General features: G+C 32.7%; 6 protein-coding genes and 1 long non-coding RNA gene across 11 annotated transcripts in view; 5 read left to right on the top strand and 2 right to left on the bottom strand.

Annotated features, from left to right (window-relative positions):
• LOC112802543 (uncharacterized) overlaps positions 1-2,229 on the top strand; it is a 4,197-nt gene extending 1,968 nt beyond the window's left edge. Inside the window, exons 2-6 of one of the 2 annotated variants that reach the window (XM_025845801.3) lie at positions 17-132; positions 281-554; positions 941-1,020; positions 1,133-1,191; positions 1,527-2,229. In XM_025845801.3, coding sequence (XP_025701586.2) covers positions 44-132; positions 281-554; positions 941-1,020; positions 1,133-1,191; positions 1,527-1,831 — 807 coding nt within the window. In that variant the 5' untranslated portion in view covers positions 17-43 and the 3' untranslated portion in view covers positions 1,832-2,229. Of the gene's footprint in view, positions 1-16; positions 555-940; positions 1,021-1,132; positions 1,192-1,526 lie in introns of both variants that reach the window. The other variant, XM_025845802.3, reaches the window with a different exon arrangement.
• A 2,263-nt stretch (positions 2,230-4,492) lies between these two features.
• LOC112803953 (uncharacterized) lies at positions 4,493-4,963 on the top strand. The gene is made up of 2 exons (XM_025847400.1): positions 4,493-4,755; positions 4,831-4,963. Exons 1-2 carry the CDS (start codon positions 4,493-4,495, stop codon positions 4,961-4,963), a joined length of 396 nt encoding a protein of 131 aa, XP_025703185.1.
• Positions 4,964-7,327: 2,364 nt separating this feature from the next.
• Positions 7,328-10,509, bottom strand: LOC112802542 (cytochrome P450 82A1). The gene is made up of 2 exons (XM_025845800.2): positions 9,310-10,509; positions 7,328-8,257 (listed from the first exon to the last, which is right to left on the bottom strand). The coding sequence occupies exons 1-2, from the start codon at positions 10,300-10,302 to the stop codon at positions 7,625-7,627; spliced, it is 1,626 nt and encodes a 541-aa protein (XP_025701585.1). The 5' UTR covers positions 10,303-10,509; the 3' UTR covers positions 7,328-7,624.
• Positions 10,510-20,496: 9,987 nt separating this feature from the next.
• Positions 20,497-21,072, bottom strand: LOC112803952 (uncharacterized). The gene has a single exon (XM_025847399.1). It carries the CDS (start codon positions 21,070-21,072, stop codon positions 20,497-20,499), a length of 576 nt encoding a protein of 191 aa, XP_025703184.1.
• A 13,220-nt stretch (positions 21,073-34,292) lies between these two features.
• Positions 34,293-36,467, top strand: LOC112802541 (cytochrome P450 82A1). Its single transcript, XM_025845799.3, has 2 exons — positions 34,293-35,363; positions 35,614-36,467. Exons 1-2 carry the CDS (start codon positions 34,398-34,400, stop codon positions 36,244-36,246), a joined length of 1,599 nt encoding a protein of 532 aa, XP_025701584.1. The 5' UTR covers positions 34,293-34,397; the 3' UTR covers positions 36,247-36,467.
• Positions 36,468-47,543: 11,076 nt separating this feature from the next.
• Positions 47,544-53,082, top strand: LOC112802540 (uncharacterized). Of its 3 annotated transcripts, none has more exons than XM_025845797.3 (9): positions 47,544-47,826; positions 48,022-48,152; positions 48,693-48,778; positions 49,111-49,205; positions 49,772-49,868; positions 51,164-51,278; positions 51,388-51,542; positions 51,620-51,745; positions 52,638-53,082. In XM_025845797.3, the coding sequence occupies exons 1-9, from the start codon at positions 47,645-47,647 to the stop codon at positions 52,854-52,856; spliced, it is 1,206 nt and encodes a 401-aa protein (XP_025701582.1). In that variant the 5' UTR covers positions 47,544-47,644; the 3' UTR covers positions 52,857-53,082. The 3 variants fall into 3 exon arrangements, with proteins under 3 accessions (XP_025701582.1, XP_025701583.1, XP_029154379.1); XM_025845798.3 differs by having other exon boundaries at positions 47,546-47,826; positions 51,388-51,571; positions 51,669-51,745; XM_029298546.2 differs by having other exon boundaries at positions 47,617-47,905.
• A 2,226-nt stretch (positions 53,083-55,308) lies between these two features.
• LOC112802539 (uncharacterized) lies at positions 55,309-60,087 on the top strand. 2 transcript variants are annotated; one of them, XR_011882389.1, is made up of 4 exons: positions 55,311-55,870; positions 56,286-56,673; positions 56,893-58,477; positions 58,592-60,087. It is a non-coding gene; the product is annotated as an uncharacterized lncRNA (long non-coding RNA). The 2 variants fall into 2 exon arrangements; XR_003202435.3 differs by lacking the exon at positions 56,286-56,673 and having other exon boundaries at positions 55,309-55,870.
• Positions 60,088-72,089: the final 12,002 nt, after the last annotated feature.

The raw sequence follows: 72,089 nt of genomic DNA, 5'->3' as shown, positions 1-72,089 counted from the left end.
TACGCTTGAAGGACAGAACGTGTGGGAAGCAGATAAATTCTACATGGGACAAGTTTCAACTTGGATCAAATATTTGAAACTTTGTGCTGAATTTGTGCTGAATTCTTTTCCTGATTTTTTTTATCATGGCAGGTATAGGATGCATCCAGAGATATGTAAATCCTCTTCAGTCTTCTACAAAAATTTTCAAGCTTAATCACTGAAAACAAAACATTGCCACTGATTCATTCAATCGTCAAATTTGTTCTTTTTTCTCATTTCTGAATTCTACAATGCAAAGGGTATCTTCAACAATCTCAAGGACCATAGCTTCTTTGTCCAAGGCCAGAAGCCCGTTTCTGCTTAAACGCCCTTTCTTTGCAGCAACTACCCAGAAATCGCAGCAGCCGGAGATTCCGGGAGATATCCGGAAATGGGGTTCGGCTGGGTTTTGCAGGACGTCAAAGTTCGCCAGTGGGTTCACTCCTTTGCAGCCAAAGCCCTTGGATTCCATTGTAGATGTTGAAAGATTGAAGGATCGCTACCCTGATGATATTGCTTCTATTTGGGATGATGCAAGTCTTTCATTTTCGGGCTACTCATTACTCAATTAGCATGCATCAAATAGTTCTTTGTTCTTTTCTTTATGGACTTATATGCATTAAGATAAGGATCAGATTAAACTCAAAATCCTCTTGTTTGTCTTTGCTGTTTGATTTTACTATATTTGTTTTTTTTTTCTTATTCTTTTCACTGGAATTTGTGGAACTTGGTAAAAAAAATGCTTTTGCTTGTGCCTAATGTGATATGTTGAATAGCTTGAGTTAGCTTTTCTTAGCTTTGATGGAATCATGGAATGCAATTCATCATAAAGCCATTATGTTGTGTAACAATTTATGTCTCCTTTAAAGAGTTTTGTTTATTTATTTATGATAATATGATTTGGCTTGTTTTATTTCAGTATCACTTGGGAAGAGGTCATATTGGAGCATCCATGAAAGCAAAACTTTATAACCTGCTCGAGCATAGAGCTTCAGAATGGTATTATTTTTTCTTTTTAATTATTATTATGGTAGTTATTAAGATATGTATCACGATATTTGTACCATTCCAGAATTCATGTTCTCACCTCAGCTTTATTTATCCTCGGCAGCCGATATTTTGTCATTCCTGTGTGGAGAGGAAGCGGTTATACGACAATGTTTGTTCAAGGTTTGTTACAAATTTTATCTCGCTTATCATTTAGTCTAAATTTAATTAATACTTGTGAATCAAAACTGTGTTACAAATCTTTGATGATTTTTTAAAAGAGAGTCTGACCTTGATACATAGGATAAACACTGACCTTGGACCCTTATGTATATCCTAAAAATCTAGGTTACTAGTAGAAATTCTATAAGCTCAATCTATTCAGATAGCTAATGGAAACGTGAATATACCGTTCAGTTCAGCTATGTTGATGCAAACGATTTATTTGTTTTGTTGTCTCTATTTGCTTCTCTTCTTCCAATTTGATTTTGAGATGCATATTCATTCTTTTCTTGCAGTGCAGATGCCACACATTCTTTTTACGGGTCTTGAAGATTACAAGGCCAGGGGAACACAAGCAGCCCCCTACTTTACTGTGACCTTTTACAAAGAATTTGCTGAGACCAAGGACTTGGTGCTTATCCGTGGGGATGTTGTGTTTACCAGCAAGCTGACCGACTCTGAGGCGGAATGGCTAATAGAAACTGTTCAGTCTTTCTATTTGAATGATGTGAGGTACAAACTGGTTGAGAGGTTCAACAAAGAAACACATGATTTTGAGTTTAAGGATGTCTTGCAAGCGTTGAACATGCCGATTCTGTGACCACTTTTAATTGGACAAATACTAAATTGCTGCAACAAGCAAAGAAGAAGGGTTGATTGGAGTTAGGACATTGAAGTTGCAAATGAACCTGTTTATCGAGATGTCTGTCTGCAGCCTATGGTGAAGGAAGATACAAAATGGAAATGACTCATGGTAAGGTTAGAGGAGATATTTCTTCATTTTTTATTTGTTAAAATCTTGCATTCAAATACTTTTATGTGTTTTCTTCTGGCGCAAGGAAGGGACTAGAAGTTAACTTCCAATTATATATATCCCCAAATGTAGTCTTATTTCTTTCTTGCTTGCTGAAACATTACTTACCCAGTTACCAATTATATATATAATGAAGGATGTGTGAAACTAGAAAAACATCAATACTATTTATGAACATTGATCTATTTTCTTGATTGTTAATTCTACAAATAACTTTTAAGAAAATACAATATGAATAGCAAGGGAAAATAAAGTAAAGCTTTGCATTACATTCAAAGCATGATCTTCATGAAAATCACTGCATTATCATATCACGATATTCCAAATCTTCTCAAAAACCTCTTGACACATGACATTTTTAGTACTATCTCATGCATTTTTGTTATAGCAACAGAATCCATAAATGAAAACATGTTTTGACAAACAAACCGGCATGAGAGTGGTTGCCCTTGACTTTTAAAAATGGTCATGGCAAAACAAAATCCAATAGGAAATCGTCTTATCTAAAACTGGATCAGATGAGATTACATTCATTCGAGGAATGAAAACTTTCTCACCAATATACTGCCCCGTAATAACGATAACACTTATGATATTTTGTCCCAATTCACTAACAACTAATCTTGTAGCATGATTGGAACTCCCTTTTTCAAAATTTATTTATAATTTGGAGTTTAAGAACATTTCATTTCATTTAAGAATTCAAAGTTTAAGTAGCGTATCGGAGAAGTGAAGGAGCGGCAACGGTCGAAATTTTCGGCTATGTGTGAGACTGAGAGTGAGTGTCTGTCGGTGCTATAGGGGGCTGATTTGTTGGGACCAATTATTTTGGGACTAACATTGGATTTTTTTTTTGGGTAAATTATCAGAATAAATCATTTGCATTTTAATTTTATCAAATTATAATATTTAAATATTGCATTGGCAAATGAAACTTTTATATTATTATGGAAACCGTGATAAGGGATTTGTCGATTGTCAATACACATAAACCACCAGAGGGTATAACTGAGGGTATAACTGTTTACGTTTAAATAAAATAAAGAAAAAATTGCGACACTCCTTCCAGCAGTTTTTTTTCGAAGTCCAACAATGCATAAATCGTAGGAGGGATATAATGGTTTATGCCTACACAAAAATGCCTATAAATAGTAAGTAGGAAGAAGTGGTGTGATGGTAGAGGGTCATTTTCACAAATTTACAAATGAATAGTGAGAAAAGTTTTTTTGTTCTAATCCATTGTTCTGAAAAAAAAAAAAAAAAAATAAAAGGCACGGTGTTAAGTTTACTAATAGCGAACCGGTGAATGTTTTTATCCAGCCAACAAATATTTTGTCAGAACTAAAGACGAGTATATTGCAAAAGGCGTGGTTGTGTGGAGTTAAGTGGGTGAAGAAGGTATTTCTAAAAGATTCTAATTGTGGTTGTGTCAACTGGTGTGCAGTATGAAACGTTTGTGATAGGGCTAGACGAAGACATGCAGGTTTTATTTCATTGTTGGCGCAGTTTTCCAGAAGTGAGAATAGACAAGCTGTATGACAAGTTGGAAAATGGTGTCGATAGTTACGGGGCATCAACGACGAATCCTCAGTTGACGACGGTGGGGGTGCTTCTACCTTGATGCATGTCGTTGCACCTGGTTGTTTGTTGGCTGATCTTCCATCTATTGTAGTTGGGATAGCTAGGTCACCCCGTATGATTTTGGGTATTTTAGGTGACGGTGAATCGGATCGGGTTGAAAATGCAATGCGAGAGGATGATTCAGACGATGAGCCAACTCACATCGTGGGGGATAGTAACGAGGATACTCCTAGAAACTTACCTACACATCAAGGGTCATCCAGTTCTGGGTCACAGCAACACCCTCCACATTTCTCAACGCTGAACATGTAAGTCGTCTGCTAGCAATCGGACATAGATCCTATCTTTGAAGGTCAAGGATTACACAAGAAAAATCCTTTTGGGGAATTTCAGATTGGACAATCTTTCTAAACTAAGGAGGGAGCTGTGTTGAGCATAAAGAATTATGGCATCTGTCGTAGAGTTGAGTACCGGGTGATAGAGTCAGATCATTTGAAGTATCATGGGAGATGCAAGGAGTTCGAGAAAGGTTGCACGTGGATGATTCGCATCATACTTCGGCAGCGAAAGAGTACTTGGGAGGTTAGAAGGTACAACGGACCTCACACTTGCTTGGCCACATCGATTTTGAGCGATCACCGATAGCTCGATCATCATCTCATTTGTGCAAGGATCTTTTCGTTGGTTGGACCCAATGCAGCGGTTACGATAAAAGTGTTGCAAGAAGCTATTGAGGCAACCTATGGATTCAAGCCTAGTTACAGGAAGGTGTGAATGGCAAAACAGAAGGCAGTTGCATAGATCTACGGGGATTGGAAAGAGTCGTATGTCGAGTTGTCCCGTTGGATCCTTGGTGTGCAATCCACGATGGATGGAACCGTAACGTTGTTGAAGACTTCTCCGGTACATGTCGGTGATCAGGTTGATGAGTCTACAGTGTACTTTTATCGTCTTTTTTGGACATTTCCTCCATGCATTGAGGTATTTATACATTGCAAGCCACTAGTCAGTATCGACGAGACTCATTTGTGTGGGAAGTATGGCGGCACTTTGCTTCTAGCTATTGCACAAGACGGTAACTTGAATATCTTGCCCATTGTCTTTGCACTTGTGGAAGGCGAGAATGCGGAGTCCTGAGCTTTTTTCTTATCCAACTTGCGTCAACATGTGATCCCACAAGAAGATATTTTGGTGATCTCTGACAGGCACAATGACATTAAGGCTGCAGTGGAGGCACCTGATAGTGGTTGGCTACCACTTCATGCATATAGAGCGTTTTGCATTCGTCATGTTGCAGCTGATTTCACCCTCAATTTCAAGGGACAGGATGCGAGATGACTACTTTTGAATGCAGTTTATGCTAAGACTGAGGCAGAATTTGACTATTAGTTTGATATTATGAGGACTGAGAATCCAGCCATGTGCGATTGGGCGAACAGGATGGAGTACGATAAGTGGATCTAGCACCAGGATGGAGGCAGATGGTTCAGCTACATGACGACAAACATATCCGAGTGCGTTAATTATGTATTGAAGGGCACACGAAATCTGCCGGTCACTGTATTGGTGAAGTCCACATACGGAAGGCTTGCAGAACTTTTTGTCATTCGAGGACAGACGGCAGAGGCGCAATTGGAAACTGGGCACCTGTTTTGCCAAGCTCTAGTGAAGGCAATAGAGTGCAACTTGAGAGATTTGAGATGCTTCATCGTCACTCTGTTTGATAAGCATCAATCTGAGTATACTGTGGCTAAGACGACTCCTACGAATAACTTCTCGCTCGGTAAGTATCGGATTTCTCTCAACGATCACACATGTGATTGCAGGTACTTTCAGGCTCTCCATTACCTGTGCTGCCATGCGATCGCATGCTGTGCTCAGTCCCGACTGAACTGGGCTACATCATGAAGTTTATACCATGAGTAAGGTGTTTAGTGTATACCGGATGGGATTTTTGTCGCCTATTCTAGATGGACTTTGGCCATCTTATGACAGTCTGACTATTGTGGTCTCTGCAGATAGCTAGGACACATTCGTAGGAGTTGGCCTCACGAGGCTCCATGGCCGGATGTGATGGATAGCTGTCATGATGTTGTTGGTTTTGTTTCTGTTGCTCCTTTTGTATTTCTGTTGTCTTTATTTTAGTCCATGTCATCCTTGTGATCAAGCTTTTATTGTTCTGCCTTTTATGTTTCGTGTTTTTCTATGTAGTTATGATTCTCTTGAGTAAAGTTAATGTCATTATGTTTGTCATTTTCTTGAGTAAAATTAATTTTATTATGTTTGTGATTCTCTTGAGTACCTGAAACTAATTTTATAATATTTGTCATTCAATGTATGATGTGTCATCTAAACATGAAATAGTGAAAATCTGAATAAGCAAACTGACAAAGTCATACACATAATGAAGCCAGCATACATGAAACTAAACATAAATAAACATAAATAACATACTCATAAGTATATGAAACTAAATATAAATAAGCAACTACTGATCCTGCTCGTCATCATCGTAGAGTTAATAACTATCTTTTGAGTAGTCCTACTTTTAGTGGTGGGTTAGTTACTCTGTTTTGATAGAGAGGTTGTTGAAATCTCCTTTTTAAATAAATAGAAAAGATTGTAGGAGCTAATTAATGATTCAGATTGTAGAAGCTATGAAGTCGGGTAGGTGTCGATCCAAGTAAATATTTATCGATTCAACCTTATTCGTTTTGGGCTTGGCTAAGCGATGGGTCAAAATATGAACACATATAAATATGGAATTTAATTTATTTATTTAAAAGAAATTCCCAATTCTGTATAATTATATTCCAATTTATTTACATAAGCAAGTAATAAAAGAACAATTTAATTTACCCTTTCGTAAGTTTTTTATTTATATTTTTTTTCTTCTATGTCGTGTTCCTTTGTAAAATTTCAATTTTCAAATACAAGCCATTCCTTTTATGCAGTGTTGATTAATTGAGACAATTGTAAGTTCAAATTCATTTATATGAACCAATTTCCTTTACTTCTGTAACTTGGAAGAGAACACTTAGGACTTATGAAGATACGTGCTAGTAAGTGCATAAGGTGCTGTTTCTTTAAAAAATAAAAAGAGTGTGTAAAATTTAGCTAACATATGACTCATGTAGGCAGGATGATACTGTCCTCAACCATTGGCTAGTAAATGGAAAACACTATGTACAGACCAGGTTAAAATCCATTAGTTTACAGTTAAAATTTGCATGCCTTACTAATTGTTCTGTAATCTTATCAACTTTATATTCTATTTGGTTGTCCATCGTGCAGTATGTCTCAATCTTTTTAAATAAGGAACCTAATGCCAATATCAACACTGGTGATTCCTCCTAAACTAGTACTATATCTTAACAACACAGATTTTGGTTTGTAAATGCACCTCCAAAATGTTATATAAATGCACCTCCAAAATGTTATATAGAACAGATAAATTTTTCAAACCCACAATTAGTAGAACTTATAAATTCTGCAGCTGCTAATCTTGTAACTTGAAATGATGATTGAGGAATGTAATTTCCATTACTTTGGTACCATCCTGTTATAGCCTATATGAAGGGTTTTAATCCTATGTTGCTAACTTGTTAGCATTGAACAATGCAATAAAGTGATAAACAGCTATGTAGTGAGAAGTTACTTGGCTAATTACCATTTATTCAACAGCTACCAATGTTTCAACAATTGCAAAAGAAATTTTATCGATAGCTATACTTTTGTATATTAATACTCATCAAAGTGGAGTATAATAGTAATATGATAGAGTACAATCATATTAACTCAGTATAAAGTCAAGCCAAAATTTAACAAACATAACCAAAAGCACTTGCTACTTATTAGACCACTAACCACACTAAGATATTTCAATAGATCATCATCCAACTTCACAAGCTAAGGTGTAGGCTATAACATTGTCTGGTATCAGATCATTTTCTGGAATCCAAATCAAATCTTCTGCACTATACTACTAAGTACTAAAGATTACATGGTTTCATAACAAGCTTGAGCCAAACATGGCTTGATGAGAATCTCAATTGGAGTAGCTTTGGCATAAGACAGTCCAAGGATACCAGTCATATCAATTGCTTCATCAGAAGATGGTTTCAAAATCTCAAACGAGTGCAAGAACCTGGCCAAAGCAAAGTGAACCATTTGAAGTGCAAACGACATTCCAGGACACATCCTTCTACCACTTCCAAATGGCAAAAACTCGAAATGCTGACCCTTAAGGTCTGTGTCTCTGTGAGTTGTGAGGAACCTCTCTGGCTTGAATTCCAAGGGATCTGACCAAATACTAGGATCAGTTTGAATCTTCCATATATTTGTAATTAGTCGAGATCCTTTTGTAACATAAAATCCACCTAAAGTGCAACTCTCTGTGAATTCACGTGGTCCTCCAAGAGGACCTGCTGGATATAATCTTAGTGTCTCTTTCACTATGGCTTGAAGATACACCAATTTGTTTAAATCTGACTCCGTTATGCATCTCTCTTTTCCAATTTGACTATCGAGTTCTTCTTTTACTTTTTTTAGTGTACGAGGATTTCTTAATAACAAACTTAGTGCCCATGTAAGAGTAACACCAGTTGTATCAGTTCCTCCCACGATCATTGCCTGCAAAAAAGGTTTACCAAATTAATCAGAAAAAAATGCTGCTATAATTAATTAATTTTCTCAACATGATTGTTCTGAAAAACAGGACACTTAGTCGAATTGTGTAAAACCAATACTAGCCATATTAGTTTACTCATTTTTAATTGAATTACACAACTTTGTACTGATTCTCAAATTTCAATATATTGATCATTTCCTTTACTTATTTTCTAATTTAGAAAAATGAAAGTAAGAAATAACACTAGAATAAAAATAAATCTAACTGTTGACACTATGTTTGACTAGAGTTGTATATAAGCTATACTATAAGCAACAAGCAACAGAATAAACAATAAATATCAACTATGCTATGCATACCTAAAAAAATTAGCCACTAAAAAAATTAGCCACCAAAATAATTATCAGTGTAAATACATATTGAAATATAAAATACATATTTAAAATAAGTTAAATAACATATGTATTTATATAAAAATATATAAAAATTAATTTGGCGACTAATTTCGATATGAATATAACATTTTTTAAATAAATATAGACAAACAATAACAATAAGCCATAAGATATAAGTTAACATAAATTTTAAAGGGTAAAATATGTCTCTTGTCTTTGAAGTTTGGGAAAAATTTTAAAAATATTCCTAAGTTTTTTTTTTTCTCAAAAATTTTTTATTTGCATTAAATATACTGCTAACAGCCAAATTTTCAAAAAAATTAAGACTAATCCAGCAATAATGCATAACAACTATCTCTGATTTACTTGTGTTGATAGTTATTCTTATAAAATTGTTGCTAATTGATCCTAAATTTTTTGAAAAATTAGCTTTTAAGAATATATTTAATGCAAGTCAAAAATTTTTTGAACAAAATAAAATTTAAGAATATTTTTAAAATTTTTAACAAACTTAAACAACAAAAAATATACTTTATCCAATTTTAAGGAGGTATTTCTAAATTTTTAAAATACATTTTTAATTTTTAATATATTGAACTTATATCAGTTGATTATTAACTCCTAATAAAATCGTACACAACTTAAAAATAAACTCATACCATTGTTGTGGCTTTAATTATAGTATCAGCATCAAACCCATGAATCTTTTTTTCTCCGATAATGGAAATCATAACATCCATGAAGTCACGTTCACTGGTAGCCTTTTCACCGAAACTTCTTCTATGCTCCTCTAACCATTCATTCAAAACACTGTCCAATTCCTTAGCAGTTCTTTTCATGGCTCTCTCATGGCCTCCCAAATCCATCCACCTGAGCGCAGGAATAGCGTCTCCCACAGTAAATAACCCCAAAAGATGCATAAAATCTTCAATTAATTTTAAACACTTCTTCGCCTTTTCCTCGCCGACGGCCGTCGACACAGCATCCGCGGTAGCACCACCAAAGTATCTCTTTCCAGCAATCATTCTAAGAACCGAGTTGAAGGTCAGTTGCGAAAACCATTCTTTCATCTCCACCGACACATAACCGTCATCATCAGAGTTATAAGACTCCTTGTTTTTCTTTCTGGACCAAAGACTATAGAGCTCGTTAATGGAAGCTTGAACTTCAGAGACGCGAACGTGGCCTAGTAGCTCTATGCGGCGGTTCGAGAGTAGCTCTAACGTTACGATCTTTCGAAGCTCGCGCCAGTATGGACCGTACGGTCCTAAACCGAAAACGGCGAAGTTGTAAGAAAGGTTCTCAATTGCAACGGTTTTGGGGCGAGACGAAATGGCCATGTCGTTTATGGTGAAACACTCTTTGGCCATTTCCCAGTTGCTGAGTACTATGGTCTTTGTAGCGCCGAACTTGATGGTGAAAAGAGGTCCATATTTATCAGCCATGGTGCCTAAAGTCGTGTGGAGTGGCTGTGAACCGCGCAACAATGGAAGGTGACCCAGTATAGGCCACGCACCAGCTGCCATGGGAGGTTCTTTGAGGTTACCACCAGGTTTGAAGGGACGAAAGAGAAGTATATAGAGCAAGACTATTATTAGAGAAAGGATTCCGATTATGGCGGTGGGGTTTAGGTAATTTAAGACTGAATCCATTTTTCCTCTGTTTTTCTCACCGGATGTCGGTTTGTGTTTGGAGTAGCTAGATATGACTTTTCTTGTGTGAGTAAGTACCTTATACTAAACACCCGAAACATAGATATGGATAAAAATATAATTGATCTCTTATTTATAATATCTAAAAGTCGTAAATGTATGTATTTTTAAATAAATTTGAATAAGACAATTTACTTTTTACTTTTTGTTACAGATCTGTCATCTTTTCCTTTCGATGTTCCTACATTTAAAATTTTGGCCGATGGTGGTCAGTAATGGTTATCGGCAACCAGGGGCTGTGATATTGTTGGTGGTGAGAGGAATAAAGGGTGATGAAAAGGAACAAAAATAAATTAAAACAAAATTAACTTAGTTATTTATTGTCGATTATGCTCCATTTTTTAAAATGTTTAATGAATAAATGATCATTTATTTTCATAAAAAAAATTTTGATATATATATTCATACTATATTGAAAAAATTTTTGATCATTTATTTTTTTGTGACATGCAAGGTTTTGAAAACCGAACCGGTCATTGAACCGCTCTAGGTACTGGTTCACTAGTTCATAGGTTCAACCGGTCCGACCGTGGTTGAACCGTAAAAACCATTTTATAATCAGATTTCACAAAATCAGAATTCAATTTACACTATCAGAATTCACAAAATCAATTCATATTTCATCACAGTTTCATGACTTCATCATAGTTCAGTCAGTTCACAGAGTTCACATATCACTATCAGTTCATAACAGTTTCAGAGACTCAGAGTTTCATCAAAATTCTTTGTTCACAGAGTATCAGATCTCATCACAAAATCATGTTCATAACTAAATTAAAAAATAAAAGTTACCTGAAAATGAGGACTTCAGTTCTTCAACGCTGCTGACGCTTCTTTGTTGCTTTCTCTCAGAGGCAGACGCTGACGGCGAAGTGGCTGAGGGGCTGACCGTGCTGACGCTGCTGAGGGCGACGCTGCTAAGGGCGCTGACCGTGCTGACGCTGCTGAGGGCGATGCTGCTGAGGGCGACGCTGCTGAGGGCGCGACGCTGCTGAGGGCGCGACGGAGGTGGGTGCGTTGAGGGCTTCAGGCGTTCTGTCTCTCACAGTGGTGGCCGGTGGGTCATGGTGGGTCGTGGCCTCGTGGCCTCGTCGGTGTTGTGCTGTGGGAGTGGGAGTGTGGGAGTGGGACGCTGGAGGCTGGAGGCTGGAGTGAAGGCGAAGCACGAAGTGACGAAGGAGAAAAGGAAAAGGGAATTAGGGTTCCCACATTGCAAAACGACGACGTTTTGCTGCTAGCTTAAAAAACCGGCCGGGTCCCGATTCGGTTCGACCAACCGGTAACCGGCCGGTTCGTCGGTTTAATACCGGTTATCAAATTCTGCGGTTTTTTTTGTTGACCGAACCGCTTCAGCGTCCGGTTCACGGTTCGACCGGCCGGTTCGAACCGATTTTCAGAATATTGGTGACATGACACTTCAATTCTTTAAATATAGAATATTTTTGTCATACAAAAAACATTTTGTGTGAATACAAATTTAGTTTTGATTTAATATAAAATATTTTTATTTTTTATAGATATAAATAATTATTTATTTAACTATTAAATAAAATAAATAATATTTTTTTCTAATATTACAACTCAATTTTTTATAGTTCAAAATTAAACTCATATTCCATGCATCCTCTGAGCCAAGTGTAATTACGAAAGCAATATCCTCAAATTTCAATAATATTCCAAAGTGAGAGAGAGATCTACTAGAAGATGTGTTTCAACAGATATAAGCATTTGCCAAGAAAATTAGTCAAACCTAATCCGATGAAATTGCATAAGGAAGTTTCATTCCTTCCCATGTTGACAGGTACGTGCATGATGTCAGAGATATGCTGAGTGGTGAGTCGTGGTTCAAATAATAGTCCACAACATACTCTTTTCCGGGGCTAGCTACTATGTAAATAAATTAAAATTTAATCTTTTATCAAAGACTGGAGGAGAGAAGCATTTGAGGCATTTGAGCAACATCATATTGGGACACCAAAGCATGTACTCTTCCAAATACTGAACAATACACCGTACATATACACGCACCCTCTTTACGCTTTTGATTTTTTATATGGAGAAGAGAATGTAGTAATACAACAATGTGGAGAAGAGAGATACTTTACATATATATGGTGTTAGCAAAAAAGCGGACCCTCCGTTTTCAGTTTGAAAAAAAATAAAAAAAGTTAAAATTACAATACGGACGGTCCGATTTATAATTTCAAAAATAAAAAAAAATTAATGTTGAAATCGGACCGTCCGATTTTCATTTCAACAAATTAAAAAAAATAAAAAATACAAATTGGACCCTCCGATTTTGTGTTTATTTTATTCTTCAAGCAAATCGGACCCTTCGATTTATAGTTTATTTTTTTATCAAACAAATCGGACCGTCCGATTTGAATAAAACACCATATAAAAAAAACCTAATTTTTCCATAATAATGTATTACACCTATATTTAGCCAATATAAAAAAAAATTAGCCCCCTCTTTACTTTTAAGATAATAATAAAAATATTTGTATCAAAATTAAATTAAAGTTGGTAAAAAATTCTTTAAAACATAGTTAAACATAATTAATTCGGTTATACCATTAAATTATTAATTTAACCAGTCAGTCATTGATTTGTTCGACTAATTCGATTATAATTAAATAAAAATATAAAAATATAAAATTATAACAATAAAATTAAAATAAAAAATTAAAGTACATGTATATGTGTTATAAATATATTAATAATTATCAAATATTAATTTTTAAATATAATTAATGATGTAAAAAAATAAACTAGTCACTAATACAAAATACTTTTTCTCAATTTAAATGAACAAAAACAAACAAAAGCTAATACAATTGATAAATTAAATCCAAAGGATAATCTTAAAGTCGACATCTATATCTTCATATAACATATACTAATATTTTTTTCATTTTAATTTGCATTTATATCTTCCATAATATTGTTATTCGGTCCATTATTATCTTAATCATCTTCTAAATTTAATTGATCCATATTTGGGTATTTTTTACAAATTAATATCAAGAATAATTTATAATAGCAACTAACAATTAAAATGTTCAAACAAATAAAAAATATACCAAGATCATCTAAAGTTGGTTGAATAGACATATTTGTCAAATTATTTCGTAGAGCATCAACCTCTGATCTTAAAGAATTAAAAATGATGGTGAATCTTCTAATAATATTCAATCTGAATGGTTATCAAATGCATCGAGATAAATTAGATCATAGTTTTATTTTCTCATTTGGTTTCTATGTTATCAATTTGTCTAGTTACTAAACTAAAGATTAAAACTTAATGAATGATACTTTTTAAAAGAGCTATGCATATCAAAGTAGGTAAATAATTGAAAAAAATACTTTTATTGTTGTTTCAAGTTATAACGAACGAAAATAATATTATTAAGCTTTTGATGTTCTAATCGATTCACCTTTTCTTTGTGTGGATGTACTAAAAAATACACCAATTTCTCTGGGTTCCATCCTCCACGGGACGGCGGCCACACGGTAGCAGCGCAGTTCCCTCCCTTCTCTTCTTCCTCCTTCCCATTTGCTCTCCCTGTTCTCTCTTCTCCCTTTCTTTTTTTGAGTAATACCCCAAATAGGTCCCCAAGAAATTTATCATCCGACAATTTTATCCCCCACAAAATTTAACTAAGAGTTCGACCTTGAGGTTCTCAGATATCCCCCAGATACGTCCCTAAAACCGTTTGATCCGGTTAAAGTGGTGACGTTTCAGGTTAACTGTGACATGTCACTTTTAGGACATTTCGGTCCCCATCCACGCTGGACAAAACGACGTTGTATTGGAATCAGGGGCAAAACGACATCGTTTCGGGGAGGACAAATTAGTCCTCACTTAGACAGAGAATGCAAACGGCGCCGTTTTCATGTGGGGGACCTATTTGCCTTATAATAGTATCTTAGGGAACCTATTTGACCTATAATTCGTGATGTTAAAAGAAGCTATATTTACTTCAACGCAAACCTTAAAAACACATTGACATTGGTCTGTTCATTTATCAAAATGGTAACATAAACCTGAGAACCCAAACATGTTAACCACACAAATATTTGGCTTCAATAGCAATACAAACCAAATAAAGTCAAAAGAATGTTTATTTTCTTCAACACAAACTAAACGAAACAATTCTAAATAACATAACGTCTTCTTCCTCCAACATAACAAAAGGTGGTAACATAACTAAGACAACAACTTTCACACTTATTCTTAGAAGCATCATTTCTTGAAAGACTGATTCAACCCTCGTGTTGGAATAAATTTGAACAACTTAGATACTGTGCCATTAGTTGCAACTGATATTGTCTCAACACTAACACTCCCCGAATTCTTGGCCCTAATTACTGTCTCCTTTGGACGTCTAAAAGAAAGCTGAGCTTGGAATAAACAGTATTGTTATCACCATGTTTCAGCAATACTGAAATTTTGTGTGAAACATGGTGATAACAATACTGTTTATTCCAAGCTCAGCTTTCTTTTAGATGTCCAAAAGAGACAGTAATTAGGACAAAAAATTCGGAGAGTGTTAGTGTTGAGACAATATCAGTTGCAACCAGTGGCACAGTATCTAAGTTTTTCAAATTCATTCTAACACGAGGGTTGAACCAGTCTTTCAAAAAATAATGCTTCTAAGAATTAGTGTGAAAGTTGTTGTCTTAGTTATGTTACCTGTAAACCGCGGTTAAATTAGTAGATAATTAGTCAATAAATTATTTTTTTAATAAGGAAGATTAGAAATGTGAAAATTATATTAAATTAAGATAGAGCTCGTCAAAACAAAAATTTTGACACCAATTTCGAAGAAAACGGTCCAAAATTAGACCGAACGGGTTGAACCGGACCCGAACCGAACCATCGGTTCAACTGGACCAACTCATTAAATGAAGCCGAACTCCTTTCTCTCCCTCATTTGGATGCAGCAGCATGAAACACTTCCAGGGAGGGGAGAAAGCTTCCGTAACCTTACGGTAAATTTCTGATCCCCGTAACTTCTCCGTCCGAGCTCCAATCGCCGCACCTTTTGCGGCCACGCGTTCACCGTGCCGAGCTCTACGTTTCTACCGGAACAATTTCACTGGTAACTTGTTTAATCACTCTCAGCTTCTCTTTCCGCAATTTTTGAATTTTAAGTGGGAATATTAAATTTCTTTGATTTCTGATATTTTAGGATCCAATTAGCTTGAGATAAACGTTCACTCTTGCTTATGTGAAGTTTGGGTAAGGTGAGGATACGATAATTCTATTTTATTTTCTTTGAATTTGAGCTTTGAGTATTAAATTGGATATATATGTGTTATGCATGTGTATTAGGTTGTGAATAAATAATTGGAGCTTGAAATTGTGAATATTGGAACTTGGAGGAAGCTGATTAGTTGAATTTTGAAGAGGCTGCCTTGGTTTTAAATAATTTGCTTTGGTCGTTACGTGAAAATCGGCCAAGGTATGGTTTAGGTTTCTTGTATTTAATATATAATGTTCTGTGAAAACTTAGGCTAGACGACCATAGGATAAGTTGGAATGCAGGTGTATGTTTAATGTTTAGTAATTTGTCGATGAATATATTTGGTTGAAGTTTATTGGATAATTAGTTATTAATTTTGGATGGTGAATGTTGTTATGTTAATTTGGAGAGAATTATGGTTGAATGTTATTGTTGATGAACATGGTTGGTTTGGTGCTCGTTGATTAACTAATAATTTGGTGAATTATTGATTTGAGGTATTTTGTGTTAGAAGCCTAGGATTAGTGAACTATGATCCTTAGTTGAATTTTGGTTGTTGGATTTGAATATTGGATGAGTATAATTGTTGATCTAAGGTAGATTTATTGTGGTGACTGTTATGATGATGAGGAAGGGTATGTTGAATTGAAAAGAAAGCAGGTTTGGACCCGAAAATGGTGGCAAAGTCCGAGTTTTAGAGGAGGTGCTGCCAAAATTTTATAAAAGTTAGAGATTTTGTTTATATGATTATCTAAAAAGATTTAGATTCAAAGGTTATATGGTTTGATTTAGAGTTATTAAGAAAATGAGTATGTTTTAAGTTTGAAGTTTGATTCTTAGAAAAGAATGAATTATGTTTTGACTTGGAACTATTGATGGACGGAATGAGAGGTGTGATAATGAAGGATAAGGATTGAATATGTTTAATGTATGATGATGAACGAGATGCAATTGAGAATGATGTGGATGTGATGAATTATAATTGAATTATTTATATGGCTTATGAATTTGAATGATCTGAGATACGAGATTCCCTGGATAAAGTTTCGTGGCTTGCCACCACGTGTACCAGGTAGAAAACTCGATACTCTGTTGACCCTACGACGTAAGTGTGACCGGGCACTATATAAATTTCCGGGAATGTTACCCCCATTGAGCAATATTGATTGTTTGAGATAAAGCTATGCATAGAGTCTTGGGGATGCACGTCGGTAGACAGTCTAAGGACAATTCAGACTTGTCGGGTTGGCTGGATAACCGACAGATGAGCCTCATCAGCCATAGGACAGGCATGCATCATATGCATATTACTTGAATTACTTGCTTGTGTATTAACTGGGTGTGCCTAAATGTACTTGCCATGTTAAATGTATATTTGTTATCTGCAGTACTTGTAACCTTCTTGTGCTTGCCTTTGTCTGTTTAGTTGTCTGTGAAAATTCATGATGGAGTTGGAGGTAAGGAGGAATGGCAGAATGGGATTTAGATTTAAGGTTAAGTTAAGTTAGGTTTAAATATCCTTAGTAAACCACCTTTTATGGCTTCTGTTTAATACTTTAAACTCTATAATCTGAGTGTCGGCGTTCTAGGATTGCCTCTGGCATTCCCAGGACCTTATATATTATGTGTGTGGCACATTTACCATACTGAGAACCTCCGGTTCTCATTCCAAACTATATTGTTGTTTTTCAAATGCAGGTCGAGAGGCATCTCGTTAGGCTTCTGGAGCCTTGAAGTGGAGTGGTTACATGGTTATTTTGTTATGCTATGATGTGTATATATGTACTTGGTTTTCTCTCCGCATAACTTGTTCTTTTGATCCTCCTAGAGGTTTATGGAGAGGCAGGATTGTGTATATATACTTTTGGGTTTTGGATATATATATATATATATATATATTCTCCGTTCAGTCTTGGCTTCACAGGCTGAGTTAGGAGCTTGTTATTTTGTATCTTTGGCACTCTATTCCTACTTCTGTTATCATATGTTTAATAGTTATGGTTTCCTTAGCACGCAGGTTAACCATTCCTTGAGCGTTGTGCTTTTATTTTGCGATTTTGTTTCCTCTTTTCTTCAAGGCTCCTAGCATATTATAATTCTTCTGCTATTATATGTACTCATTTTATTTTAGAGGTCGTAATACCACACCACCACTGTTTTACGGCTTAAGCGTAAAGCTTAGTGTGGTAGGGTGTTACATTACCACCTTTTGTTATGTTGGAGGAAGAAGACGTTATGTTGTTTAGAATGGTTTCGTTTAGTTTATGTTGAAGAAAATAAACCTTCTTTTGACTTGATTTGGTTTGTGTTGCTATTGAAGCCAAATATTTGTGTGGTTAACATGTTTGGGTTCTCAGACTTATGTTACCATTTTGATAAATGAATAGACCAATGTCAATGTGTTTTTAAGGTTTGTGTTGAAGTAAATATAGCCTCTTGTAACATCACGAATTATAGGTCAAATAGGTCCCCTAAGATACTATTATAAGATAAATAGGTCCCCAACATGAAAACGACGCCGTTTGCATTTTCTGTCTAAGTGGGGACGAATTTGTCCTCCCCGAAACGACGTCATTTTACCCCTGGTTCTAATACGACGTTGTTTTGTCCATAGTGGATGGGGACCAAAATGTCCTAAAGGTGACATGTCACAATTAACCTGACACGTCACCATTTTAACCCGATTAAACGGTTTTGGGGACGTATATGGGGGATATCTGAGAACCTCAAGGTCGAAATCTTAGTTAAATTTTGTGGAGGACAAAACTGTCAGATGGTAAATTTCTTGGGGACCTATTTGGGATATTACTCCTTTTTTTTGGGTTCGCAGGTGTGGGTTTGGAAGGGGGTGGCGACTGTTTTTTTGAAAATTAGAGTTATGAGTGTATTTTTGGAAATTTAGGGTTAGGATAATTTTGTAATTTTTTATAAAAATAAGGATAATATAGTAATTGAAAATTAATTTTAATCCAACAATAATTATGTATAAAAATACTATTTGTTTATAAATTTACAAATTATTTTTAAATAAATACTTCAACCCAAAAATTAGAGATAATATGATTAATTTTCTTTATTCATAAAAATTAAAGTATTAAATTCTAAAATCTCACTTATTTAAATCAAATCATTTAAATTCTTATTATTTTACAACTACTAAATTTTATAATTTAAATATAAAAAATTATCCAATAATTATAAAATTAGATAAAAATTCTAATTTAATTATCAAAACTTGATTTAATTAGCTTTAATAAAATAATTTCTGAAATTAAGGTCTTTAATGAATAAATAAATTGAAATTGATTCATAATAAGATTTTCCAAAAGTTCTGGGTTTTACTGCCATGATCCTGCAAAAAAGCGAGATAAAGTCATCGTGGGGTTAATTAAATTCGGCCCTACGGTGGGTGCCAAATGTTCCTGCACAGTAATCTGAGCCAAGGTATAACTCCTTCTTCCATTTGTATAGAGTTTTCTGTTCTAAGAGCAGAGACGCCAAGCTATACTTCAGTCGTCGAGGAACACCGAAGGAGGTTGGGACCTGCAAAGAGACTCCAACGCTCACGTAAGAAAAAGTATAAGATGAGGTATATGATATTCAGAGTGAATAGCGTACCTTTTCACGTCATTATGATTTTGTATTTATAGAGATGTTGTGTAATAGACGGTTACTCAGCAGGCCTAGTGTTGCGGAGCTATTAAGGATGTTAGCCTGATTTTGAGATAATTGCTATGTAACATATTTAAATGATTCTATTATAGCCGAGATTATCTCTAACTGAAGATAAGTCACCTTTATTATTTCACTTGAATTCTGATTTATAGGTATAATTAGGTTGAGCTATAGCTAATAGATCAATGGGTAAATTTAGGCCAAGGTATAGGTTTCATTGGCCGAGTTATAGGTAATGGATTAAGACTTGTTCTCTGAGTAATAGGTGGCAGTTACCGCGAGTAATATGGAATGGACCAAACTGTAACGGTCGAGCTTGAGATATAATGAATTAGTTATAGATATAACAACCGAGTTATGTGTTGGTAATTTGTGAGTCATAAAAATCCTAACGCCTTGACCTAATATCCGAATTATAGCTTGTAGCCGCCGAATTATAATGACCAGATCATAGCCCTTAAGCTTGACTTGTTTATTTTTAAGAGAAGCAGGTTGAGTTTTTATGAAAATTAAGTTATAACTCGGCAGGATATAAAAGAGATGCGGTTGTGTTATAATTCAGAGATATGAGGATTAGCCCCTAAGATCAACTAATAACCTTGAAAATAAAATTGGACAAGCTTGTCATTGGAAAATGTGTTGCTTATTTCAATATATTTTTAAATGAGCTTATATGTGATTGTTTGTTAGACTAACATTGACGTATAAGTGTCGGTTTGCTTTGATTGATTCAAACTTATAATTATTAGTTTGTTTGAAGTGATTTCGACTTATATGTGTTGGTTTGCTTGGATTGATTCCGATTTATAGTTGCTGGTTTGTTGCATTGATTCTGACTTATGATTGCCAGTTTGTAGGATTGGTTCTGACTTATAGTTGTCAGTTTGTTTATTTGATTCCGACTTATAGCTGTTTATTTGTTTTTGTATGCCGACTATAATATTGGTTTTCCATAATATGTGTAGAGAGTAGCAAAAACAGTAGTCAAACTAAAGGCATGAATAAAAATAAAGAATGATGAAGTTAAAAATAATGTACTATTTATTGAGGACTACTTTCTTAACATAGAAAGTATAGGATGAAGTGCCTTATTAAAATCCCTCCAAGCAAAATTCAGTGTAGAAAAATTTTTGTGAGTGGAAAAAAGAGTACATCTTCGAGTCATAGTTCTTTACCTAGTAGTGCTTGAAGGGTATAAATTCCTTGCCGATCAATTTATTGATTCACAAAGGTCCTTCTGGTCGTCTTCTTTTGATTGAGTTGGTTTATTGATCCAACAAACTTGTCTAAGTTCTTCTATTTTCATCTGTCCGATTGCTTTTTCTCGAAATTCCGCTAAAGTCTTTGGCTTGGCGACAGTAATAGTCTTGTGGAACTTGCTAGGGTGAAGACCACTCTTAAGAACATAGAGGTGGATGTCAGGGTTGAGGTTAGGGATTTCCATTGCTATCTTATTGAACATCATCATGTAGTCAAGAAGACTTTCATGTTGATCTTGTTTGATTGTGCTAAGGTAGTCAGAATCATGAACATAGAACTTGGATGCTGTAAAATTGTTGGTGAAGAGGTCGGCCAATTCCTGAAAAATAGAGATAGAACCTGCAGGTAAAGATGAAAACCAGAGTAAAGTAGCACCATCTAAAAATGTAGGGAAATAACGACATAATATTGGGTCAAAAGCACTGTTAAGAAACATCATTGAGTGAAACTTAGTGACATGTATGTTCGGGTCCCCAGTCCCCTCGTATGGCTTCAGAGTGGTTGGTAGGTTAAAGTTCTTTGGCATCTAAAACTTCATGATTTCCTTGAAAAAAGGGTTTATACGTCTTTTCAGTGCCTTTAGATGTGTGACTTCTACTAGAGTATAAGTTCCTAATACATGCTCGTCATCGTTATGAGCATCCTTGCGATCTTTCTTATTATTCAGGTTCTTTTGCTATTGTGTTAACAACTTAGTTAACCTTTGGACCTCGGTCTCAAGCGCAACGTTCTTAGCTAATAACTCAGCCTAAGTTGGTAGAGGAGGAGGTGGATTTTTTTCATCAGCCATTGATTATAACCTGCAAAATAGGGTAAATAATCGGGTGGAAAGATGGTAGTGGGGTTAAGTAAACTCGTCCCCATGGTGGGCGCTAAATGTTCCTGCACAATAATTTGAGCCTAGGTATAACTCCTTCTAATGCTGAGGTATAACTTCTTTTTCCATTTGTATGGAATTTTCTATCCTAAGAGCACAGACGCCGATCTATACTTCAGTGTCGAGGAACACCGGAGGGGGTTGGGACCTGCAAAGAGACTCCAATGCTCAAGTAAGAAAAAGTATACGATGAAGTGCATGTTATTAAGAGTGAATAGCGTACCTTTTTACGTAATTAGGATTTTGTATTTATAGAGATGTTGTGTAATAGGTGATTACTCATCAGTTCTAGTATTGCGGAGCTGTTAAGGATGTTAGCCCGATTTTGTGGTAATTACTCTTGAACATATTTAAATAATTCTATTATAGTTGAGATTCTCTCTAACTGAAGATAAGTCACCTTTATTATCTCACTTGGATTTTGATTTATAGGTATAATTAGATCGAGTTATAGCTAACGGATCAAGAGGTAAATATGGGTCGAACTATAGCTACTAGATCAACGGGTAAATTTGGGCCGAGGTGTAGGTTTAATTGGCCGAGTTATAGGTAATGGATCAAGACTTGTTCTCTGAGTAATAGGTGAAAGTTACCGCGAGTAATATGGAATGGATAATACTGTAACGGCCGAGCTTGAGGTATAATGAATGAGTTATAGATATAACGACCGAGTTATGTGTTGATAATTTGTGAGTCATAAAAATTCTAATGTCTTGACCTAGTATCCGAATTATAGCTTGTTGCCGCTGAGTTATAATGACCAGATCAATTATTAATGTATGTGACATTTGTATGTGTATCTTGTAAAATTGATTGTCTCATAATAATTAGGAATATATAACATTTAACTAATTAAACCATTTATGCTTTTAATCTGGACAGAATAATTAGACTTTCATAGCACAATTGCTTTTTTATTTGGAACTTCTAAAATATGAGTGATTAAATTAAAATGATGTGTTGCTGAAGGGGTTGGATAATGTTCCATTGAGTAAGGGGTGGTTTGCTGAGAAATATTGTGGCATGGGTAGCTGAGTTTTTCCATGTGTGAAGTAGCGTATTTGTGTGGTTTTCACTTAAGAATAATTTGTGCATGATGAGTGTATAGCAGATTGCAAAGACTTTGCAATTGGTTTTTATGTTCTTGCAATTGATTTTTATCAGATGGAATTCACAAATGGAAATTAGGCTTGCAACACGATGGAAGGAAGCCAAAGGGATGAAGGGTGTAGGTCTGATGAGGAATTGGATGATGCATGTGGCAGTAACAGTGCAAATGTAGTATCGGATGAGAAAGGTCTTTCGAAGTGAGAAACGAGCGTATGAATTTTACAGTAAATATGGCAGATGTTATGGATTTGGCGTGCGCAAGAGGGATTATGGAAAGGATGAAGAAGGCAATTTGATAAGGAGAATGTTTTTTTCTAACATATCTGGATTGAGAGATGAAAAACACTTGAACAAGTTGGATAGAAAAAGGGGACACTATCCTGAAACAAGGACTAATTGCATGGCGAAACTGTCGATTTATTTGGATAGAAAAAACTCAACATGGAAAGTTCACAAAGTAATCTTGGATCATAATCATAAACTGACACCTCGAGAGATGGTGCACATGATTCCGAAATTTCGTCATATATCGGATGCCGCAAAGGCAAACATAGACGGCATGCGCGGGTATGGTGTTTCGACATTAAAGATTTTGGGTTACATGGCTGGGGTTGCTGGGGGGTACTCTTTGTTAGGCTTTACAAAAAATATGCATACAACTAAGTTTACATGTATTATGCCTTATTATTCGTGAAAGAAATTAAAATTTTAAACCTTCGTAAATTTATTATCAATATAAACTTACTTTCAATAACTTTAATATATTATAATAACAGAGATGCACATTTAAACATTATATGTATTACATAAAATATTTAAATAACATATATAAAATTATAACAAGGTATGTTATTCTTTTATCGATTTTTAGCAAATCGAAGGTGGTTCGATTCTAATGGTCTGGGAGCAAAACCTACTCCTCTTTTGCAAGTACCATTTTTCTAAAATTGCATCAAAGACCCTCTAAGTAGACAAGATTTAAAGAAAAGATTGAAAAAACATAAATAAAGACTTTGAAAATAAACTTGACTGAATTTGAAATGGTTTGCATTGAATTTAAATAGAGCAATAAAACTCCTTCGGTTAGATAAAAGGACTTTGAATTCGAAAATAACAATGCGAGAATGTAAATTTGAACAAATAAATTAAGTGTTGCTTGAAGGATAAATTTGTAAGAAAAGTAAAGTTTGCAGAAAATGTAAATGGAAAATAAAAACAAGTGGAAGGAACCCTACAAAAATTTGACTCGAAGCAGACTCAAAAAGTCGCTAGGATGTGAGTGTGCGTGAGTAATTTCTGAAACAAAGTTCCAACCCTTGTATCTTCGAGCCTTCTTCTATTTATAGCCATTTCTTAACCGATTGAATTAAAACGTAACTTCCACGTGTGTGAAAACTTGAGTAACTGTTCCCACTTTTTTGTTGACCATGTAACGGCTGAAAACAACCTTTAAATCTCAATACCTTTGATGCACTTCTTCGATAACTTCTCGACTTGTTAGGTTAATCGGACTTTTACATGAAGGATATACATTCAATTTGGCCAAGCTAATCTTGGGACACTTATCCGAAGAACTTGGCCACCTATTCAATCGCCTTCGAAACAACTCTCCGATTAATGTAGGAGGTCCCCTCTGGCTTCTCCAGCTTTGGTTGAATGCAGCTTTTGAGAAATTCATGCAAAAGGATGGGGACAGTTCATCCAGTAAACAACATATTGAAGGATTCCATCTGGCCCCTTTTCAACCAAATTTTCAAAATGCTCAGTCGACTGAAGACCATTTTTGGGCTATTTTTTTCTCTCTTTCACTCTTGTAAAAGCTTCAACAATAATGATCTCAATTTCACCCCCTTTTTGCGTCAAAACTTTGGTCCTTCATGGCTCGAACATTTTCTATTTCCCAATGATGATCAAGAAAACGAGATTGCCAACAAAAATTGGGCAAACTTTCTTGCTGTTTAGATAATCCCCACTAGATTGCCTTAATACAAAAAAGAACAATTCAAAGCAACTCTCTATGCTCCTCATTATATTGTCAGGCAATTTGGTTTTTCTCAAACCATTCCAATTTCTCTTTGTCGAAACAGACAACCTTTTCGTCATGTCGAGTTGGTTTCGAAAGAATAACTCGAACTCTGTCTTTCCACCAACCAACAGCAAAAATAAAACTACACTCACCTTATTTATGAGCATAGTTCATACATAACCAAATCTTACTTCGACTGGTGGACTACATATTTTTCCAAATATAGTCGCACCTTCGATGAGATTAAAAACACTGCCAATCAAGACCATTCCAACTATTGAAAGTTCACCAAAAAGAAATTCGAAGAAAAGAATTGAGGCTGTAGCACAACCAAGACAACCACAAAAGAAAATTCAAAAGGCTCCTACAATAACCTCTAAATGGGTAATCTTTCAATCACACTTTTCTAAACCTCTTTCAATCATTTTTGTTTGGACATACCTTGATTTCAAATCTTTCTTTATTACCAGGTTCAATCATCAAGTGAAAGCTCCCTAAAAGAAAGTGAGTAGTCAGCACAAAATATTTTTGTTGCTTCTTCCGATTCACACAATGACTTAACGAATGAAATAATTCCTCCACTAATTTGGAAAAAACCAACCTAGGTAATTCCATTTCAATTTCGAATATGATAAATTAATTGGAAAAACCTGACCTGCTAAATATTTTATTTCAGGCTGAAGCAACTGCTCAATCCACATATACTTTTCCATTTGCTTCCGGTCAATCAATACAACAAGACCAACAAAGACCAGAGCAACAAGAATCCTATTCATCAGCTCAAACCATAATATCTGCTAAAATGCCAAATGCGCATTTTAAAGGATTCATTTTTAATCCCTTCTTCCGCATTGTACTGAAAACAATTCTCAAATAGTCAATGTGTTAGGCTACTGAAATTGACTTAACCATAACGTCATCAATATACACTTCCATAAATTTTCCAATATACTCATGGAAATAGTATTCATGGTGCGTTGTTATGTAGCACCGGCATTTTTTAAACCAAACAGCATAACTACCCACTCATACATCCCTAATGCTCCAGGGTATCGAAAAGCAGTTTTAGACACATCATCTTCCGAAATGAAAATCTAGTTATACCCCAAATAACCGTCCATAAAACTTAAAATTTTATTACCTGTAGTAAAATCGATTAACATATCTAGTATGAGCATAAAATATTCATCTTTCAGAGTAGCATTATTCAAGTCTCGAAAATCAATGCATACTCTTAATTTTTCATTTTTCTTCATTATAGGAACAATATTTGAAACCCATTATACATAACATGCAGTTTGAATAAATTTTGCTTTGATCAAGCATTCGATCTCTTCTTTAATCCTTTGATTAATTTCAGGAGCAAATCGTCGAGGCGTTTGCTTTACAGGTCGAGCATTCGGTTTTAACGCTAATCAATGTTCCACAAGAGAACGATCGAGACTAGGAATTTCATGATAATCCCAAGTAAAGCAGTCTTTAAATTCATGTAAAAGATGGAATAATTCTATTCGAAACGGGGCTGTAAGGTCCTTACATGTGTAAGTAATTTGAACATCATCAATAGATCCCAAATTAATCTCTTTTAAAGTTCCTGCGACTTCAAACCTTTTGCATACTCATCACCTTTTACCAAATATTTTTCAAAATCCAAAGGTTCTAAATCATAGATGCAATCAAAAGACAAATCAATAGATTCACTGGGATCGAAACACACTTGATTACTTACTGGATTAACATCAACCTTATTTTCAATACAATGTACTTCTACTATATCGGCAACAATTTGATTAACATTATTATTAAAATCATAAAAACAAAAGGAATTTAAACCAAGTCTAAATTCGATTGAAGGAATCGAATCTACACTATAAAAAGAAGATGAAATTACATTCCTAAATGATTCGACTTCATCAGAAAAATAACCTTTATTTTCAACTGAAAGAAAATTAATTAAATATTTATTTAAATTTACCAGATAATTTGAGACGTCTTGTTCTCCTGCCATCGAAAAACGTCCTCGAATCACCACTTATGCTGAACAATCCCACCCAGTCAGAGGAATACTGAGTTATGGATAACGAAGCTTCACACTTAAACCCTCTGAAGTCAGATAGCACCCTTCACAATTGAAAGAATTAAGGACCCTGTCAACATTCAAAGGTTTCAATTTAGAACTATACACGCTTATGTTGACGTGTAACTGCTCGACATACAGATTCGAATCAACCTTGACTACTTCAGGTTTTTCATCATCTGTCTAAAGGAGGATACTTTGATGAATATTGGATGGCACAACCCCAACTTCATGGATCTAATCACGTCCTAGTAAGACGTTATAACTAGCCTTTGAGGACACCACAACAAAGACAATGTTTCAATTAGAGGATCCAACCTTCACTTCTAAAGTAAAGAAACCTTTAGCAGGGGTCGAAGCACCACTAAAGTCTATTACTGAAATATTAGTAGGGATTAAATCATCAGGATATTTTTCGACCTTCATCAAAATCCTCTCTGGCAGGAGGCTAATAGCTGCTCCTCCATCAGTCAGGACTTTATTTATTTTGATCCTACTCATAGTTGCGGCAATGTGTAGTGGGCGCAAATGAGATTTTTGCTTCTCGGAGGGCCTTTGAAAATAACCAGGTTCATCCTCATATCGAACGAACAAAAAGGCTTCCTCATCATCAACATCATAATCCTCCACTAGATTACCCTCATATTCTCCCAGATACTCAGTTGGGATAATCGAAATGGTACTAATAATTTCATTTTCTCCTTCTTTGAAGTACTCTTCATCTGAACCAGCAACCTTATCATTATCACCATCAGAAACAGTGACAACTGCTTTTCCTTTATCCAACTTCACAGGGGAGGGAACTCCCTTTGGATACTTCTCTCCATTAGTCAGGAAGACTATTCGAGAGTGCACGAAAGGTGTTGCCCCCTTGACTTTGTCAACTAGAGATACTTTGGATGGCTGTCGTCCCCTTCTTCCTCTACCCCTTTGACACCCTCTGGCTTGGCCACGAAAGTAAGGATATCGACCTCGAGGAGGACTTCTATGTCCCCACTGTGGGTTACGATTATAATAAGCATCCCTATCTGAAACTCTTGACAGTTTTGAATACACTGTACACCCAAGGCTTGAGAACGGCTTATAGGTGCAGCCGCGTTTCTCTGAGAGCCATTAGAACTTTGTCCTTCTATTCATCGAATGAGAATTTTTGACGTGCTTGCTCTTCTCTGTGAGCCAATTCCTTTCTTATCCTTTCTTTTTCAAAGGTTGTTGCAGCTTCAGCATCGAAAACTGCATTACATCGAGGACATAGAGATACGTCTCGATCTTTCATTCTGATGCACTAAGAAATCAACAACCCATCTCCTGCCCCAGGATAAACAGGTCGGACATCCAATTTGAAATTTCCCAGGGCCATATCAAAGTCATAAGAAATTCCCACCATATTCACACCGAAATATGGCTCAGCGAAACTAGCCTCACTACCAAAGGGGTCAGAATCAACCTTCATCTCTTTTTTCCCATCACCAAATTTCAATCACCTTTCCATGATAGCCTCTTGTATCAAGTCCCTGAAATGGACACAGTTATTAATCGAATGGCTAGTTGCTTGACGAAACTTACAATAAGGTTTCTCTTTTAAATCTTTTACCGAAAACAAAGTTCTGTCTTCAGGTAAAATTAACTATTTATCTTTAAGTAACACATAAAAAATCTGATCAAATTTTAAAATATTAAAACTATATCTCTTTCTACTTTTCTGTTTTAAATCATTCGACTTCTCACTATTAGGGATTTTCTTAAGTAAAGAACAAACATAAGACGGGCCTTTCCTAAATTCGGCCAAATCAACTTCTGCCTCTAAATTGAACTCCTCATTGGAGGACTCCATTGCCACATAAGAGACTTTTTTTTTTTGAGGAAAAAGTTTACTCTTCAAACTCCTTTTATCATTCTTATATTTCTCTTTTTCTTTCCTCAGAATTTCAACCTGATGACCTCTCTCAACCAAATGAGCCAAGTCAGGTATATGAATATTAAGCAACTTTCGTCCCATATAAAATCCTAATCCCATAACCGCTATTTTTACCACTTCACTTTCAGGGAGAGACACAACATCTACTCCTAGCATTTTTGAAATGAATCATATAATCATCAATGGTTTCACCATCTTCACGTTTTAAAGCCACTAGATCAATAACTGCCACATTCATTTCTCTTCGGTAGAATTGGGCATGAAAAGCTGTTTCTAACTGAGCCCATGTTGTTATGGAATTTGGTCTAAGATTCGAAAACCAAGTAAATGCATTCTTCGTTAACGAAGAAGGAAAAAACTTCATTTTCAAGTTTTCATCATTGGCTAGATTTCCAATCTCAACCAAATATCAAGCAACATGTTCAGTAGTCGATTCCCCAACTTCTCCTGTAAACTTTGTAATTATTTTGGGATTTTTTACTCCTGTCGACACCTCATCCATTTGAACATTATGAGAAAAAGCTGACACAAAGTGGGGTCGATTCATGAACCCTATATTAAATCCAACTCTATTAAGAACATCTTCTACAATTCTTGTAACCTGATAACGTTCACTGACTTGATTAGCACGTAATCGAGCCAGAGCGTCATCTACTTTTTGACCTGAGGAATTAATTGAGGGTTTTCTCTGTTTCTAAAAGCGTCATTTTTATTTTGAAATAAATTTTCAAATCCCTCATTATTTCCTTTTGTGTCTTGCCTTTCTCCTTCATCATAATCAACAATTCGAGCAATTCGCTTGACTTGCATTGCAAGACAATCAAACTTCGTCTCATGATTAGCTATCATAGGATTCAGAATTGTAGTCATTTGTTGAGTCAATAAATTGACTAAATCATGATGACTTTCTTCTACATATTGTCGAAATGCTACTATTGAATTAGAAGCATTCGATGTAGAACCCATATTAACATCTCGAGAATACTCAAAATGTGGTTGTGGAATTTGAACATTATGTATTCCACTTGCACTTCCAAATCGGATCGAAGGGCCAAAACCACTTACAGGTGGCGTATAACCTGGATGAAGACCATAAGGAGGCCAACCAATAGTTACTTAGGGCAGTATTGGTATTGAATTACCACGTGGGCGAATATTACGCCCATTATTACCAGTCTGCACACTTGTAACCACTACACTTTTACTTACAATAACACCTTCCGAACGTGAAGTACCGTCTGAAGGTTGTACTACTACTGGTGCACTATCATTTGCGGACAAACCACTATTCACATGCAAAACTTCGTCAGCCATGCGAATAATTCTTCCACTCCTTAATTGCATACATTAAGCAACACCAAAATCATTTGACACACTTAAATTTAAAACTGTTCCACCGGGCGTGCCAATTTATTTTATCGATTTTTAGCAAATCGAAGGTGGTTCGATTCTAATGGTTTGGGAGCAAAACCTACTCCTCTTTTGCAAATACCAATTTTCTAAAAGTGCATCAAAGACCCGCAAATTAAACAAGATTTAAAGAAAAGACTAAAAAAACACAAATAAAGACTTTGAAAATAAACTTGACTGAATTTGAAATGGTTTGCATTGAATTTAAATAGAGCAATAAAATGTCTTCGATTAGATCAAAGGACTTTGAATTCGAAAATAACAATGTGAGAATGTAAATTTGAACAAATAAATTAAGTGTTGCTTCAAAGATAAATTTGCAAGAAAAGTAAATTTTGCAGAAAATGTAAATGGAAAATAAAAACAAGTGGAATGAACCCTACAGAAATTTGACTCGAAGCAGACTCAGAAAGTCGCTGGGATGTGAGTGTGCGTGAGTAATTTCTGAAACGAAGTTCCAACCCTTGTATCTTCAAGCCTTCTTCTATTTATAGCCATTTCTTAACCGATTGAATTAAAACGTAACTTCCACATGTGTGAAAACGTGAGTAACTGTTTCCGCTTTTTTGCTTGACCATGTAACGGCTGAAAAACAACCTTTAACCTTCGATCCACTTCTTCAAATAACTTCTCGACTTGCTAGGTTAATCGGAATTTTACTCGATGTCCCTTAACGCAAGACTTCGATATCAACTTCCTTCCAAAAGCTCACTCATTAAATTTCGAATAACTCCCTTCTTCGAATTTAATTACTTTGACCAATAGTTATATATAAAATACAACAAAAAATAATTAAATAAGAATATTAATACTTATATCTTTGGACAAGTTACTTAATTAAATTGTTTGGAATCTAAAATTACCAGAATATAACTTTTCAACACTGCAAATGTATTTGCAACATTTACATATCTATAAAAACAGTTACACGATGTAGTGGTGTTAAATTTGAAGTGTAACGGTTCATGTGGGATTGAGTGATAACCAAAAATTACTACAAGGTGTAGCGGTTTTTTAAGAACATGGATTATAAAGAAACCACGAGAGGCTACCGTTATTACGCAATCCCACATAAACCACTACAGAGTGTAGTGGTTTACGTTCAATTTTAAAACCACTACACCCTATAACGGTTTCTATAGATATGTAAATGTTGCAAATATGTCTACAGTATAAAAGTTATATTCTGGTAATTTTGGATTCCAAACAATTTAATTAAGTAACTTGCTCTTTAGCTTATGATAAAGATAAATTTATTACTACTATTTTTTTATTTAAATAATACATACTTTAATTTACATATAATATAGACGAAGTATTAACGTAATTTCACTTTTAAATCCTAAACCCTAAACAGCAAGAACAGGCCTCTAATTTACTATTGTACTTCTTGACACCTAAGCACAACCTTCACTGCTACACTCGAACCCCTAAAATCCTATCACTCGGCACTGCACAATAAAACCTTTAACTTTAAACCCTAAACCATAAATCGTAAACCTCAAACCCTAAACCTTAAACCATCGTCACTCAACCCCAAATGCTAAACCCCAGACTATCAACTCTACACATTAACCCATAAACCTAATAGCACATGCTCATTAATCTTAAATTTTATGTCCAAAATTTTAAACCCACACCATTTACCTTCAACACTAACCTCTGAAACCAAAACCCTAAATATTAGACCTTTATTCTTAGACCTAGACACTAAGTCTTAAACCATAACCCTTATAATAACCTTAACCCTAAACACTAAATGATTTACCCTTTTTCATCTTCATTAATCTCTAATTAAACTTCCAAAACTCAACCCTAAAATGTAAACACTAAATTATAAGCTATCAATAATAAAATATATATCTTAAGGATTAACTCTTAAATCTTAAATTATAAATAATAAATTAACTCCAAATACTCGATTCATATCCCACCCTATTTTATATTATTAATCTTATTTTATTGTCAAACAACCCTAAACTATATACCCTAACCCCTAAATATTAAAACTCAAACACTTAGATCATGCACCCACCCTAAATCATAACATATATATCCTAACACTATGAATTATATAAACAATCTATTCTATACTCTGAATCCTATATTAAACTATAACTTATAAACCGTATACCTTTAACTACTAGTAGTAATAGTTGTTGATAATTTACTATAGTTATTATTATTGTTATATTATTCTTATTGCTATTATTATTATTATCTTCTAACATTATTATGAATTTATTGTTATTGTCGATATTATTTTTATTACTTTTAAATATTATTGTTAATTTTTTAATTTTATTATTATTTATTATTATGAAAATAAACAAAATTACAAAAAGCAACAGTTTATATATCGTTCTTAAAGTCATCAACAAAAAGTAATTATTTTTAAACCGTTATCTAAATTAATAACAAAACTACAACGGCAAAAAATCGTTACCTATTTTATTACGGTTTTCAACCATTGTATAATAACAAACAATAATAAAAATTATTCTTTAAAAATTATTGTCAAAACTCTTGCCTATTACAGTAATAAAGGTAATAATTTTTTTATTGTTGTTACCTTAAGTAAAAAATTATTCCGTATATACAACATTTTAAAAATCGTTGCCAAAACATTGCCTAAAATTTTAGAAACAATTTTTCGATTTATAACAACAATTTTTGACCATTTTAAAAATCCTTATTTATTGTAGTTTCTATACTTAACTGCATAGGACACCCATACCGTCATGTTTATCTATTTCAATTTCTCGTGAATTATGAATGTCATCCATTTATTTAAACACCAATTCAATCTTTTAAAGAAGACTGTTTGTAAATTAAAAACAAAATAAGACACAAGTATAAGATTAATTTATCTAATAAAAAAATTACTCATTTTTCTTTAATAACATCCAATTAAAAACAAGGAGAATAACATTGACTGCAAAAAAAAGTTTACCACATCAATTAGAAACATAATGCTACTATAACTAATTTTTTCACCAGGGTAGTTCTAGAAAACAAAATACTAGCTTAGTCAAATGATGTAAACCTAGTAATAACCAAATTAATTAGTTTGCTCATTTTTAATTGAATATACAATTTTATAGCGATTTTTAATGATATCACTGTTATAATCCAACTCAAAAATAATAATTCGACATCATACATTATAATTCAGTTTAATGAATTATAATTCACCCCTAACGATACAATTCGCATTCAAATATTCGACTAGATACCGTAACGCCCTAATCTGTTATAATTGCTCTTCAATAAAAACAATAGTAAAAAACGTACTCAATTTATTTCACTTTACTTATAAAAATATGATATTTTATCTTTAATATACAACACATTAAATACACAATACTAATTTAAGTATTAAAATACCTTTTGTAGGAACACTCTTTCTCTCTCCTACCCTTTTTCATTCTCTCCACAACGTGATATATCTTCAGACAAAAAAACTCAAACATTTAAACTCTTAGCTTGGCCTCAGAAATAATAGTTTGGTATCATTGCTAAGAGTTGAATTATAGCCAAATTATTCACCTAAAAATACTTAAATTTCAATTTACTCTTATAATTTTCTTTTAATTTGAATTTTTCTTCTTGGAAGACAGTCGGATGACTCGATTATTGATCGCGGGAAAGTCGATCGAAAAAGAAATGAATAACCTTTTCTGAGCTTTACTTTCTTCCATAAGATATTTTATTCGAACTTATCCATATTACTGTTACATACTGTACCCTTGTAATTATTATCCCAATGTGAACCCCCCATCTTATTAATTGTTGAAATAAATCTGTCTTTGATATAAAAAGACGTGAAAAATCAGACAAAAACATTTAAAGCGTTGTAAATAAAAAGATTTAATTTCATTCTTCGAATAGATTATTATATATTAAAAATTGTAACATAAATACTAGCATAAATTAAAAAATATTAGCATTATTAAAAAATATTATTATATTTTTAAAATTGTTATTTTAATTTTGATTTTAATTTATTTAAAATTTAAGTTTTTAACAAAAATTTTATTAAAAGATTTTTTATTTTTATTATTTTTATAAATTTTATAATAATATTTTTCTGTTTCCATTTTATTATATTTTGATATTCTTTTATTTTCTTACAAATTTAATAATTTTTTATAACTTCAATTTTTATTTATAATTTTATAATTTTTTAAATATTTTTTTAAGATTTATACTTTAAACTATCAATTCTTATGGCTAATTATTCGTTTTTTAGTCTAATAATTTTTATTTATTTTTAAATTTCTTGAATACAATTTATTTTAAAATAAAAATTTTAAAAATTATTTTATATTAATTTAAAAATTTTTGTGTTATTTAAATTAATATTAATTAGAAAAGGCATATCTAGCAACCCCAAACACAAACCCAGATCCAGAGAGAGGGAGAAAAAAAAAATGGATTCAATCTTAAATTACCTAAAGACGACCGAAATAACCGGAATTCTTTGTCTAATAATCTTACTCTATATACTTCTCCGACCCTTCAAAAATGGTGGTAACCTCAAAGAACCTCCCATGGCAGCTGGTGCATGGCCTATACTGGGTCACCTTCCATTGTTGCGGGGTTCACAGCCACTTCACAAAACTTTAGGCGCCATGGCTGACAAATACGGACCCCTTTTTACCATCAAGCTCGGCGGCACAGAGACCATAGTAGTCAGCAACTGGGAAATCGCCAAAGAGTGCTTCACCACAAACGACATGGCCGTTTCGTCTCGCCCCAAGACCATTGCAATGGAGAACCTTACCTACAACTTCGCCGCTTTTGGTTTAGGACCGTACGGTCCATACTGGCGAGAGCTTCGCAAGATCGTAACCTTAGAGCTTCTCTCGAATCGCCGAATAGAGCTTCTAGGCGATGTTCGCGTCTCTGAAGTTCAAGCCTCTGTTAATGAGCTCTATAGTCTTTGGTCCAGAAAGAAAAACAATGACGGTTACGTGTTAGTGGAGATGAAAGAATGGTTTTCACGACTGACCTTCAACACGGTTCTTAGAATGATTGCCGGAAAGAGATACTTTGGTGGTGCTACCGCAGATGCCGTGCCGGCGGCTGGCGGCGAGGAAAAGGCGAAAAAGTGTTTAAAATTAATCAAAGATTTTATGCATCTTTTGGGATTATTTACTGTGGGAGATGCTATTCCTACGTTGAGGTGGATGGATTTTGGAGGCCATGAGAGAGCCATGAAAAAAACTGCTAAGGAATTAGACAGTGTTTTGAGTGAATGGTTGGAGGAGCATAAAATAAATTTCGGGAAAAAAGCTTCCAGTGAACGAGATTTCATGGATGTTATGATCTCTATTCTCGGAGAATCGAAGATTCATGGGTTTGATGCTGATACCATAATTAAAGCCACAACAATGGTATGAGTTTATTATAGAGTAGTTGTGTACAATTTTACTAGGAATTAATAATACATATTTAAAATGTGAGAATAAGTACAAAGTTGTGTAATTCAGTTTAAACTTTAAAACGAGTAAACTAATTTGGCTATTACCGATTTTACACCATTTGACTAACCCGGTGTTTTGTTTTTCAGAATGATCTTGTTGAGAAAATTAGTTATAGTAGCATTTTTTTTTCTAAGTAATGTGTTAAACGTGTTTTTTGCAGTCAATGATTGCTGGAGGAACTGATACAACTAGTGTTACTCTTACATGGGCACTATGTTTATTATTAAGAAATCCTCGTACATTGAAAAAAGTAAAAGAAGAACTTGATAGCCAAATCGGAAGAGAGAGATGCATAACAGAATCAGATCTAAACAAATTAGTGTATCTTCAAGCTATAGTGAAGGAGACACTAAGATTGTATCCAGCAGGTACTCTTGGAGCACCTCGGGAATTCATAGAGAATTGCACTTTAGGTGGATTTCATGTCAAAAAAGGATCTCGATTAATTGCGAATATTTGGAAAATTCAAAGTGATCCAAGTATTTGGTCAGATCCCTTGGAATTCAAGCCAGAGAGGTTTCTCACAACTCACAAAGACATTGATGTTAAGGGTCAGCATTTCGAGCTTTTGCCATTTGGAAGTGGTAGAAGGATTTGTCCTGGAATCTCATTTGCCCTTCGAATGGTTCACTTTGCTTTGGCTAGGTTCTTGCACTCGTTTGAAATTTTACAACCTTCTCCTGATGAACCAATTGATATGACTGGTATCCTTGGATTATCCTATACCAAAACTACTCCAATTGAGATTCTGATCAAGCCATGTTTGGCTCTTGCTTGTTATGAAACCATGTAAGCTTTAGTAGTATTGTCATCTTGTTAAATTATATATATGTCCGTGTTCGTGTAGTACAAGTATATGAGGCTATGAAGTGTAATGCAGAAGATTTGATTTGGAATTAATGCCAGACAAAGATCTGATATCTAGTATTAAATCTATGGCTTAAATTTGGAAATTACACTTTGTGAAGTTGGATATTGATCTATTGAAATATCTTAGTGTGGTTATGGATTAAATCTTTATGCAATAGGGTCGAATTAATAGATTGATTGTTGTTGTGGTTAGTAGCTAATATGTGTGTAGCAGGTGCTTTTTCTAAGTTTAATTTTGGTTTGATTTCAATATGATTGTACTCCCATTGTTATACTCCAGTCGCATGAGTATTAATATAAAACAATTATTCTCCACATACAAGCGTTTTATCCATATAAGTTATATAAGTTCATATATTCTATTTCACGTTAGATACGCCTCTTTTAGCACGTCGATTTCACGCGCCTCCTAATTTAACAGTTTCAATCAACGCGCGAAACGTTCTTCTTCGTGCCGTTACTGCATATTCTTATTCTTCTTCTTCTTGCTGCACGTTCTTCTTTCGTTATCGTCGTCACCAACACAACCTCCTCCTTCTCTTCCTCCTTATTTTTTCATTAAAATTTCTTCTCTTCCTTCCTTTTCCTCCTTCTCCTCCTTATCTCGTTGTTGAAGATAATGAATAATTCAAGATGTAGTTCGATTCTAGTTAATTTTTCATTAGTAGTTTATGATTCTGTAGATGAATAATGTTTTATCATTCATGGTTTGAATTGAATGTAATGTAAAATTTCTACATTGAAGAAAATATTTTTCTGTATTTGCAGTAAATTTGGGTGTATTCTTTAAGAATTTTTGGTGTATGTGTACTGATGAATTCTGCATAGTTCAAAACTCTTCTCTCTCCTCCTCATTTTCTGTTGTTTCTTCTTCTTTTTCGTTATCATCATCATCATTTTTTTCTTATTCATCTTTTTTTTTTGTTTTATCTTCTCAAATTTCTTCTTGTTTTACTCTTTTAACAAGAATAAAAACAAAAAAGTCAAACAAAGAAGAAGAAGAAACACATAATAGTACAAAATTACTTGGAAGATGATGAAACTACATTCGTTCAACTAAAAGAAAGAAAGAAATAAAGAAAAAATTGCAGCATCAGAGGAAACATTTTTCTGTATTTGCAGTAAATTTGGATGTAACACGAAGATATTTGTGTGTATTGTTTAATAATTTTCGGTGTATCTGTGCTGATAAATTCTGCATAATTCAAAACTCTTCCTCTTCTCCTCCTCTTCATCTTCTGCTTCTTCTTCTTTTTTTTTCATCATCATCACCATCTTCTTTTTCTTTTTTTTCTTATTCATCTTTTCCTTTTTGTTTTACTCTCTCACCAACACCACCTACTCCTCCTCCTCCTCTTCTTTCTCCTTCTTTTTTCATTAGAATTTCTTCTCCTCTTTCCTTTTCCTCCTTCTCCTCCATCATCAGTTATCTCATTGTTGAAGATAATGAATAATTCAAGTTCATATTGTCAATTGAACCAGAATGAAATTGATTATTTTGAATCCAATCTAGTGGCTGAGGTGTGGTTCAATTCTAGTTAATGTTTTTTTAGTAGTTTATTATTCTGTAGGTGAATAATATTGTTTTTGTTTGTGAAAATTGTTGTTCATCGTTGATGGTTTGAATTGAATGTAATGTAAAAGTTTTGTATTAAAGAAAATATTTTTTTGTATTTGGGTGTAATACGAAGATATTTGGGTGAATTGTTTAAGAATTTTCTGTGCACGTGTGCTGAGGTCTGCATAATTCAAAACTCTTCTTCTCCCTCCTCCTCCTCATCTTTTGCTGCTTCTTCTTCTTTTTCATCATCATCATCATCATCATCATCATCATCATCTTTTTTTTTCTTATTCATATTTTTTTCTTGTTTTTTCTCAAGTTTCTTTTTGTTTTACTCTTTTAACAAGAATAAAAATAAAAAAATCAAACAAAGAAGAAGAATAAACACATAATGGTACAAAATTACTTGGAAGAGGATGAACCTACATACATTCAACTAAAAGAAAGAAAGAAATAAGGAAAAAAAAGATGATAAAAAAATGCAGCATTAGAATAAACATTTTTCTATATTTGCAGTAAATTTGGGTGTAATATGAAGATATTTGGGTATAACACGAAGATATTTAGATGTATTGTTTAAGAATTTTCAGTGTATGTGTGCTTATTTGGGTGTATTGTTTAAGAATTTTCAGTGTATGTGTGCTGATAAGTTCTGCATAATTCAAAACTCTTCCTCTTCCTCCTTCTCATCTTCTTATTTCATATTCTTGTAATTCTTTTTGGGAGGAAAAACTCAAAAAAAGAAGAAAAAATACATAATATTATAAAATCCATAGAAAGAGAAGGAGGGAAAAAATGCAGCAATAATGACAATAATAAAAAATGATGATGAAGATTAAAAACGCGAAGAAAAAGGAGCAAAAATGCAAAGAAGAAATAGAAGAAGAAGGAAGAGGAGGAGGAGAAACGCGAAGCGCGCAATGGAAACCATTGAATAGTGTGCGTGTTAACACGCTCGGATGGGTGAGTGTCATTTTTATTAGGTTTGGCCCAACTTGTATGACTTATAAACCAGAATAACTTGTGTGTGTAGCACTTCTGAATATAAAAAGCCTATAGCTATGGACAAATTTTGTTTTGCAATAATTTTTTCATTAAGTATCCTTATTAAATTGGGATTAAGTTCTTTTAAAATGAATAAATTGATAAAATAATAAAGAATTTAGTTAATTTGTACCTTAAAAATACATATTAAAAATATTATAATAATAAAAAGCTTTTAAATTTTTATTGTATTCAATACATTGAAAATATATAAAAAGTTAATTTTTCAAATACTTTTAGCCAAATATTTTTTTTGGTACTTTTAAGATGTGTCTTTAAGACATAACTTAACAAAATTTATATTTTAATATTTTTATTATTTTTAATCAAGATAGTGAAACTTATAATTAATAAATATTTAAAATTTAGAGATGATTAAAGTATTATTTTATCACATTATCAAGAATCTTTTTCTATTGGATTGCAAAAAGTTCTATTATTTATTTTTAAAGAAAAAAAATTGCAATGGTTTCAAATTGCTCCAAAATTTTCTTTATTTAATCCTCTCAAACTGTCATGCTTACAAACGGACACAAAAAGAAATCTACCGCAATCCTATTTTTAGCGACAATTATTGCTAGGATTAAATTCTCAAAGCGTCTCCTAACAATGTTACCCTTCAATTTTCAATTGCACTAATTTGACATCCCATATTGAGTTCTAGACTACATACAAGTTCTTCAACTCATTTTTTGCGTGAGCCAGCAAGCGAACTGTTGATGTGGCACGACCACTGCTACACTGTTAATTATAATTCCTCAATTTAGTCTTTGTCCCATTTATAAACCCTAATGCTTCTTCTTCTTCCTTTCTTTCTGCTTTTCTTCTTCACCATCTTCTACTTTTGTCATTATCCATTTTTGTTGCTCATTGGTGGTGGTTCGTGTGGAGTACCTCACTCCACCTCTTCAGTTTCTCGCCAATGCATATATTATACTCCTTAGCATTCAGGGTTTGGATAGGCTTTTTCCCTGCTTAGGTTATTTCCGGTCAAATTTAAGAGGATCAAACCCATCTCTAAAGTCTAACTTATTGTTTCAGATGCTTGATGATTCTGGAGAAAATCCAGCACAAAGATCAAAGATGATTGCACTAAATCGTAGTCAAATTTTCAGAGGTCAAGCTATGATGAGTTAGAAGCAGGGCATGAAGAAGAAGAAGATGATGAATCAGAAGTTTACGAAAAAAGAGTGAACCCCGAAGCTAGTTTTGGATCTTCCAACACGCTGTCAAAAAATACTTTGTGTCGCACCCTATCACACAGAGCTTTACGCGTAAATCATAAATTAACGATGACGAGGTATTACTATACTTAGACTTAGATATACATATATAATTATAGAAGGATAATATTAAAACTAGGAACCCGTAAAGAAAACTTGAATATCGTCAGCCGTCAAACGCTCACGGACATGCTAAAGCAATAGAGCATCGTATACAGAAGCGAAAATATCAGAAGTTCAATAAGAAGGTACATAATAAAGTATATACATAATAGTTACTAGTCTTGACTGGCGAAGAAAGACCAGCTATAAAATTACATAACTAGAGATAATACAAAATAATAAACCTATCTCTCCAATAAAAAGCCTTTAAGAGGAATTAAAGTAATATACAATACAATTTTAAAATAGGGAGAGAACACTAGTGTCAAAATAAAATCCTAAAAAGTAATCATCTTCGCTTCGTCTGCACTCTCACCGAGGTGCATTGCGTTCTGTATAAAAAAAGAAACAAGATAACAACAACATGTGAGAACTCAAAGGTTTCCAATAGGATAACAATTCCAAATAATGACTACATAAGAAAATATGAACCTTCTAGACAATACTGATCTCCAAATTTTATAGGAATTAGCCTAGGATCTTAACTAATCCGTACAAGATTAATTTGCTATGGTGTGAGTGATTTAAATTACCACTAGTCTCATCCATTTTCAACAGTCATCATTATTATTCTCAGTATCAAGTCTTTGAATGGGTCAAACACGAACAATAATTAATACAATGCAATCACAAATAGAGAACAATTATGACATGTAGCACAATTAGCAGTTAAATAGATTATTAATTAGGTAAACTAAGTAATTATGCACGCACAAACAATTACAAACAAATGCACATGATGTATGCCTGTCATACTGGTTGTGAGCTCACGTGTCAGTTATACTGTTAGACCCAACACATCTGGTAGCTAACCGGGATATTCTCTCTCTGTTATGCATCCGCAGGAAGAACATCCTGGACTTATCACAAGCCGGTCTTGGGAGGGAGAGTGCCTTGTAGGGGTGGCAAGAGTACCTGAACCCGCGGGTACCCGACCCGCCCCTACCCGACCGGGGCAGGTTCAAACCCGACCTGAAGCGGGGCAGGTCCTGAGCGGGGCGGGGTGTTGATCGGGGCGGGGCGGGGTCGGGTTCATGATAAACCCGCCCTTACCCGCCCCAGAGTGTATATATACTCCCTCATATATATATATATATATATATATATATATATATATATATATATATATCTTTTAGCAATTAGGGTTGCAGCCTCCCTTCCCTCGTACAATTATACCCATCTATCCACATACCCAAATCCCAGAAACACACACAGCACTCACTTACCCAGATTCCAGAAACCCACACAGCAGCCACCTTGCTCACCGTCTCTGTGGCTCACCGCCGCTGTTGCTTGCTTTGCTCAGTCGCTCACCGCCGTCGTCGCGCAGTCGCTCACCTTGCCGCTCTCCCTCACCGTACTCACTTCGCTCGCACTTCTCTAGTTGTCGTCACTCTCCTCGCCGTTCGTCTCTTTGATTTGCAGTCTCCGGTCCCTCCTTCTTCTGTCGTCGTCTCACTGGTAAGCAACAAGCACTCCTCCTTTACTCACTACTTACAGCTTACTGGCTTGCTCTCTGCTTCTTGCCTTCTCCAGATTTATTTTCTGTGAGTAGATTTTATAATTTATTTTTTTACGTTAAAACAGTTAAATTTGCCTTTTTATTAATATTATGTAAATTGTTGATGGAGGACTTCTTTGAGTACAATAATTATTGATCTTGAAAAATTCCTAGATGACGATATAAAGAATGATGTCCTCAGCCTTCAGGAACTTGTTGGCCCTGCCAAGGTCCTCTCCTTTTTAAAGAAATTAACATTTGCTAATATGAGTTGATTTATGTATTTTTTTAAAGTATGAGCTTTGCAATTTGTTTGAGTAATAACTGTAAGTTTTCTTACTAGCTAATAATAATTGGCCTAATTTATGTGTGTTGGCCTTATGTATCTTTATTTTTTTAAATCAAAGTATATTTGGAAACTGAAATTATCTATTACTTCTCATTTTTTATGTTAAATATATATCATATGGCTTTCCTGTTTAAGTATTGTTTATGGCTTTCCTAATTAATATTTTCTAGGAATCAAGATACTTGTGGTAGTTATAAAATTGAAGGCCGATTATTCATAATGCCATGTATTCTTTTGGAGCTTATTCAGAGTCAGTCGATGAATGTTATCCTTTTGTATATTATGATTTGTGCTTGATTATTTATAATTGATTTTAATCTAACACCATCAAGTCATCATGCTTGTTATGTATACACATAAAACTCATTTAGGTAATGAGTGATTCACTTGCTGCTTATAATGAGATATGAGGTCCACTAACTCTTTAAATACAAAATCTGATCTTTATTCTCTCTAGTTGCTTAGTGCTTATTATTTTTCTTTTTCCTTTTCCTTGGTCTCTTGTTTCAAAATTGGTGATGTCACAGCTTACATTTAGCATTGTTGTATCAAATTTGCTTGTTAAATTATTAACCGGTTGACTATAAATTTGTTACTTTTATTTTATACAATGAATTTTATTAGAATTAACATTGAATAAACTTAAAATTTTTTTAAAGTTAGTTCTTGTCAAACTGGTTTAAGTATTTAGAGAAGAGATTACAGTGTGATATTATTGTGTTAGTCATAAAAATTTCCGATAGCATAAAGATGAGTTAATTTGTTGTACTTGTCACAAAGAGTGAGTGTCTATTATTGTTATCCTTTTTATGATTGATAATTTGATTTTGTGTTGTGGATTGTTGATTTTGAGTTGTTGATTGTTGATGTGAAACTTTTGTGAGTTGGTGTGCAAAAACAGGAATTTCATTTACTAAGAAATTAGTTCTTGATTGTCCGACAAGGTGGAACTCAACTTATTTGATGTTAGAAATTGCTTTGTTGTATAGAGTTGTCTTTTCTAGATTGAGGCAAAAGGAATCCCAATATAAAACTGTGCCAAGTAATGAGGAGTGAGAATTTGCTAAGGAAAGGTGATAAACTACTTAATAAAAGGTGATAATTGAAGCTTTGATGTGTGGCCAAAATTGGTTATGGGCAGTTTTAGGGAGTAAAGGTGATAAACTATTTAATATTCATTTATGTTAACTTTTTACTTAATACCAATTACCTTATTAATTGTTATCTCTTTGAATTTCAGGTTTGAATCTTGACCTCTAAACCTTTAATGATGATGAAGATGTTGAAAGTGATAAAAAATAAGGATTGAAGACTCTTATATTTAATTATGTAATATTTTTATTACGGTGTTAAATTTGTAGTAATCAAACATTAACTTTTTTTACTTTTAAGTTATTTGAAGTATGAATTTTAAGTTTGTATTTTAGTTTAAATATGAATTTTAAATTTTTTTATCTTAATTTATATATGAATATTTAAAAATTAAAATGTTAATTAATTTTGATCGGGACGGGTAGAGGTGGGACGGGTACCCGCAGGAGCGGGTTAGGGTAGAACAGTTTACTACCCGCGGGGTGGGGCGGGTAGTAGTAGGGTCAAAGGAGGGTGGGGCAGGATCGGGTAGGGCAAAAATCCGCTCCTACCCGTCCCACTACCACCCCTAGTGCCTTGTCACCTTCTCACTGGAGGTAGCGCTATGCTAGAGTATGCTTGGCTACCCTTAACAATAAAAGCGATTGTGATGCAACAAGAAAGGAAATTCTCAACCTAACTCGTCCACACCACAGTTGGGAATTGAACCAAAAAAAATCCTTAACCTTCTATCCAATTCCCCGATGCAACAGGAAAGGGAATCTTTAACCTCAATTGTCTGTTGCAACAAGAGAGGAATCCTTAATTCAGAATCCCACAATCAAAATTATTAACAAATTGAATCACAGAATCAACTCAAAAAAGGCAAAAATAAATTGAACCCAGCAACTTAGAATTACAGAATCAGAATTATTAACAAATTGAATTACAAAATCAACTCAAAACAAACAAAAATAAATTGAACCTAGCAACTCAGAATCACAAATCAAAATTATTAACAAATTAGATTACAGAATCAACTCAAAGAATCAACTCAAAACAAGCAAAAATAAATTGAACTTAGCAACTCAGAATCACAAATCAAAATTATTAACAAATTAAATTACAGAATCAACTCAAAACAAGTAAAAATAAGAGAGGATAGTGTATATTTTATAAATAGAAGAGAGAAAAGTGTCATTTTAGCCTCTCTTAGACGAAGAGAGTGAAATTTTATCTATTTTTATTAACTATTTACTTATTAATAATTTAAAACTGATAATATTGCTTGTGATTTTAAATTTTTTATTATGTGGTAGATTGTTTTGTTCCGAGTTTTAAATTATGTGGTGGATTATTTTGTTGAAAGTTTTAAATTTTGTCTGCTTTAAAATTTATTTGACGCACTAATATGCAACATTATGACCTGAGTTGGAGGGTTATAGATTCAAATCTTGGTTGTCTAAATCTGTGTTTTTAAATGTTAAATAAATTATTTATTCTTAGTTCATTGTATTATAGTTTGACAGCTTTATTAATTTGGAATCATATAATATTATTGCAATAAAATTCAGAGGAGTTGGCAAAAATACTGAGTTGTGATTCTTGAGGATTTAATTTTGGGTAGTCTTACAAATTGCAAGTATCATAAATAGTTTAGTATGATCGATTCTTTACGTAATGTAATAGCATTAGTATTGTCTAATCTCTAATAGTTATCAGTATTGCTCTTTCGATTTCTGATTTAATTTGTTCAATTTTTATAATTGAGGGTTTGGTGCATTTTAGATCTAATTTTTTTACTTAATTGAATTTTCTTATTTTTTAAATTTTAATAATAAATTTTAATATTTAAAATTATTTGTGATCTTTTAACTAAAAATTATTGACAAATTATTATAAAAAATTATAAAATTTTAAGTTTTTAGTTTAGAAATCATTAAACTTAAATATTTAAAATTATATATTGATTTTCAAACAAACTTTTTTTAAAAAAATTAAGTTTGTTGCCGGTTAAATTCGCTAGTAACTATTAATTTAATTATTAACAATAAATAATATATTACCGTCATATTTATCGGGAGAAAAATTCGATGATAACAAGCTCTAGAATTTTGCTAAGTAAAAGTTTATATTCGCCGCTAAATTCATCAATAATTAGTAATGGACAAAAAATTCGCCAATAAATAATTACTAGTGAAGTTTATACCAATAAATTTTTTTAGTAAATTCGTCAATAAATTCGATGATATTTAGTGACTTTTATTTATGATAAATTGTAGCTAAAAAGTATGTGAGTGATGGGTGTGTATAGGCTGATTTTTTAAAAAGTAGACGACATCTAAAAAAACTAAAGTAATCATAAATTTTGTATCAAAAGTAGGGATCGGATGTTTATGAAGGGGGTGAGGGCGGGGTGAGAATGCCTCAGCTCCAAACTCTCTATCCTTGAATTTTGATTTTTTTTTGTTTCCATCTTCAATCTCTACTATGAAAGAATGTTTACCTTCATCTCTGTTTCATGCATTTTTCGAAATTCTTGCAAGATCCTGTTCTCTATGTAATGAAATTTAAAAACAAAATAAAAATAAAAAAATTATAAAAATATTAGAACAACTTACAAATATATATTGTCCAAAATTATAAATTAAGTAAAATTTTATATTATGTTCAAAAAATAAAATAAAATAACATACCATAAAATTACTAAAATATATACGAGAGGTGAAATTATTAAAATACCTACAATAGCTCTAAAATTTTAATGACAATTATGTATGTTCACCTAATTCGAAGATCACGGGAAACAAGGCGGGGATTTTCGCTTAGCTCCCCGTAGTTGTTTCTGAAAAATTTTATTCTCCACTTTTGCACTACAAAAAAAAATTTCTATATTCAAATCTTCATTTTAGACAATCCTTATAGTGATTTTTGGAATTTGAGTAGTTTTACCACACCTAACAAAAAAAATATTTTTTTTTCAAATTTTGCAAGTGATAGTTATTACATAAATTTATAATGCAAATAAATAATAATTAAAGTACACCAAAAAAATTATAATAATAACAATCAATAAAAATATAAAATTTAAGTAAGACTGAAATTAATGATCATCATGGTCAAACTAAAATAAAAAATAAAAATGCTATATACACATAAATAATTAGTTACCATATATTTATATATAAATATATATGTTGTTAAATTTATTTAATGTATATTTTATATTCTAATATATACATATATTTTATAAAAGTGATTAATTTAGTGACTCACGTACGGTTGAATAAAAAAAAGTATACAATTAGCTTGCTTAATTCAAATAATTTAAATTGTCAAAAATTTAATAAATAATAATTTAATTAATATTTTATAATTTTAATTGAACGTAAAAACAATTATTTAAAAGAAAAATCATCATCACAAAACTATCAAATATATAACAACAAAAATATGTAATAAATTAATTTCATATCAAAAGAGAAAAAATTGAAATTGATGAACAACAAAAATAATAATTATAATTTTTTATTAAAATAATTACATTAAAATATTATATATAATGTAATTAAAAATAATTTTATTTCTATTATTATAATATCTTTTATATTAAATTAAATAATCGTTAGAATTTATTGCTATAATTAATTATTCAAAATTTGTTAAGTTAGTTAATAAAAAAACATCACTAAGAACATACTATGTCAGTATGAAATTAATAGTAAAAACTAAAAATATATAATCCTATTTTAAGTATATATAAAATTAATGATTATTAAACTCAACATAAAATAACATTTGTATTTATCTAAATATAAAAATTATAAATAGAATTTAATTATTTGTAACTATTTCATTCAATTTTAATAACAACAAATTATTCTACATTAATTCAATTGATTCACATTATCTATATATGACTTTTTAAAAAGATATATAAATAAATATAATATAATACATAAAAACAGACAACCAAACTAAGAATAATCTAATATATGAGATTCTTTCATAATGTATAATTTTAAAAAAATAAATTTTTTTAAATATACAGTATAATATATAATTTAAAAATAATAAAATAAAATATTTAAAATTTTGTAATAATATTTAAAATTTTTAATAATGATAATACAAAAAATTTAAATTTTTAACAAAATAAATTTTTGATCTCATTAATAAATACTAAATAGAATAATTGAATAATAGATATGATTAATTTATAATTTTTAAAAAATTAATTTAATTAAAAAAAAATTATCTTTCAAAATTAATTTGACTATTAACTAAAAAAGGGATAGACTAGAGTATAGTATACAATTTGGCTGAGACACTGATTTGGTAATCCGTCCGGAATAAATAAGAAAGCTCAAAGCTACAAGTGAGAAAAACGAGGAAGAAATTGAGAAAACGATGGAAGCGAAGTTGTCGCGTGCGGCAAAGAAGCTCACAACGTCACCCATTCAAGAACTCTCCCATCTTGCACAGTGCTGCAATGCCATCAATCTCGCTGAGGGCTTCCCGGACTTCCCTGCCCCTCTCCACATAAAAAACGCTGCCGTTTCCGCAATCAATTCTGACTTCAACCAGTACAGGTCAACTTTCTAACCCTTACCATACAATGTTTGTTACATGCTGGAGCTTCAACCAAATTAACCCTATCCATAATGATAAGTACGTCATTTCGAGTAAATAGAAGAGTCAATAGAAAGTATCAAAACCTTTTGACCTTGTTTCAGCTAAGTGCTACTTTTACAATAAATTGATAGTGTACTTGTTTGTAATTTGAGGCACGTGCAAGGCATATGTGATCACCTGAGCCAGATGGTGAAGGAAATTCATGGCTTGGACATCAACCCCTTAACGGACGTTGCTATTTGCTGTGGTCAAACTGAGGCATTTGCAGCAGCAATTTTTGCAAGTATGTGCTGATGAATTTTGTATGTTACTACTAAAGAGAAACATAATCCTTCTTTTTAGTTGCTTACTTTAATGTCTTTGCTTCTGTTCAAATTTTGCTATCAGATACTTTTTTCGATTAGTAGTTCTTGGTAAGCATCGCGATAAGGGAATAATTAATAGAATGCAATTTAATACATTAAAGTTTTAAACCAACTTGCATTGGTTGAGGGCGAGCTCACTCGTCCACTTGAGTAAATGTCACTCATCTGCTTTGAATCTGTATTGTGTATGTAGCACCTGATGGGTGGGGAGATACTGTAGGAAACCAAAATAAATAACTAACTAAAGTTTGATATTAGAACACCGACAGGTAATTGATTTTTATTTTATTTGCTACAACTGCTTAATATAAAGTTATACTGAAAATTTGATGTTAGAACACCAAGGCAGAATTGATTATATCTTATAACAATTTCAATGTTTTGTGTTTTGGATGAGATATTCTCTATATTCCTTTCTTGTGCTATGTAATAATCATCTTCTGTTCTGTTTCTCACAGCAATTGATGCTGGTGATGAAGTCATACTGTTTGACCCTTCGTATGAAACATATGAAGGATGTATTACCATGGCTGGGGGAGTCCCAGTAAGCTACTTATTACCAATATTCATATCCAATTTTGTGGACTAAGATGTCTTAATAGGTTTAGTACTTCAGTTTATCGCAAGCTTTACTAGGAGCAAAGATTACCACTGTCATCTACATATGTGTGTTCTTTTTATATATAACACTTCACCAGGAAAAAATCCTCATTTTGCTACACAATTTAATTTATGTATTGTCGCATGGAAAACGTTGTTGCAGATAATCTAAACTAAGCTAGTGGCCCTCAATATTTTGTGTGTCTGTTATTGATGTGAAATGATCTTTTCACTAGTGCAGCTTGTTTTTATTAGCTTAATTAACCAACATGACAGATACATGTGCCGCTTGACCCACCTCAGTGGACTCTGGATCCAAGCAAATTGCTGAGATCACTAACGGAGAGAACTAAAGCCATAGTACTGAACAGGTTAAAAATCACCCAAATGCATGAGTTTCCCTCAATTTCATACATAGAATTTGTTCTGATCGTGTTGCTGTTTGTACCTAGCGACAACCATCTGAATAGTGATTACGAAAATCTTTTTTCTTTTCTTTTCAAATTGTTTTATTTAAAGATCAAGCAGAGATGCAATATCAGTGTTTTCTTGTTACCCTGATACTGTAGAAACTTTAGTTACAAGAATTCATGTGTTTCAGATCATGTTTCCTGTGCATTCTGCTGTTACGTGTTCCATAAAAATCTTTCACCGAAGATTTTGCTTTTCATTTGCTCAACTTTTGTGAGGGGAATTGCAATAGTTACACATGCTTGGTTTGAAGTTTATGATTCATTTTTTACATTCACAGAACTTCTCAATATGAAGTCGATGAAAGTAATAGCAATTACTCACTAAATTCTTTTTGTCCTTTTTTTCATTTGTTTATTTTATTTTTTATAACTAGTTTTGAATATAAATGCCTGAAAGATGCTTAGTCTCGCATTATGGATTACACATTATGGATTACAAAAATGCTGACATAAATTTCAAACAGTCCTCACAATCCAACTGGCAAAGTTTTCACAAAAGAAGAACTTGAGATTATTGCTAGAGCGTGCTGCAGCCAAGATTGCCTGGCAATAACAGATGAAGTATGAAGTTCCCTTCCTTTGCACTGGTAAAACTTAAATTTCAAGATTTAATCAAGACAATTTGAGTGTTTTTGTGTGTGTGTGTGTGTGTGTGTGTTGGGGGGGGGGGGGGGGTTGTCAGGGTGGGGATGAATAACATTAATTTATGTCATGAATTGGAATCGATATTCATGCTTCATATTAATGTATGTTGGATCTACTACCCAAGATGATGGATGAATAAAGGCGAGATGCAAACCATAGGATCCAAGATAAGTGAATGAAATGGAGAAGCATTTTATGTGTTCTTTGCGATTAACAACAAAAAAGGATCCTTCGAACTTGACGGAAATTTTATTGCACAACTATAAGAATGTAGAATCGGATGTTGAGTAGTTAAAGGGAACACTAAAATTAAAATTAATAATGTAGAGTTAAAGATGTGGTGGTGGATAAGTGCTTACACTAGGCAATATAGCATTAGGAACACATTTGTTAAAGGGTAAGTTGGAGTTGGCCTTTTATGGAAGAGATGTTAGGCTTTTATCTTAGGTGATTTTGGCATGTGTGGAGAAAGCTTGTGCTATAACTGGATTACAAAGCAATATTCATTGGAAGAATTACTCATCAACTCTCTTTGATATAAGGCTCAATTTGTTTCCTAAGATTTCATGTGATAATATGTTTAGTCTTTGGATTTTAAATATGCTCCCTTTGGTTCGTGAGATTTATAACCATAAATCAAGTTCGCCCCTTGGTTACTAGTCTAGTTAACAAAATACTTATGTGTGCAATAAATTGATATGTGACAGCATAATGGCTAGCTCCACTACGCTAAAGGTGTAGGCTCAATTTGATCCCTCAATTGACTAAATTGAGTCATTCGAATCTATAAAATTTAGTCCCTTAAGAGACCAAATTAAGTCTCACCTTTAGTGCAATGTTAGCTAACTATTAGGCTGCCACAGTAGCAGTTAACTGCATACGTAAGTAACCTATTTACCAAATTGGTGATGAAATGACCAATTTGATCCATTGTTATTAAATTTAGAGACCAAACTAATTATTGAGTGAAAACTCAGGGACCAAATTGATGCTTATCTCTCTCTTTACATGGTTAAGATACCACTAATTATAGTTAGCAGATTAGCCGATGATAATTATAAAGGAGAGAGGACTTGTTACGAGTCTTTTAGCAAGTCTCTCTTGGGAGAGTTGAAAGTTTTCTCAAGAATTTGCTTGGAGTTTTAACTCTGCAAGAGTTGAATATATGTACATAATGGAATTCCTTGCCTCATTTATCATGCTTTCTGCAGGTATATGAGCATATAACATACGACACCGTGAAACATATATCCCTTGCCATATTTCCAGGAATGCAAGAGCGGACTGTTATAACATCGTCTTTGTCTAAAACATTTAGTGTTACAGGTAACAAATCAAAGCTTCATAAAACCATGAAGCCTGCAATTTTTTTTTTCGGTTCCTGCATCATTTTGAATGAATTACATTCACTGACTATTGGTCTGTCATACATCAGGCTGGAGGGTTGGATGGGCAATTGGACCTGCTTTCCTTGCATCTGCTATCAGAAATATTCATATCAAAGTTACGGACTCAGCACCAGCGCCATTTCAGGAAGCTGCATTGACTGCTTTGAGAAGTCCCCCAGAATACTTTCAAACATTGAAAAGTGTAAGACATCAGAAGCACTTTGAGGAAATGTAAAACTATTTTTCCCATGCTTCTTATATTTCTATATATATACTCAGGATTATCAATCAAAACGAGACTTTATTGTCAAGTTGCTTGCTGGAGTAGGTTTCAAGATACAGTTTATACCTCAAGGTTCCATCTTCTTGTTTGCGGAGCTTCCAGAAGATTGCCTCCTATCTGATGTATGTCAACTCATTAAACTTTTCTAGCTACTAGTTTAGAGCTATTTTAATTGTCATAGAATCATGGGGTTCATTTGGATGAGTTTCTTCAAGATGTTTTTGAAAGATTTTTTGAAAAAGTAAAAGTTGTTTTATGTTTGGATGTAATGTTAAAAGTTCTTTTCATATGATCAAACATATCTTATGTTATAATAAAATAGATCTTTTTTCTAAAAGATTAAAATTTTCTGTATTTGGTTTGCATCTCTAGTTTTTGTTTTCATTTTTAGTGTTTTTTGTTTTCAATGTTCTTGTGAAGAAAACAGTGAAAATATGAAGTAAAAACCAAAAAAACATGATTATATGCAACTAAGGCCCAGTTTGGTAAACAACTTAATTAAGTTTTTTTTTTTAAAAAATAGCTTAAACAATAAATGACTATATTAAAAATAGTTTATAAATAAGTTATTTTGTGTTTGGATTTTTAGTTCTAAAAGTGTTTATTTTATAAAAATGTGATAAAAAGTAGTAGTATTATGAGAGAAGTCATTTTTTTTTTTACTTTTTTATAAGCTCCTAAATAGTTTTTTAGAAAATTGCAATTTGATTTTGAAAATTGCACCAAATATTAATACTACTACTTTTTATAAGTCAAAAACTCAAAAAGTTACTTTTGAAGTTTTCTAAATAGGCCCAAAATAGGCTTCTCATAAAGATGTTTTTATGTTGATTCCACCTTTTACCAAAAAATTTTCCCAAACATTTTAGAGGACTTGAAAAGATATTTCCTTAATCATTATGTATTATTTATATGCAAGCAAAATAACTGCTCCCAAATTAGTACATAGTCCTTTTGAATTGGGTTTTTGTGCAATTCTTCGAACAGTTATTGCATTATTTTTCTTTTTCACAGGTAGAATTTGTTAAGAAACTAATACTAGAAGCAGGGGTGGTGGCTGTACCAGGACAAGGATTTTTTCACGCAAACTTATCATCGAATGGAATTTCTGAAGGAAGTTGTTCCTACCAGAAGAGATATATAAGATTTGCATTTTGTAAGAGCCATGAAACCTTGGCTGCGGTTTCAGAAAGACTGGGTAACCTTTTGAATGGTGAAGGCTTCTTGCGCTAAATGAAATGGCATCTTACGTATTGGGGAAAGCTTTGGGAGCAATTTGTTTAACATTCTAAAAGATCATGAAACAATTTGTCAATTTCTTTTCTTTGGTATTAATTTGGACGAAGCATAAATTATTAAGTACCAAATTTTGGATATTACTCCATTAATTACATTAAAAAAATGGACACTGTTATGATAAAGAGTGAAGTTAGGTGAGAATGAAAATTTTGTGACTAAATTCCTAAAAGTGTCCTTGAGATTTGGCCCTTGCATCAATGTTACTCCTTAGTTTTCAATTGCACTAATTAGATCATTTAGATTGAATGCCTGGCTCTATACAGGTTTTTGAGCTCATTTCCAATGTGAGTCAGCAAGCGGAGAGCTAATCTGGCACTGTTGCTGCCACCTAAAATATTATAACGGCTAGCCGGTGTGGTATACATTTCAAAATTTCCAAATTCAGTTTTTGTTCTCAATTATAAACTCTAAATGCAATTCTTCCTCCTTCTTTCTGTTGCTATTGCACCCATGATAGGGAGTGATAGTCACGTTTCAACAATTCATTTCTTACATATTTAATTCTCTAATCACTCGATCTCTCATTGATCGATCTTTAGACTTATTGAAATTCGAGCCAAATCAGTTGATTTCCTACTCATCTACTTCTCTGTGTTTTGTCCGCATCCAATATCCATCCTTAAATCCATTACGGTAGAGATGAAGTGTTATCTCCGAAAGTCCTAACCACTTAGTTAGCCGACACTTAAAGCACGAATACCTAGAAACATCTTAAGACCTAAACAGTTCTATGTTAAAGACATATGTAACAAATTTGTCAACTCCTTCAAAGAACTCAGGTTTTAACCCCCTCCTCCCGTCCACCATTATCCATATCATACATCCACAAATGTTGATTTGGAATTATTTTGCCACAAACACTCTAGAATTCAACCAACAATAAAACTTATTAAAATTTTTAGAAAATTCGACAGAGTTTCTTCTTTAATTAAAATTTTTCACCAAATCCAATTATCATTTTCTCACAAACCGAACGTGTTTCAAACAATTTAAATGAAAATTCAGCAAAACTTCTATTTAATTTAGAGACATTCACCAAATAAATTTATCACTTTTACATAGAAGAAACAACTGCATGCATAAATTAAAACAAATACGCATTCAATAAAATATCAAATTTTAGCATTTCTAGTGTGCAACTCCTTATTACTCCACAATTTTCCAGCAAATAAGGGTTTCGAGAAGGCGTCACTACGCAACCTTCTCCTACTTCCGTCCTAAAACTCTATCCTAGAAAAAGTAAGTCCAACATAAAACATAAATAACATAGCACGTTTAGAAATAGAAAACCAACATGAGTAGTGCACGAACAACTCACGATTAAAGCTACACGACTTTAAAAAAAATCTTAAAATAGAAGTAAAGTTAATAAAATTTAAAAACTAATAATCAAAACTTAAGATCTAACTTAAAAAATTAATAAAGCAATTAAAAATAAAAAATTAATAACCCTAAATGTCTATTTACTTTCATCATATTCATAACATCAATCATAATTGATATTTTGTGATCCTAATTGCATATTTTCTAACACATAACAAATTAAAATTACATAAACTAAGGTTTAAAGTTTAACTAATCTAAATTTCTTAGTCAGTGAATTTTCTAGAGATAGTGACGGTGCAAAAAAAAACTTCTCTGACGTGATGGACTCAACATGTACGATGCAGTGGCAGTGACGATGACCAACTTAGAAGACTGCATTTAGAATTTCAATTAAAAATGAAAATGTAAAATAAGATAAAATATAAAGAGGGAGGACAACAACCTACCCAAACGAAGGAGGAAGGCAGCTCTGGCAAACAGTGATAGCGACTGAAAAAAATCAGTGGCGGCACGAAAGCGTTTCACGTGATGCAAGTTGGTGGTGGCAGTGACTAGTACACGCGGTCTTCAGAGGCTGGTGGTGGTGGCCAGCGATGGCAGAGCGGTGCCGGAGGCCGTTTGTGGGAGGGAGATGGAGGAGAGAGAGAGAGAGAGAGAGAGAGAGAGAGAGAGAGAGAATGCCGGTGTTATAGAGAGAGTTGTCTTGCAAAATAGGGGGAAGAGGGCGCGTGATTTCAATTTAGGGTCAATTTTACCGTCAGATTTACTGATGAATTAGTCCGCCAATAACTTCATCGTGCGCGACAAAATGTAGCGTTTCATTCATAAGATTTGCTGACAAATTATTCAACGGTAAATCAGATGGTACAAAATGTGCCAAATTTCCTTTTCTTATTCCCTCCAAATATTACCAACGAAAAATCTAATACGATATTAACGTTTTTACTGAACAAATTTATTGCCTTTATCTGTCGGTAAATGTAATAGTAAACCCATTGCTAATATGTAATAACTAATGCTAAATCCGCCAATAAATCTAATAGTACTCAGCGCTTTTCTTGTGTTGTCAAGGGTCTGGGCCATAGCATGGTTTCTTGTAGTGAGGATGTATACTACTCCAATAAAAGTATACTTGGCTACAGGACTAGGGCACGCAGGCACAACCCTAAACCCCTTCTTCTCTCAGCATGCATAGCACCCTCAGTACCTCACGAAGGGCGGAACCTTTTCTCTCTCAGCGCTCTCTCTATCTCTCACCAAAGACCACCTGCCACCATCACCACTCACAAGCCTCAGAGTCACCTTGGCCCGCGCCAAAAGCTCCTCTTTTGACTACTTCTCAGTGCTCCTCTGTTTCAATGCTTCTGTCACCTTCACGGCCACAGTGATGCACTGTTTCTTGGTGACAGCAACCTCAGTGACAACGACATCATTAGTGGCCACAAAGTGCGATGGCACTTCTCTGTTCTATTTTCCCAATGTTGTTGCCCCCCGGCCGTCGTTTTCTTCTCTTCCACCATCAGTCCTCGCAAAGGTTAGCCTCGTCACAACTAGAAGCCCCAGCGAAGCTCAGTTAGCCACCAGTTGTGCTCAACTTTCCCTTTTTCTGTTCTCAAGCTTAGGTAAACTGATTTTTTCCTTTTTATTTAAAAAATAATTATTGTTAATTATTGAAACTTTTGATTAGAGGGTTTTGATTATTGTTCTAATTAGTATTTTGATTATTGTTCTGGCTTTTTAGTACCTGTGATGATATTTTCTTTTTTTCTGAAAAAAAATTAATTAGTGATGGTATTTTGGTGTTTTGATTCTTATTTTGATTACCAGTAAATTCAATATTTGTTCTGATTATTACTTGTTTTTTTTTATTCGTTCTTAATTTAGTTGATGTCGTTATTGTTGATTTTTCTGATTATTGTTATTATAAGGTTTTTTATTATTGTTCTGTTTATTATGCTGTTTAATGGGCTGAACTTTTAATTTGTTAGTCAGTATTGCTGAACAGGATCTGATTTTTCTTTGATTTTATTTGTTTAGATAAAGAAGAATGGGACGAGGAGATATTAAGAATCAAAACACCAAAATACCATTACCAAAATCGTTCCTAACCTTATTTTCGACTTAAAATTGTCCCCAACAATTCATTTGGTATTAAAATCATCCTTTCTAATAAAATATTTTTTTAAATGACGAACATACCCTTTTTGTTTTTTTTGGTTTCGTGCGAAACACTTCATATGTTCATTTGTCTCTAAACCCTTAAAACATTAACCACAACATTTTAGAAACCAATATGAGTGCTTCATGCCCTAACCCAGAATAAAAAATGATGGAGGTTGTTCTTAGAGAGAAGAAAGCAGGCGAGTTACATTTGTTTGAAGGAAGGGTCTTGAATAGTTAGTGAGGCAGTAATTGCAGAGTTAGGGTAGGTATGATTTCTCTCCTTTCATTGACTATGGTATCTCTCCTCCTAGTAGTTAGTTTCGGATTTGAGGGTTTAGGTTGCGGTTTTTGTTGATGATTGAATGGAGACCAAATATGTTTGTAGTGATACTAGGGATTAATATCTCAGTAAAATAGATGTGTCTATGTATTTTTTCCTCTTCTAATTTAGTAATGTATTCTGATAGTTGTTTACTAATAGGGTGTTGGAGAAGAGGATGGAATATTTTAAACTGAAACTCTATTATGGAGGATGGTTTAGTCATGATAAAAGACCATTACAGTATATGGGAGGATAAACAACAGTTATAGAAGATATTCTTGAAGCTTCGCAGAGTTAAAGCAGTTTGGTTACCTTGAGGAGAATATCTCAGCATTGTGGTTTAAGGATCCTATACATGAAGACATGGAGGATAATCTAAAGTTATTTCAAGGTGATGCAGATTCAACTGCCATGTATAAAATAGCTGAATTAAGAGAACATGTAGAGTTGTTTGTTGTGCACAAGGTTGAGGAGGAGGATGTGTTTCCTAATGCTGGCTACATTAATGTTAGGGGGATCAAGGGGTTGGTGATAAAGGTGAGGGACAAGAGGTGGTGGTGTATGCTGGAGAACAGGCTGAGGATGGTCAGCAACTGTATCAGAAAGGTAACAATGTAGTTGATATAGTCGATAGACCTAATGAGGTGAGGCAAAAGTAAATTGAACCAAGTGCTGATGTTACTGGGGCAGAGTTTAGCGATAGTGATAAGGATGAGCATCACAAAGCTGAGTTTGCTAATGTTAGTGGATGTGATAGTGATAGTCTTAATTCAGAGTATAAACCATCTGAAGAGGAAGATCACAGTGCAGATGATTTGAACTTCACCGACATTGAAGATGAGCTTGATCCTGATATTTGTGGGTTTGAGGATGTGAATGTCATGATTGATAAATATAGGGCAGCGAAGAAGAAAGGTGTAACAACTGAGGATTTTGAAGATGATGAAGGAGCAGATGGTGATAAATTAGAATTGGACCACAAGGTTGGAGTTGGGGCTGATGAGGATGGTGGAAATGAGGGGTCAGACTCGGACTATGAGGGAGTGAGGTATCCAGTTCACAGGGCACAAACAGACATGAAGCAATACAAGTGGTAAGTTGGGACACTGTATGCATCTCGAGAGGAATTCAAGAAAATTGTCACTACATATGGTGTGCAGACCGCAAGAGCCATTACATTCAGAAAGTGTGATCTTAAGAGGGTAAGGACAGTTCGTTCTTATGACTGTCCTTTTTGGCTATATGCTGCCAAAATAGGAGAAGAGGATACTTGGCAACTTAGAAGCATAAATTTAAAGCACTCATGTACACAAGCACACAGAGTGGGAATTTTACACTCCAAATAGCTTGACAAGGCATTTAAGAAGGTTAAATCAAATTCCAAATTGAAGATAAAGGAGTTAATTTCCAAGGCTCAGAAAAAGTGGAATTTGACTGTCACTAAATCAATGGCTTCTAGGACAAAGCAGATTGCATTGGATGAAATTCAGGGAATATTTAGAGAGCAATATAAGAGGATATATGACTATAGTCATGAGCTTTTGAGGGCAAATCCAGGCTCCTTTGTCCATATACAAGTGCTTATTACAATAGGAAGGGATCCAAATGACCAAATGCTATCAACTGCATATGTGGTTGTAGAGGTCTAGACCAAAGATTCATGGACTTGGTTCTTGAATCATCTTGTATCTGATATTGGAATTGAGAGATGGGAAGATCCACATTCATGTTTGACCAACAAAAAGTAAGTCTAGTTCATTAATAGCATATGTGCATTTATATTGTTAAGTATAATACATTATGAATTAAAATGTAATTTATGACTAACCATATCATCTAAAATATCACCTATGTGTAGGGTTTATTGAGAGCATTTCAGGATGTGATACCAAGTGTTGACAATCAATTCTGTGTGAGACACTTATATAGCAACTTCAGGAAAAAGTTTCCATGTTTGCATTTGAAACAAATGATGTGAAAAAGTATGTTAAGGCGACTCACCGAAAAGAATGGAAGAAGTATATGGCAAACCTCAAAGTTGTGAATCAGGAAGCTTTTCACCACTTAACTACTATTGCACCTAGATATTAGTCTAGATCTAGGTTCACCTTTCATTCTAAAGTAAATACACTAGTTAACAACATGTCTGAGAGTTTTAATTCTGCTATAATAGATGCTAGAGAGAAACCTATAATTACAATGTTGGAGGAGATTAGAGTTAAGTTAATGACTAGGTGGGCACAAAATAGAGAGCTGGTTCAGAACTATTCAGGGACTAACTTACCTACGATTAGATTGAGATTAGAGAGAAGGTCCAGGTTAACTGGAGAGTGGCGGCCATATTGGTATGTAGCTAAAAAATGAGGTGGTTAATGATTTAGAAAAGTTTGTTGTGGACATAAGTACTCATGAGTGTTCATGTAATAGGTGGTAGAAGAGTGGCATACCTTGTACACATGTTGTTAGTTGCATCAAGTTCAAGAGACTTGACTTGGAAGCTTTTGTGGCCGACTGCTACAAGAAAGAAGCATACTTAAAGTGCTAAAAGTTAGTCATACACCCATTGAATGGACATGATCCCTGGGAGAGGACAGATTATAGTGATGTTATACCACCACCTTATAGAAGGCCTAGTCACCAACCAATGAAAAAGAGAAGAATAGTTACTAGGGACGAAGAACAGAGCAGTCACACCCACTTGTCAAGGAAAAATACACATTCACAGCCTACTACTAAAATTGGAGTCAAGAGAAAATTTTTTCAGCAATACAGCCTAACTCTTCAGCCAAGTCTAACTCTGCATCACAGCCCAAAAGGCCCAAAGGAACAATTAAGCCCAACTCTTCAGCCCAAAAAGTACCACAGCCCAAGAAGTCAACATCATAGCCGAATAAGTCAGCATCTTCTTCATCCTCACAACCCAAGAAAATGGCTCCTTCATCATCACAGTCAAACACCACATCCCTTCCAGCATCTCAGCCAACCCCTACCACATCCTCAACACAACCACCAAACCAACATAAACATGCAGTGAAACAGAGTTCAAGCCAACCAGTTGGATGATTCTCTATGAGGAATTCTAAAGCACCTCATGTTTCTCCACATAAATTGAGGTTGATGGAAAATTTGACTCTAAGAAAATGGGAATTACTTTAGGAAATTTGAAAAATAAGGGCATATTTTGATATTTAGATAAAATGCTTGTGGTCTTATTTTGGGTTAAGTTAGTATTAAATTTTACTAATGTCATGTAGGTGTTGTTAGCTTTATTTTATTCTGGACTATTTGCATGTTGGTGATATTTTGGTTATAAGTTAATCAATGTTGTTCTGCCCTATTGGCTTGGACCATTCACTTGGTATGTTATTCTGATATTTACTATGTTGATGTTACTTAGTTTGTTATTTATGATTTTTTATGGAATTGTTCACTTATCAACATACTTATAACAGAAAAATTATGCAAAACAAAATAATGGAACCCATATAATTGCCAAACTAAAATTTTGATCTCATTTCAAAAACCAACCATTATTACATAATTGTCATTCATACATACCTGAAACAGAATTTAGTTTAACTGAAATAGGGAACGTATCTAAATAACAAATCCTAACCCAATTCACCCATCTAATTCTAAGCACACACTCAAAATAACAAAATCCACAATAAACTCTAAACCAAAACAGCATACTTTATCCAGACTCCAACACATTGTTCAGCCAAGCTTCAATGGAATTACACATGATTACCTTACTTTAGAAAAATTCTGCAATAGCAAATAAACAAATCCAACCCACCCAATAAATTCTAACATAGCAACGACTTTCAACTTCCACTTTGTAACTTTGGTTCTTGATTTAGAGATGAAACCTTTCTCCTCATTCTTGCAATTTTTGAATGTTTCGCTTCTGCCTCTAGGCCTGCCCAACAAAAGAAATTGCACCGGTTGTTGAACCTACACAAACCCACTATTGTCACCCTTTAATCCACCACACAAACAACTCAATTGAAAAAAAAAATAACAAACCACAAAATAAATACAGCTCCATAATTTATGACCAGGGTTCTCCTTTGTCCCTGAAGTTTGCAAAATCGGCCTCTTATCATGGGAGCAAAGTAGCACCATGCTGTGCGCGAAAAATTAGCTTCGAGAAGAGGTTGAGGTTTGGTAAGCCATGGAATTCTCTCTCTAGGTGATTCACGATGGTGTAGTCTATGATGGTGGAGGCCACATCACTTTACCTTTTGTTAGTTCATTATTTATTTATAATATTTTTTTATTGTCATAACTACCAGTAACAAACGAAAGAGCATTTCTATTCGAAAAAATTAGAAAGGACGATTTTAATATCAAATAAAATGTTGGGGACGATTTTAAATTGAAAATAAGGTTAGGGACGATTTTGATTTTGACTGTAAACTTTAGAGATCAAAATAGTACTTATCCTTAATTAACAAGTAAGTTTTTATCTCCTTTTTGTTATTAAAGGCCTGGTTTTCACCTGATATAATTGTGACCCGAGTGTGTATAAGTTTTATTGAGTCTAGGATCGGATTAGAGTCTAAAAATTAAGCCTGGTATATATATTTAGGGTTGGGTTTGGGTTGGGACAAATCCGGTTTCACCCGACCCATGTACACCCCTATTTATTGGTATAGGTAATTTAGACACAATTTACGTTTTTGTGTCCTATTACCTATTTCATTTACCATATAAACGAATTAATTATGAATATAACTCGTTTACAGAATAAATGAAATAAAACATAAATATTAAGCAAACAAAACATGTGCACCTATAATACGTAGAAGTTAACGAACTCAACATATCTCATTTATGGTGCAAATAAGCTATATTTATAATTAATTTGTTTACACTGTAAAACGAGATATGGGACTATGGGTGTTTGTAAGTATATAATTTTTATATTTATAAAAATATAATTTTTAAAATAATAAAAAATATTAATAATTTGATTTAGACCAATTTAAAAAATAAAAATTGATATACTTTTGTCACTATTTAGATCAATTTTAATTAATTTATATCTCATTCAAAATTTAAAATTTAAATTAATAACTTCACTACTATTAACGTTTGTTTATAATGAATTTATTTAATAGGTTAATAACTTCCTAACTACAATTAACTTCTTCATTGTTCAAAACTATCTATTTAAATTTATTTTTAAATTTGTGGCGGATCCAAAAAACAATACGTCAATTTAACTTCCAATTCTCTTTAATTTAGTCTCTTCTCCCATTACTTATTTAAATCTCTCATTTATTGGTTTTTCATTTTCATTTATCTTTTCCCATTCCACTAATGAGGATTTAAAATGGTACATTATTTTATTAAAAATTCAAGAGTCTCTACATTACAAACTCTCTTCTCTAACGATTCATTTTTATTTTAAAAATTTATAATTTAAATTTTAGTCATCTAATTTAAATAAAATTAATACAAACAAACATTATTAAATTTATCTATATATAACAAAATTTTTAACTTAAATACAAAATTTTTTATGTACCTTTTATACTAATTAAAACGTGTTAGTTTCTAAAAAAATTATGTGCTAGTTTCAAATACAATTTACGTAAAAAAAATCACTAGCTATCAAATTAGACCTAATTCAAAAATAAATCGTAAACTAATAAATATTTTTTCTCTTCTTACTAATCTAAAACTAGTGATTTAAGATCGTCCATTCAAACCAACATATTATTTTTTTAGAAACCAATACATTATTCTCTTCCATCTTTGAAATTGCCCATTTTAAAAATTCAATAGTACGAGGAATTATTAATTTAAAATTTAGATGAGATATAAATTAATTAAAATCAATCTAAATAGTAACAAAATATATTGATTTTTACTTTTTTAAATCGATCCAAATCAAATTATTAATACTCTCTTATTATTTTAAAATTTTATATTTTTATGTTTACAAATACATATATCTCGTTTAGGATATAAACAAATTAATTATAAATATATCTTGCTTATACGGCAGACACATCAATTCTCATGTATCCCATTTTATTTATTTAAAATTTATGTTTTATTTCATTTACAATCTTATTTACACGATAAATGAGATTAAAAATTTTGTATATGGATTAATTTTTGGAGTTATGTCTACAAATGGGATTGGAAAGTGATGCATTTTGGTGTAATATAATGATCCCAGCTTTCTCGCAAACGCGAAGATTTTTCAAAAAAAAAAATAATTTGAAATTAATATATCTCGCATATAGCGAGATGAATTTTTAAAAAATTATAAAAAATTTTCTCGCTAACGGTGAGATGAATTTTGATTTTTTTTAAATAAAAAAGTTACCTCATTGGTTGAAAAAAGTTAAAAGAATTTTTTTTAAAAAAAGATAATTTTGTACAGGTGATATCATGTTTTCAGTAGTTTGCAAAAAGTGAAAGCTTTTCTTATTAGGCTGATTTAATAGTTTTAGTATCTTGTTGTATGCGAAATTATAATAATTTAGTATTATTTGTAGCAAAAATTGACTGTTTTGTAGCCAAAAATCTATAAATATATTCTTTTTATCTTCTTATATAAAGAGATAATCAAATTCATATGAGATAGGCATTTTTTTTTCTCCTTTTGGAATTGTGTTTTTCATTCTTTCACCTTTTTTTCTTTAACTTCAAGGTCTCAAACATTTTTAATTTAGAGTGGTAAAACAACAAATTTCTTGTATAAATAATGAAAGACAACGTGAGTTTATTAGTGTATTTTGATAGTGAGATTATACCATACACAACTAAAAAATGTGAATTTGTTTGTAAGAGTCCAACTTCTTTTATTATACTTCGATGTCATTTGTAAAGTTACAAAATAGATTATGTCAACATATATACGGTGGTATTTCAAAAAGAGTTAGAAGCGTTTTATATAGGCAGACGGTGTTAGATTTCAGTGGTGTGATGTAGTTTCGGTTAATAAATGTGACCGATGAAATCACTATGCTAACGATGTTAATGTTTTATATTGACAGAGTCAAGCTCAGGTGCCGACAATAGAGTTGTATGTTGAATTTGAGCAGTTAGTTGTTAGTGACAAAGCAAATGAATCATTGCTAAATGAAGGATACAACATAGACTGAAAAGTAAACAACAGTGACAATGAAGAAGAATTCTTAGCCAACAATGACATGTTGGGAGGAAACACCGAAGCGAACGAGTTCATGCTTCAATAAACATAGTAGCAAGCCAACATTCCTTCGATGTGCCATCTTTCATGCTTGCTCTGGTCTTCGATGCTATGCAGGCACCGAAAATTTTTTAAGTTTGCAAACCCAAGTATGTGACTTTATCAGTTTTTAAAGTATGTTGGTTAAAATATATTTTTTAAATAATGTTGGTTATTTCAATATTTCAAATTTCGACAAGTCTTTATAGTAGTTGTTAATAAGATTGTTTTGCACGCACCAAATAAAAAGAATCAAATAAGTTTCATTATTTTACTTGATATTGTAAGGGCCTGAATCAAAATGACTACGAATTAGTGATATTTTAATTTTACTTTTAATTAAGACGCTAAATACTATGACATATACTTTTATAGAACTTTAAAATTGTTATTCATTGTCTGTAAGCATTTCGTTTGTGCAAGATGGTGAGTTTACTGTTAGAATGGAATTCAGTTCCAAGGAAGCTATAGTCATCTCAATTAGGAATTACACCCTTTTTAAATGGGTTGATTACAAGGTCTACGAGTCTAAGCCTTTGACGTTTTATACGAAATGCTTGCAGTATGGTAGTGGTTATGATTGGATGATTTAGGCTAGTTTAATTCAGCGAAAATGTTGTTAGAAAATTAGTTGATATAATCAAATTCTTATGTGTACTATAGGGACGATTTCACAAGATCATTCGAAACTGGATTCAGACACAATTGCGGATGTTATAAGGCCTCTTGTTGAAGTTGGCCCATCTTTGAAGGTCTGACTTGTCATTGCAGATGTTCAATCGAAGTTTAACTATACAATAAACTATCGTAAAGTTTGGTTGGCAAATCAAAAGTCAATTGCAAAATTTTATAGTTGGAAAGTTTTACGAGTATTTGCCTGCATGGTGTATGATAATGTGTGCTCAAAAACCCAGGTTCAGTGGTTCAGGTAGATACTATATAAGCATATCGTGGATCTGAGACAGAGGAAGCTGTCAAAATAATGCGTTGAGTATTTTGGAGCTTCCATCCATGCATCAGAGCTTTCCAAAATACATATGATGGTTGATACCAAAGAGTTCAAAATGCATACAAAATTTACATCACAACATACATATCATAGTTGCTACCTAAAACTATGCTACACTAAAAAATCATATGAAATTTATTTTTCCTTCTTTTTTCCTAACCAATTTGGTTCTCTAGTTACAAACTTCTTTCTTTTTTTAAGCATTTTCATAAAAGGTGATGGGTTGAGTTTATCTGGTGGTGCTATATGGGTTCGAAAAAAATATGCCTTGTCATGCCCACTGCCGCATTAGTAGGTGCCGCCAGTGCTACCACCTGGGGAGTCATGCTCATCATCACCATCGTCGCTGTCACGCATGCTTGAGTCCTCGAATCCCCCCACTTGGTCTTCGTTTGAATCGCTACATATGTCTTTTTCGTCATTTGCCAAGCTTGTTCATTCAAGCGTGTGTCAACCCACTCATGCGTGTAGTCAAAGCCACTGTCAGGACAACTACTCGTGGAATCCATAGACATTTGTGTAGTAGACTCACCAACATTGCTAATAGGAACACGAGGAGCATGGGCATCTAATAACATATGACCAGGAAGTGGTTGACTCTAAACGGAAGCTACATGTGATTCCTTATTATTCTGTGGTTTCTCGTTATTCCAAAACGAAAATCGAAATTAATCTTGTCTCAATTCCATCAATCAAGATATTAAAGTACTTCCAGCATTCCCTTCTTGTTGGAGGCATTGTTGTTGATGCAAATGAGGTGGTGCAGGTGGATCCTGTGGTAGATAGTATGGTAGAAGAGCGTTGTGCTGTGGTAGATAGTATGGTGGATAGGGTGGATAGTGTGGTGGATAGTATAGTGATAGTGAATAATGTAGCAGATAGTCTCTTGGTGGAGGTGGATACCGCATTGAGTAGTGTGGTGGATAGTATGGTGGATACTGTCGTGGTGATGGGAGAAGATAATGTGGTTGTGGTGGTGGTCTTTGTCATGGTAGGGGTAGTTGTTGATGTGGCGAGTGTGATTGTTGTGTATCAAACAAATCGATCCACAATTTGTCGCATACAGTCAAATGATTACCAAAATCTCTTCTATACTAACTGGTGTACTCAACGGTAGGAGAATAAGGATCCACCTGAAAGTCATCAATGGTATAATGTCGTCAGTCCACATCCCACATTACGATCCAATTGCTATAATCTTGTCTTTAGTCAATGTTTTGTTCACCACGCAATGTCACATTGTGTGCCCCCTCCAAATCCTTTGACAGGCCAAGTATATGTTGTACATAGCCAAATTGTCGACGAACTCGATTAGTTGGGTGTCATTTTATGATCTCAAAGTTGATCAAGGGGCTCACGACAATCCATGTCTCATGATGACCATATAAATCTTGCGTCACCTCATGGTGGATGTGGACATATGTAAGCCATATATAGAAACTGCGGTAAAATATTCTATCAATCAAACAGAAGTTAACAACAGCAAAAATACTATTTTTTATTATATTTCAAGGTTTCTAGTTATTATTACTTCATGTTGCATATCATCTAGCAGCTGCTTAATGTGCGTGACTTTCATTTCTCTATAGTTCAGGCGTCGTCTCCAGCTATTCCACCTGAAAATATTAAGCTTTCTAATTAGAAACATAACAATTCACCAAATAGTAAATCTATTTTCCATGTGAAAAAGATAATTTTACCTTTGCGCTAATCGAAATACTCCACCTGCAGAAACGGGTGTGGGAATCGGAGCTAGCTAAGGCAGTCGCTCTCATGTCCAGATGTGTAACAGCACTATTGGACCATCCATCTCTTTCATATCATAACGTGAGACCCCTACATAAAGACTTGTATAGATATGCCAAACATGCCAATCCCCAATTGTAAGACCTGATTTCCGAAATATTCCTCAACAAGGGCAAGTACTTGCAGCTCATCATCGACGTCAACTTGTTAAGAAACAAAGTGGTACTAATCAAGAAGGATATGTGACATCGGACATAGTGTTGCACAGACTCTTGAGTGTCTAACACCTCTACATCACGAATTTGTCTAATTCATAACAGCTTGATTGCACTAGATACATTTTCACTTTCGCTTGGTGGTATCCCAAAATTGACCACGTATTCGTCGACCAAATGGAAAAAATTGTTGTTCGTTCTTCCATTTACAGAACGACTATCGAATGTGCGCAACATCTTCTAGTGTGATTGTGCATTTACCTATAGGAAAATAAAACGTATATATCTCGGACCGTCATCTGTTTATTAATGTCATAATTAGAGATAATTCACATTTTACTCCTCCTATTTGAAATATGTGATAGAAACTGACTTTTCGTAATGCGTCGTTCACTAAATGACTATACTATTCTAATGAAATCCATTTTCTCAGTTTTAAAATTCTCGTCGCCTACCTGAATATAAATAAAGATTAAAAAAATAAAGTAACCCGCGACAAAATTTTCAAAAAATATATTCATAATTAAGAATACTTTATATAAATATATATATATATATATAATAACTTATATAAATATTATTTAATAATATATGTACTGTATTTCATTAAAGTTAATATTTTTTATATATTATTAATATTAATCTTATTATTAATAACATGATGTGAAGTGTTCATTTTTGGAAAGCCAAATTTAATCAAAATACTACTTTATTTATTTATTTTGTTGGTTAAATCATGAAACAATACTAATATATTTTGAATGATAATAAGAACATAATATCTAAATTATCACACTTCATAATAATATTAATATATATATGCAATCATGCTAATAATTATCTAGTAACGTTAATAATACTTACGGTACACGTTCCTGAAAAATTATTCTTATAATATATTTTCATCCTTAACTTTTCGTATAATTTAACATGATTAACATACAAAAATAATAAAAAATTCTTAACATTAACAAAATAAAATAAATACATGTATATGAAAAATTTAATAGCATAATAAATAATTTACATATCGAGAATTATTTACATGGGTAATAATATGTTTTTTTTAGAATTAAATTCTGTAGTATTTTTTTGGTTAAAAATTAAAATCACACCTCAAAAACTAATAATTTCATACTCCTTTAATATTATCAAAAACAAATAAATATTACTCTTCTCAATATATATATATATATATATATATATATATATTCTGATCTCTCACAATACTAATACAAATCTCATTACTTGTACTATTTTATCTCGATCATGTACAAAATAAAAAAGACTAAAATTTATAGAATACGAGAAAGAAAATAATTTATATAAAATTTAGGAATAAGAGACAGCTTCACCTAATATACATAGAAATCGCGTGGTACAATTTTATGCTACTCGCAATTCACAAAATATGCATAGAAATCGCGTGGTACAATACTATGCTTTTCGCAATTCACAAAAATCCTTATGTAGGAATGGCAAAGCCATGCTTGTAGTATGAGAAGTTTTGGCTCACCACTTACTGGTTCATCATTCGTTGAGTCTATTGAGTTACACATTACTACAATAAAAATAATATAAAAAATAAATTATGTCCAAATTATCTATACTAGTAATAAAACATTTAAAATGTTTATTTAAAAAAATCCATTGTTAGTGGTAGATGGTGAGGAAAAAGAAAAAGCCTCAATACAAAATCTTAGAAAAAGGGCGAATGCATTTCAATGAATGATAGTGACAGCCCGACAGGCATATTAAATCACATAATAAAAAATTGGAGGTAGTTATTCCTTTTTAATTTCTTACATGCATTTATCGTGGTTTTTGTTCACTATCAATCTATATTATATTAAATTGATAAATTTTGGGAGTTGAATTCTATTTTTATTTTTTATTTTTAGATTATTTTTAATTTTACAATATATATATATATATATATATATATATATATATATATATATAATATAAAAACTTTTTAATATAAATTAGTTATGTTTTATATTACAAAGTACGAATACTCATAGAAACATAGATATAGGACATGACAGAATATATAAGCATACTAATTTTAATTATTTTTGTAAGATATAAAATATAGAATATAAAATAATTTTAAAAAAATTACAATAATTTTTTATATTTTATTAATAATAAAATATAAACTACTGTTATTAAATGTTTTTAATATTTTTTAATGATATAAAATATTTAAAATAATTGTTATATGTTAAAAATAAGATAAAATATGTCTAAAAATATTAATATATTTTATTTATATATATATATATATATAAAAGTGTGTCTAAAAATATTAATATATTTTATTTTAACTTAATATTCATTTCAATAATATATGTTAAAAATAAAATAAAATACGTCAATATGTAGATATTTAATATGTCTAAGTATGTCTAAAAAGTATTTTTTATTTTTTATTAGGACAATTAAATTCAAAAGATATACGTGTTAAACGAATTAAATATTAAATGAGTATCGTATTCAAAATATATGATACGTAAATACGATAATTTAGTGAAATATTTGTATTTTATACTTTTTTTGTTTTTAAACAAGTGTAATTTTTATTTTTTTATTTATTAAAAAATTAATATATATAAACAAATAAATATACTAATTTTTTAATAAATTTAAAAAATAAAAATGACACTCATTTTAAATAAATTAATTTTTAAATGAATTTAAAGAACGAAAGTGACGCTTATTTTAAAACGGGGAGAATAGGTTTATACCGAATAAGATTCTTTTTATGACTATTGTAGATATGTATTGACTTTTCATTAAATTTACTCCACGTCTATGCAAGGGAAAAATTAGTGAGGTTGTGAAGTGAGAATCATCTGCCTAGTTATGATACTAAATTGCTAATGGTAGTTAAAAAGGAAGGTTCAAAAAATCCACACTTAAAATTTGATCTTAAACGTTTAAAATGAAAAAAAATGTTAGGAGATTAACACCTCTTATTAATATTAATTAAACCCTCACCAACCTCATCCTTTCCTCGCTCACTACAAATCTACAATTTCACCACCACCACCTCACTCATCTCAACTACCACAATCACAACATTTACAAATAAAAAATCATAACTAACATTACAGCTAACTATAGGTGTTTGCGGTGCAGTTTTGATTAATTTTATATCAAAAATTTATCTAATTTAAATATTAATTTTATTAAGTATGATTTTAGTTCTTATAATTTAGACTAAAAATTTTATTCGTTTTTAATCTTTTTTTGCATATAAAATTTTCTTAAAGTTCAACTTAATTTTAAAATCATCTTTTAAACAATTATACCATCATCCCACCTAACACAATTTTCTTATTTCCTCTCTTGCTCTGTTTCCTCATCTTCTTTATCTTGTTAAGTGATTTTCATGAAGTTGTTTCTCTCAAAGAAGGATTTTAATTCTCAAAATCAGTTCTCAACAATTGGAACACTTCCAATTTGCTCACCATTTGTTTATAGACCGGAATTTAATGCCATGGGGAGAGAGTCGTTACCGTTGACTTAACAAATTCCAACTTCTATGACTCTGTTTCTCTTTCAATCTCTCATCGGCCAGCCTCAAGTTTCTCAACATCTCCGCCTCTCCGGCAACTAGTTCAGTAGCTACCTCCATTGTAATTACTCTCTAACAATAAAAGTTTCAAAACAAAACTCGCAAACAAAAAAACAGCGAAACAATGAAAATTCTAAAATTAACAAATCAACAAGCAGAAATGAAAAAAATTTGCATTTCACAACATCAACAACAAAAAGAAGCAGAATTTAGTACCAAAGAATTACCAAATTTGCATTTCAAATATTAAAGAATTAACAAAATTAAAAATAAAATAGAATTAGAACCCTAATTCAGAAGTGAGAAGAAGCAGTGACGAGTGACGAAGAGCAGATGCAAAACTGCAAAACTGCAAAACCACGAGGATGTTAAAATAAATAAATAAATAAATATTTTAATTTATAAAATATTCACTAAATAATAACAATATATGAATAAGATAAAAATATATAATAAATTAAATATATTATAAATAAATTTTTAAAAATAATAATAAAATAATAAAATTATATTAAATTGTACTATTTGGATTGAATTTGATCAATTTTAAAGAGTAGATCCAAAATCTAATCCAATCTATACTATTTGCTAAAAATAAGAACCGATCAAATTTAAATTAGTACATTTTAATAAATTTAATTTAAATCTATTTGAATTTGAACACTTCTATAACTAACAATATTAGTCAAACTAAATGAAAGAAAAGACAAGATTGAGATTAAGATTTAGAGACAAAAAAAAGAAATAACACCAAAAAGAAAGAATGTAAAGATAATAGAAGTAATCAGTGATGGAACTTGAATTTTTACATTAGAGTAGCCAAGTTCTTACAAATATTAAATCTACAACTATTTTTAGCTTTAATTTTTTTTATTATAATAAATTTATTCTAAAAACACCTTTTAAAAGTATAATAATATAAATTCTTAGAATTTTTTATAGGTTTAAGGCATTGAAGATGTAAAAAAAATTATGTTTTCACTAACTTTTAATAAAATATAATTTTTAAACCAATTGTAACTTAAAAAAATTTTTATATGTGTACATAAAATAAAGAAAAGTACTTAACCTTATTTTAAGAATTAGAAAAGAATATATTTTACATAATAATTATTCAACCACTCATTAAAAAATTAATATAATCTATAAAATTATTATAAAAATTTATACCAAAAATATATTTAATAAATTGGTAAAGTATATTTTTTGTCCCTGAAATTTGTTAAAAGTTTTAAAAATATTCTTAAGTTTTAATTTGTTTCAATTTTGTCCTCAAGTTTTCGATTTGTATCAATTTTATCCTTATTACTAATTTTTTGATAATTAATATTTTTTTTCAAATATAACCCTCCCTTATTATACCTATCATCATCATCATCACAACCATCTATCTCTCTTTCTTTCTCTTTTTTCATCATCACTGTCATCTCCACCACCATCATCATTATTGAGTAACCACTATAAACCTCTTCCTTCATCGTCACCGGTCAAACCCCTCATTCTCCTTCTTTCTCCTTTCTTCTTTGACTCTCCATCTCCATCACTACCATCTCCGTTGAGCCCCAATCTTCGATGATCACCACCCATTTT

This window comes from Arachis hypogaea, chromosome 5 (genome assembly GCF_003086295.3).
Source record: "Arachis hypogaea cultivar Tifrunner chromosome 5, arahy.Tifrunner.gnm2.J5K5, whole genome shotgun sequence".
Classification (NCBI taxonomy): Eukaryota; Viridiplantae; Streptophyta; class Magnoliopsida; order Fabales; family Fabaceae; genus Arachis; species Arachis hypogaea.
This window is presented reverse-complemented; position numbering and strand designations above follow the sequence as displayed.

Bases quoted from the DNA above. Each gene is read 5' to 3' on its own strand.
- LOC112802540 (XM_025845797.3), top strand. From the start codon at position 47,645: ATGGAAGCGAAGTTGTCGCGTGCGGCAAAGAAGCTCACAACGTCACCC. The intron at 49,206-49,771 runs GTTAAAAATCAC...AATTTCAAACAG, and splicing joins AAAGCCATAGTACTGAACAG to TCCTCACAATCCAACTGGCA. The intron at 51,746-52,637 runs GTATGTCAACTC...TCTTTTTCACAG, and splicing joins AAGATTGCCTCCTATCTGAT to GTAGAATTTGTTAAGAAACT.
- LOC112802542 (XM_025845800.2), bottom strand. From the start codon at position 10,302: ATGGATTCAGTCTTAAATTACCTAAACCCCACCGCCATAATCGGAATC. The intron at 8,258-9,309 runs GTATGAGTTTAT...CCTTTTTTGCAG, and splicing joins TAATTAAAGCCACAACAATG to GCAATGATCGTGGGAGGAAC.
- LOC112803952 (XM_025847399.1), bottom strand. From the start codon at position 21,072: ATGCCAAAGAACTTTAACCTACCAACCACTCTGAAGCCATACGAGGGG.
- LOC112802541 (XM_025845799.3), top strand. From the start codon at position 34,398: ATGGATTCAATCTTAAATTACCTAAAGACGACCGAAATAACCGGAATT. The intron at 35,364-35,613 runs GTATGAGTTTAT...TGTTTTTTGCAG, and splicing joins TAATTAAAGCCACAACAATG to TCAATGATTGCTGGAGGAAC.
- LOC112803953 (XM_025847400.1), top strand. From the start codon at position 4,493: ATGGATGGAACCGTAACGTTGTTGAAGACTTCTCCGGTACATGTCGGT. The intron at 4,756-4,830 runs GTCCTGAGCTTT...GATCTCTGACAG, and splicing joins GTGGAAGGCGAGAATGCGGA to GCACAATGACATTAAGGCTG.